Source organism: Oryzias latipes, chromosome 11 (genome assembly GCF_002234675.1).
Source record: "Oryzias latipes chromosome 11, ASM223467v1".
NCBI lineage: Eukaryota > Metazoa > Chordata > Actinopteri > Beloniformes > Adrianichthyidae > Oryzias > Oryzias latipes.
Genome location: NC_019869.2, coordinates 13,750,772 through 13,822,860, shown reverse-complemented (window position 1 = coordinate 13,822,860; position 72,089 = coordinate 13,750,772). Strand labels below are relative to the sequence as shown.

The window sequence follows — 72,089 nt, the reverse complement described above, 5'->3', positions numbered from 1 at the left end:
ATCACTCAACGCAAAAACACATCACATTTCAAAACTGAAATGAAATACGTAATAAAAATGAAACGTTAGAGAAAACGAAAGTAATTTCCAGAAATGAAAATGAAACAGAATAAGAACCCAGACAATGTAGGTACTATGGGACATCACTGATGGGATAATGATGTTTGATTTTGATGCTTAAGGTTTTTCAAACCTCCGGCTTCCTCCCACCGTCCAAAAACATGCTTCTTAGGTTAATTGACAGCTCTAAAATTGTCCAAAGGTGTGAGTGTGAGAGTGAGTGAATGGGTGTGTGATTGTGGACATTGTACCCTGCGACAGACTGGCGACCTGTCCAGGGCGTCTCATGCCTTCGCCCACAAGTGGCCGGTATAGGCTCCAGCAGCCCCGTGACCCCGAAAGGGAAAAATGGAATAGAAAATGAATGAAAAAAAAATGAATGAAAGGTTTTTCAAATGCGTTTTAAATGTCCGCGTACTCATAAAAGTTTCATGGTTAGTACGGAGCAGATCCTGTATGGCTTCATGACAAATAACTTTCAATTAAAGAGATGTATAAACATCATCAATGTTTTGTTTTGTAACCCTTGTGTCATCCTAGGCACTTTACCATTGGGAGATGGGTCATCTAGACCCACTAGACAGTGCTCTGAACCTTTTTCCTTCAATGATTTGTGATCTTCACTGATGTCCATGGATTACATGAAATCCTTCCACCTTTATCCACCTTTGTCATGGTAGGGAGAACACGTCAATGTAAGGGTGGGGTCATCTAAGACAGCACAAGGGTTAACATTTCATTTTGAATCACTTTTGAATTCCAAAATGTTTAATTAGTCTTTTGTTTCATATTTTTTTTAAATTCTAAAATATAATGTTTTCTTTAATTATTGTTTGTTTATAATTTTTTTTATATTTGAGGTCACCCTGGTTTCTCAAAGTGTGCATCCTCAGAAAAAGCGTCAGGTTTATTTCTGTTGTGAGGTTGATCTGTTTGGGTCAGGTCCTGGTCAGAGTTTCTAAAGGTGTGAATACTCGTTTCTCTTTCACCTGTCTTCACATAACGCCTTCCTCCCAAGGATAGAAAAAAAAACTGACTGAGATGTGGCAAAAAAACAAACAAACAAACAAATAAGGTAACAAAAGGTTCAGAAGTTCACAGAGCCCACCACAACATCCGACTGTGGAAAAGTGTAGGATACATCTCTGGTGATGCAGAAGACCTTTCACTTAGAAAGAACATCAGCAGTTCTGATTACGTCATCTGGTGTGGATCTTCTCCTGCTTCCTCCCACAGTTCAATGACAGATTAACTGATGAAAAATTCTTCCTGTGTGTTTGTGATGCCCTGTGACAAACTGGTGACTTGATTACCCAACAGTACCTGGGTTGGAACCAACAAACCTGTGACCCCAAAATGGATTCAGTGGGTTCTGAAGACAAACACATGGAAGTAAAATAGCTGTAATTCTTTTTTTTTTTTTAACAAGTGAATGTTTTTAAAAAGTTCTCTAATAGACATCTAAAAGTATCACAAGATTAGATGTCTACAGGTAGACGTGTAGGAGACCATTATATGCAGATATCTATCACTAGACATCTAATAGAGTAACACAATTGAGCAACGTCCTGTAGACATCTACACTAAAGGTATATTAGGTGTATTAGGTATATTAATAGACATCCTGTCTAGTGAGTAAAGACTGGATGCTGTTGAGGTTCTTGAGACCCACTTGGATGATGGTATTTTTGGTGTTTTTAACATGTTTTTGTGGCCTTTTCCAGATAATGGTGGACCTTTATGCAGAAAATTAAGCTCAAATTTGTTTTTCTTTATTCAAATCATTGTGAACCAGGGGCAGACGGAAAAAAGGCAGTTTGAAAAAAAAGCGTATTTATGACGTAGCAAATATGCTGGGCGGGCCTCATGCTCCTTGCTCTCCCCCCTCCTGATGCATCCACTGGCAGACAGAATAGATTTATGTACGTCTTTCTTTTCCTCCTCTGAGCTGGAATCTGGATCAAAACTGAACAGCTGGATAGCTCAAATATTGCTCGCCATTTTTGTTGCACCACTAAAGTTAGGTAGGGAGCCGCAGCTGGTCCTTAGAAAACTAGTCTATGACAGAAAAAGTTGTGTATTAAATGAGGAAGTCTGAAGTGACAGAGAATTGCTCAGATAGCTGAAGGACAGGGGTGAGATGTTCTGAAGGTGTGACAAAGGAGCTCAAGGTGGATGTGCGACTGCACTAAGTATCTGCTTTGAGCTCCTTCTTGTTTCTATGGTGATGGACAATACTTAAGCTCCACCCACCAAGTTAGATTTTTGCCCCCCAAATCAAAACTTTTGACATGAAATAAAACCTCTGATAGTCTGTTCTATAATCAAAGCCACATCCATAATCGCTTTGATGTTTCATCCTTAAACTTTGACAGGGATTTTGGTCCATTGCTAACAAATACACATGGATGAAATACATAAAAATGACTGCCCATTATAGTAGTACATGAAATTAATTTTTTCTTTATTCTTTAGAAAATTTCACAACAGATGTGGTTTGCATTTATTTGTGCATCCTAACAATAAAGCTTTCAAAATAAAAGTCTGGGAAATTTTTTAAAGCAGCTTGTATTTCAGAAGAAACCACCAACATCATTTTCCATCAGAACAAAAAATCCATTACAATAAAAAAAAAAAAAAAAAAATCAAACCTGAAGCTGAGTCTTAACTTTCACCATTAACTGTCTGAACATACAGAAATGACAGCATTGGTTTGAGTCAAGTTTAAAATGATACAGACAGGTGATTTCTGATGACACAGGAGAGAAACGGAGAACCGAAAGAAACTTTGTAATCGGGCCCACACTTTATAATCCAAAAGCACGATGAACAGTGGCATCCTTGATGTGCAATGTACTAGAACCCTGTACAGAACACAGATGGGCACCACTAACGGTGGAATCTCATTTAAGGTTAATGTCATTTTAAACACTTTTTTCAATTCCTACAGAAATGTCCTCAGCTTATCCAGGTAGGGTTCTGTCTTTAGGGGGAAAGCAGCTGAGGTGATCACAAAGAGAGGTGACATTGTCCTGCGAATCGCCTCCCCTCTGCTTAAAGTGCACTTTCGCCCTTCTGAGAAACTGCAAAACCAAGTCTGTCACTCTGACGCGAGTTAGCTCTTCTCAGGTCGGTTCCTGTTCAGAGCCGCTTTAGGTGTGAACTCCAGTTTCTCTTTCAGGCTGAGCACCTGGGTGCCGTCGGTCCCCGCTTGTTCCTGCAGCTTCCTCTCCTCTCTCTGTTCAAATATGCTCTTTTCTTCCTCTTGTGGTTTAGGAGTCCCCCTAATGAACCATTCCAGGTTGTAGCCCACTGCTCCCACTACAAAAGCCACAGGGAAGGTGACATACGGCGCGTAAGTCCGCAGCGCAGTCCACAGCAAAGGCCACATAGCTGGACATCAATACGGCTCCTAAATGCAGAAGAGGAGAGAATAAAATGTTTTAAAAAAATAATACATAAAATAAAAATGAATTGTGCAACAAACATTAATTTAAACCTGGGGTGCCAACACTTTTTTTGGCATGTAAATCCAAAAGATCTACCCATACGTACCTATATGTATGTATATATACACATATATGCACACACACACACATGCACAACATAGTCACTTTAAATTCAACTTCAAAGTTGACAACTTATGTAACATTTTTAGAATAAAATGCCAGACTAATCATCGCCTGGACTTATGCAGCAAAGTCGCTATTCAACTTTAAAGTTGACAACTTCTACTATATCTTCAGTCAAAAATACTATGTTTATGTACTAATAACTCAAAAACTACACAATACGAGTACACACACACACACCTTTGTCAGGAGATAGCTTTGTCGTGGTCCTTAATAGTATTTTTGTAGTCATAAATAATTAGAATACATTAGGTGTTTTATTCTGAAAACAAAAAGCTCTGACGGAAAGCGCGGACAGTATATTTTTATCTTTTTTGTTTATTTTCTCTTTGATGTCCCGTGATCTACCGTGACACCCTTTGCGATCATCAACGTAATGAGCATTCCTGCTTTAAATAAAATGATTAAAAAGAAAGCTCCAAACACAAAACCTGTACTATCACCCCTTAGCGCAGATGTGGGCAAACTTTTTCACTCCTGGGTTCAAAAAATTATCAGAAGGGCTGGACCAGGAGAATATGCATGGAGTGTTTTGGTAATAAGAGAGAGAGACAATACAGATTTTGCATGAAAACATGTTTTAATGTTGATTGAAAATTTTGAAGCTTTTAATTCAAAATGGACTTTTCGCATAGTAGAACCACTTGCACCAAGGGGTTGATGTCAATCAGGGAAACAAAAATGCTGTGTTCAGGTGGTGTTGGAATGATCTGAAACATGCCTGTCTGACTTGAAAAACACACTTTTAGGTCAAAAATCCAACAAACCTTCCAACACCACATGAAAGCACAAACACTTTATGAACCAAGAAAAAGGTCGATGTACAGTACTTGTTGTGCACCATATATAGAGAGACAGTGGAATGACAGGGAAAATAAAGCATCATTAGATTAGGGAATATATAAATTAATAACAGGCCATGGTGGGCCGCAGTTTACCCACCCCTGCTCTAGCAGTTGAAAACTAAACCCATGTGGCTAATTTATATAGAAATCGCTTTGTTTTCAGATTGAAAAATACTCACATTACAAACCCTTTAGTTTACTTTTTAAAATCGGGCAAAATCTAGAAGATTTTTTTTTAATGAAATGTGAATAAGATACTTTTATTAAAGTAAAAGTTAACAGGTGAGCATGTTAGACAAGTTTTTTTCATGTAAAAATCAAACTGATATAATATAATATTGTGTTTTTTCCTGTTAGCCGAATAAAATAATAACCTTTAAGGTTCAGAAATCACCAAAGTCGCGTTGAAAACCCTTTGGTTTTGTTCTGCACGTCCATAAGAACGTAAAAAGGTCAAATCTGCTATGGACAGTTCCGTCTCTCTGCCAGTCCACTATGTATATTAAATAACAAGTCTAGAAATTACAAACGAACAGATACAACAAATCCTCAAAGAAATTAAGATAAAAGAAGAAACGCAAGTAAAAAAAAAAAAAAAAAACCCGCTAGCATAAGGTTCATTATATATCATGTGAAAGTCATTAGATTACCCAAATGAACTTAGCTGGAGTTTATCGCCGAACGGAACAAAATAGGGGGAAACAACTGTACACAAACGGATCTAAGCAGCGGAATGAATTACAAAATCACTAACCATCAATAGGAAATCTGCTGAATAGATCTATAATATAATATCAATACGGTCATCGTGACATTAGCTGATTTTTGTAAGCGTTCACTCACCTTTACCATTAGCATTAGCACGTTAGGTGCCGAAGTGACGCAATTTCCGTCAGTCTCGTGTGTTCTTCCTGGTTCAACGTCACTGTTAACCCATTTGTTAACTTATGTGATGCTATTCACATGTCCCGTGTTGTAACGGCTTGTACTGCTTTGTTTTGAATGCATTTGTTCATATGTTGTGTAGATGTGTTTATATTCAATAGTTAAAGTAAAAATAAATAAACAAATAAATGAAACTGGCTTCAGGTGAAAATCTTATGTTCTTGGGGTTCTAGCATCACCTAGCGGCAGGAACATCAAACTACACCAAGTTAAGACGATAATTCTGGCATTTGACCCTTGAACACTTTTGCTTTTAAAAGTCACACCATCACTTTTACCTGGTAATTTTTTTTACAACATGACCAACAAAAAGTACTTTTCATAAAAAGAAATGGATCACAATATGACAACACATGATATATTAGAGGTTTTCTTTTATTTTAAACTGTGTTATGTGTCTTCTTCTTTCTCTTTCGGCTTTTCCCATCAGGGGTCGCCACAGCGAATCATCGTTTTCCACTTCACTCTATCATGGACATCTTCTACCCTAACATTAGCCAACTTCATGTCCTCTGTTAAGACATCCATATATCTCCTCTTTGGAAAACTTCTGTGCTACATTTAATGTTGAAGAGTAAACATTAGAGGTAAAACAGAACTTTTTCAAAAATAACAAAAGTATTTGTGAAGAAACTGGATTCTCTAGAAAGGACTGTATTAGATTTTAGTTCGTTACCCCGTCAGTTTCTTACACACAGAAATAATGAATAATGAATAATGACTCAGAGACAAAACTTAGCTTTTGTGGAGGTTTTACTTCGCACAAACACGAAGGGGACAGACATATGAACATGGTACATTCAAAGTCCGAACCAAAGAGTTCAGGGATGGGCTTTGGTATAAAAACCCTGCATTTGCATATTCAGAAGATCGTCCGATGGACCTCGTGTGAAAAACACGCCCACAGGTTACTGCTGGAGAGAACTTCCAAGGCTAAAGTGAAGATAAGTCTGAGGCCTGCTCAGCAGAAAACATGCACAGAAAAGAGGGAGTATGGGAAGAAACTGTTAGAACAATAGTTTGGCTGTGCTTTCTTCAAATGTAATATAATTTTGAGATGACAATACATGCTCAGTGAATTAAGTTTAAACCATTAGTGTAATAAAAGTTAAAGGCAGTTTCTAACTATTCTTCACAGTATTTCAAGCATAATAGTTTAAAATGTGTTCAGAATAATGACCAGCTAAGACCACACGGCCCTGTGAGTGATGAGAGCTAATTAAAAAAGCAAAACAAACCACAAAAAAAATTACTGAAAACAAAACGAAAGCATGTTACATCCAAATTTGTGATCCTTGGCTCCAAATTGCTGACATTGATGTGATGAACATGAATTTTGAGTTGGGAAATAATTCTTTAAAGCACTTCCTCCCTCTGTGCGGTCCATCTGGTGGATGCCAGGACTGGCGTGTGATCAGTCCCGACTAAAATAGAGAAATGTGCTTATCCCCCACAGGCTAACAACATCACTTATGCCAGTCCTGCTTTATGGGAGAACTTGGCAACATGGACATTATTTAATAAGTTAGAATTTATTTGCAAATGAGATTTGGAGCTGGCCCTGCCAATGTTTTAAACGTGGAAATAAAGCCATCTTATCAATCCAAATCACCAGCTCTGTCTGGGGCAACAGCCTAACCCTGAAGCTCTGTCGCCCTGCTCCGTTTGTCAGAGTTAATTACTGCTGTCAGGCATGGCCAGCAGTGGGATGTTTAATCATCACACCAAAAGTGACAGGAAGTGGCACCACTGTTTGATCTCATACAGGGAAAAAGGACTGCAGCTTACCTCCAGCTGCAACTCTGGCACAGACTGTGCACATTTCAAAAACACACGCAAACATGCACGATAGTCAAAGAAAAAATGACACGATGAAAACAAATCACTTAAAATCTTTATCTATTTATTTTAAACATTGAGATTCATGGCGGTAGCCCAGATGAGAAACGAAAAAAGAGGTGCTTTGGGTTAAAACAGTCGGACAACTGACAGTCAAAAGAAATAAATCTGTAATCAACATGTAATATAAAAGTTAGTATAAAAGCCTAAAACATCAAGAGATCTATATTTTTAATGTGCTTGTAGATAGTTTTTTAATTCCTCTTAAATTGATTAAAAAATCTTGTTTTTTCACATAAAATATTCCAGTTAAATGAAAGCGGATCAGATCGATAGTCGAACCTCGGATTCAGGAACAACAGTGCGGTTTCCATCCTGGTCTTGGAACAGTGGACCAGATCTACACCCTATCTAGGGGAACTGGAGGGATTGTGGGAGTTCTGTGAAGAAACTGGATTTTCTAGAAAGGACTGTATTAAATTTTAGTTCGTAACCCCGTCAGTTTCTTACACACAGAAATAATGAATAACGACTCAGAGACAGTTACTTATCTTTTGTGGAGGTTTTACTTCGCACAAACACGAAGGGGACAGACATATGAACATGGTACATTCAAAGTCCGAACCAACGAGCTCAGGGATGGGCTTGGTATAAAAACCCTGCATTTGCATATTCAGAAGATCGTCCGATGGACCTCGTGTGAAAAACACGCCCACAGGTTACTGGTGGAGAGGAGCTCCAAGGCTAAAGTGAAGTTAAGTCTGAGGCCTGCTCAGCAGAAAACATGCACAGAAAAAGGGAGTATGAGAATAAACTGTTAGAACAATAGCTTGGCTGTGCTTTCTTCAAATGTAATATAATTTTGAGATAACAATACATGCTCAGCGAATTAAGTTTAAACCATTAGTGTAATAAAAGTTAAAGGCAGTTTCTAACTATTCTTCACATACCCCCCTGTTTGTCATATCAAAATTATATATGGAAAGTCAGCAGAACTCCTGTCATCATCAACCATATACCATTTCACAAAGATTTTCAGTATAGGCAGCATATTGGCTCTGCATCGAAAACAAAAGTGTAGAGGTACATGTAAATACAAAAGAAAACATAAAATCAACGTGAATAAATGAGCATATCAGAGGTGGTAGGTGATACATGAGTGTTGATGTGAAAACCTCCAGGGCTAAACTTATACCATCTGTGTGAAACATTCATTGAGCAGTCAGGGAGGGCAAAACTCATCAACGGCTCTGTGCCCCTCAGCAGCCACCACTAAGTATACGCATGCATCACCAGTCCAAACCTCGGCACAATTTCATTAATGAAAGTTACATAGAACAAGAAACAAATTAAAAAATTAGGAATATAAAAAAAAAAATAATAAAATCAAACAAAAGAAAAACAATAAAATAAATCTGTAAAGACCAGTTTCAACCGCGAGCGGATGCGAATTAGGTTAATTGTAGGCATAATGCTGATAGAGTTGGCCTGACAGCGATCATTCATTTGACACATGGAATCAAACAGGTGACGAAAAGAAAAAAAGAAAAACAACACACAGAGAACCGGAGTGACTAGTTTTATCAGTACACTCCACCAGAAGTAAACCAATAAAGTGGGGACCCAGACCAGTAGGTGTCAGTCATCTGAGAAGAAATGTGTGATTTAAGGGCCTTGACCTCACTGATGATGTGAGTGAGATTTCCAGAGGAAAAAGGAATAAAAGTACAAGATGAAACCACGAGGAACAGCTGGACCCATGTTAGCTGGTTCGAAGCTCACTGTAGCTGGAAGAGAGCAGCGCTAGAGGAAACACACCAGGGAACGCTCCTCTCGCCAGGAGCAGTGTCACACTGGGGCGGCTTCGTAGTTGGACTTCAACCAGGGATGTGTCTCAAAATGTCAGTCTCGTAGGCTCTCAGCAATTTACAGTGGCTTACGTGAATCCAGGAGGGTCGTTCAGCAATGTGTACTGCGGTTGGCATGGTGAGGAGAACCTTGAAGGGTCCCGTCCACCTCGGGTGTGACCAATCAGTCCGTTAAATGGTCTTCAGGGTAAACCAGGTCACCGACAGGGGCCTTCTGGTCGGGATGCAGAGTCTGTGGGGAGGAGAGAGCTGGAGGCAGACTCAATGTTTCCTTTGTTCTCACAGCTTTCTTCAAACAATCATGTAAATCATCAATGGTGTCAGTAGAGTCAGGCATGAGAGTAAAAAAAAAAAAAATCAGGAAAAAAAATAAAATAAATAAAAATTAAAAAATAAAAATTGTGAAAAAACACATTGAAACTGAAACAGACAAGAACTGCGTCTCATTTCAACAGCACCATGAGCGTTAGGTCGTAAATAAATAAATCATACACGGACACAGTAAAACGGTAAAAACAGGCACGTTGACTAATGGGAAAGTTTGAACGGAAGGGAGTAGAGCACACTGCATGTGATTCTGGAGAATTCGCACAAGAGAATCACAGGTGACATTGTTTCAACTATCAGCCGCACAAGCAGCTGCAGCTTACAGCGAGTGAGTAAAGGTGGGGGGCTGATCAGATAAGGTGGTGAGGTCCAGGGAGAGAAATAATTTTTGCTAGAAACAGAAACTAAATGTCCCAAAAAATTTAACCTGTGCTTGGGCCAGCTGGAGTTTAGTTTTACCACACTTATTGCCCTGAGAGTTAAAACTTAGAAAGATTAGCAGACATGTCCAAAAAAAAAAAAAAAATGTAAGGACGAGTTAGTGAACCAGAGATCCTCAGGAATGCTTTTAAGGGGTCAATCCTGATTTACAAGCAGAAATGCAGGGACCTGATAAGTGGGGTCAGAAGGCTGCAATCAAACTTTTTTATGAGCAGGGGAAAGTGAACTAAAAAAAGGGAAGGCTGCACCAGCCATCCGAGTCTGATCATGTTTATACAAGTGGGAGGTGTGTCCTGCACAAACAGATCCACATCTACTTTGTAAGAAATGATAATTTCTATAGCTTTTTCTGAACATCTACCCTTGTCCATGTCCTAAACACCAAAATACACACTAAAACACGTCCTATCATTATTCGGAGAGCATAGAAAGCTGTTATATCTGCTTACAACAGAGAAATCACCCCTCCTTTCTGCGAGTTCTCATCAGCCTGTCTGCAGGCTCGGGCACGCGCACTCTGATCTGAGAAGCTGTTCCCCCTCCTTCTACTCTGTCCTGCACTCTGAGGCTGCTTAACTTTCTATGAAATCCATAATCTTTAACCCATTTATCCAAATACTTGATTAATGTCTGATCCTGACTTTCCACATACTTCCAAACTTTATGAAAAGCTTTCTGGACCTGATCAATGTGCTTTCTTACTGTCTTTGTTAGATTTTGCGAATGAGTCCCACCCGTCTTTTTGTTAAGGTATGTGATTGACGATCAGCCACAACGTTCTCAGTTTCAATCAGAAACCAGAGTTCCCACCCAAATAACCCTTTTTATGGATTCTCCAGCGCTGAATCTAATCAGCAGAAAAAGCTTGGAGAATCAGAAAAGAAGCCTAATTATTTGTCAACTGAGTCACTATTTTGTTTTAGAAAGAGGCTTTAATCAAAGTGAGCACACACCACAGGAGCTGTCGAAGAGAGCACACTCAGACACAGACAGAGAGACCTAAGAAGCATCACACACATATTTTCCCCGGAGCTCCGCTTATTCCATGTGCGGCCCACACAGGACCTTCAGCACTAAATTTTGGACATACAGTCCTTTCGTTGGACACACAGTCCTTTTTTTCGGACACACAGTCCTTTCGTTGGACACACAGTCCTTTCTTTGGACACACAGTCCTGTCGTTGGACACACAGTCCTTTCTTTGGACACACAGTCCTTTCTTCGTCCACACAGGACGTTTTTAACCTACTGAAGGCTATTAGTCGGTACACGCGGCGGTACCTACACTTCAGACTCGGGCACGCGCAGCACCCTGACTGCAAGCGCCGCTCTGTTCAGCGTGCCCGCGCAGCAGTCAGGCTGCAGCCGAGTCTCTATTCTTCCCCCAAAGTTGATGCACGCACACACAAAGACACAGACACATTCAAAGTAAGGCCCTAACAAGGAAAGAGAGGACAGACTTTCTGTGTGGCGTACTCACTTCAAGCAATGAACCTCGCTATACGATGAGGGTCCGACGTGGCCGAGGGCAAAACTGGATCCGGGGCGAGGGCCGCTGATCCTGAAGGCGGATGTGTCAATGCTGAGGCTGTGATCTCAGACCGCATGCGGTTTTCAGGCAACCCCCCCCAGGGGTTCCAGCGATGTCCAGGGCGTCAGTCGGCCGGCTCAGAAGGACCAAATGTGAAGAAACTGGATTTTCTAGAAAGGACTGTATTAAATTTTAGTTCGTAACCCCGTCAGTTTCTTACACACAGAAATAATGAATAACGACTCAGAGACAGTTACTTATCTTTTGTGGAGGTTTTACTTCGCACAAACACGAAGGGGACAGACATATGAACATGGTACATTCAAAGTCCGAACCAACGAGCTCAGGGATGGGCTTGGTATAAAAACCCTGCATTTGCATATTCAGAAGATCGTCCGATGGACCTCGTGTGAAAAACACGCCCACAGGTTACTGGTGGAGAGGAGCTCCAAGGCTAAAGTGAAGATAATTCTGAGGCCTGCTCAGCAGAAAACATGCACAGAAAAAGGGAGTATGAGAATAAACTGTTAGAACAATAGCTTGGCTGTGCTTTCTTCAAATGTAATATAATTTTGAGATAACAATACATGCTCAGCAAATTAAGTTTAAACCATTAGTGTAATAAAAGTTAAAGGCAGTTTCTAACTATTCTTCACAAGTTCGCTTAACCAGACCACATGTGTTTTGTGGATTTGGAGAAGGCGTTCGACTGCGTCCCCCGTTGTATCCTGTGGGGGCTGATCTGGGAGTATGGGGTCCGGGGAGCCTTACTGAGGGCTGTCCGGTCTCTGTATGACCGGAGTAGGAGCTTGGTTCGCATAGCCGGCAGTAAGTCAGACCTGTTCCCGGTCCACGTTGGACTCCGGCAGGGCTGCCCTTTATCACCGGTTCTGTTCATAGTTTTTATGGACAGAATTTCTAGGCGCAGCCAGGGGCCGGAGGGGTCTGGTTTGGGGACCACAGGATTTCCTCTCTGCTTTTTGCAGATGATATTGTCCTGGTGGCTTCATCGGGCCAGGACCTCCAGTGTGCATTGGTGCAGTTTGCGGCAGAGTGTGAAGCGACTGGGATGAGGGTCAGCGTCGCTAAGTCTGAGGCCATGGTTCTTGACCGGAGAAAGGTAGTTTGCCATCTCTCGGTGGGTGGAGTGTCCCTGCCCCAGGTGGAGGAGTTTAAATACCTTGGGGTCTTGTTCACGAGTGAGGGAAGACCGGAGCGTGAGATTGACAGGCGGATCGGAGCGGCGTCCGTAGTTATGCGGTCGCTGCATCGGTCCATTGTGGTGAAGAGAGAGCTGAGCCAAAAAGCAAAGCTCTCAATTTACCGGTCGATCTTCGTTTCAACACTCACCTATGGTCATGAGCTATGGGTCATGACCAAAGGAACGAGGTCCGGAATACAAGCGGCTGAAATGAGCTTCCTCCATAGGGTGGCTGGGCGCTCCCTTAGAGATAGGGTGAGAAGCTCGGTCACCCGCGGAGAGCTCGGAGTAGAACCACTTCTCCTCCACATTGAAAGGAACCAGTTAAGGTGGCTCGGGCATCTAGTCCGGATGCCTCCTGGACGCCTCCCTGGAGAGGTGTTCCGGGCATGTCCCACAGGGCGGAGGCCCCGGGGAAGACCCAGGACACGCTGGAGAGACTGCATCTCTCGGCTGGCCTGGGAACGCCTCGGGGTCCCCCCAGAGGAGCTGGAGGAAGTGGCCAGGGCGAGGGAAGTCTGGGCATCTCTGCATAGACTGCTTCCCCCGCGACCCGGTCCCGGATGAGCGGAGGAAGATGGATGGATGGATGGATGGATGGAGATCAGAGGATGTGATTAAACCTTAAACTCTTTAACACTCAGGATCATGATTCGTAGAGCAATCAAGCATAGAAAAACTATCAATATATTTTAAATAAAAAATAAAAAAACACAAATTATTTACATTTTTTTATTGCAAACAGCCGTGCATTTCTATGACATCAAAACAAAAAAAGATTTGTTGAAATTTGTTCATGAAGATTTTGTTTACAAAAGAAGGGAAATAAAACATTATTTTCCTTTCATCTTTCTGCCATTTGAAACTTTTCTTATGTCCTCCTCCAGAATTAAAAAGCAAAACTATATGACAGTAAAATGCATCATGTGACCTTTCGTTGTGTAATATTTGGATGACAAAATGCCCTTTGTGAGCATCAAAGTGCCTTCAGGAGACATTAAGTAGCTCTATTTTTTTGTGTTCATGTTTTATTCAAGTTAAATCCTTTTGTTAGCAGAGGAATGTTTCAGAGCTGCAGGTCAGCAGATGTACATCCTTCCAGTGAGCCTCCATTTGTTCCTGCCATTGCTGTTGCCGGGTAAACGTTTGTGCAGTTTGGCTCAACAGAAATTGTCAGAAGGGCAAACAACAGCTCTGCTCTAAGAAAACGTGGAATTTCATCACAAGAAAATTTGTTTTTAAAAAGAATTTCCTTTTTTTTATGTAAAAGCCTGAAAAATTATATATGACGCAGCTTTAGGGCATCATCGAAAATAATTGGTTGAATGCTGTAAAGCATTCATTGGTTGAATGCTGTAAAGCATTCACCCCTTTGTTTTCCTCTTCTGCTATCTTCCGCCGTTTTTGGCACTTAACTCCTTCTACAATTTTCAACCTATTTTAACCATTCAACTATTAAAATGTTCAGCTCTTTCAGCTTATTCCTGCTATGACTTTTGGTTTTTCAAATCCTTCAACTTTTTAAGATATTCCAGGATTTTCCAGGAATTTTTGCTCCATTAAAATACATGGGGAATTTTTTGTGCAGAAGTTCACAGTTAAACTTCTTCTACAATTTTTCACCTGTTTTAAAAATTCAACTATTAAAATGTTGAGCTCTTTCATCTTATTCCAGCTATGACATTCTGTCCTTCAAATCCTTGAACTTTTCCAGATATTCCCGGTTATTCCCGGATTTTCCAAGATTTTTGCTCCATTGGCCACACCTTTGCTTCTTTAAACCATTGTAACTTTAACATTCTTTTAGCTAGAGACACCGTTCCAACATTAAAATGCTCACAAGGCTATAAACTTCAACATAAGGTTCAACATTATCATGGGATGGCAACACACATACAGTTTGGCGGCCATTTTGTGCAAAAATGTGAGGCGATTTCAAACTCCTTCAAATTTTCACCTAGAGACACCGTTCAAACATTAAAATGATCACAAGCCTTTGGAATACAAAATAAGTTTAGAAATAATTATGGGATGTCGACACAACCTCCTGTTTGGTGGCCATTTTTTGACAAGTTCTGAGGTGACCATTGCAATAAACTTCTTCCATGGCTGGAACTGAACATATTGAAATTCACTGGATCTGCACATATAAGGAATGTGGGTGTGGTTAGCAAACAAACTTCGTTGCTAAGGACATCCAAAAGTTTACTTTTTCCGATTTGTCTGAAAATGACGTCGATTTGTTCGTCATCCCCAGGCGACCCAAACATAACATGGTTGCTATGGAGATAAAATCAATAGAAAAGCCGCCATTTTGAAAAAAGTGGATTTTCTATCAACTTAGAACATGTAGCTTTTACCAATATGATACTCTCAAACAATGTGTTTTTTGAGTCAGTTGATGATGCTGATGCTAGCACTTTTAGCCATTTTAGCATCATCTTCAAATTTTCAACAGTACATCCATTTTTTTCAACAATTTCAGCTTTCATGCTTAACTCCCGTCTACAAATTTTGACCTGTTTTGGTCATTCTACTTTTACAATGTTCACCTTTGACTTTTGGTCCTTTAACTTTTCAAAATATTCCAGGATTTCCAGGACAGTTCAGCCATTTTTCCAACATTTTCAGCTTTCATGCTTAACTCCTTCTACAAACTTTGACCTATTTTAGCCATTCTACTATTACAATGTTCAACTTTTTCAGCTTATTCCTGCTAGGACTTTTGCACCTTTAACTTTTCAAGGTTTTTCCAGTACAGTTCAGCCATTTCTTCAGCTAATTCAGCTTTCATTCAGCAGTACAGCATTCAACCCTGCATTTTCTTCTGGAAATGCAGCTCCTTCTAGTTTTCTTTTTTCTTCATAATTTTACAACTTTATTCTCGTATATTAATATTATTTTTCTTTCACAGTGGCACTAATACTACGTCTTACTAATAAGATGATATGTCCCTGAAATGTTACTTCAAAAAGAGATTAAATTAAAAAAAACAGTTTAAAAAAAGAAGATGTAAATTCTGAAAATATGTAATTTGACTTTATTTTAGAGTGGATTTAAATTTAAAGTATACATGTTGAAAATAAGAGTAAAAATTGGATTAAAAAAATTTGGATTAAAAAAAAAAAAAAATCGAAACTACCCAGAGTTCATTGCAGCAGGAGTTTAGTCTCCTGTCCTCTACAGTGTGTGAGACACTGGTATTTGGTCAGTTTTACTCTGAAAGAGGCATCATATAACCACAGAAATTTATGTACAATTGCTATTAGTCTAACCATTTTTAACAGCGAATATTAGCTAATAACAGCCTGTTATTGATCATCATCCCCAGGTTATCCCATGGTCCGGGTGAATACTCGATTCTGATTGGGTGCTGGGTGTGCATTAAAAAGTGATATACCACAGGATAACCGCACGGTGAAAAAAGAAGTTCCGATCACATAGTTTAAACGTTCTTTATCACTGCGCTGGCTTCTTTAAAATTTTAGCTTAGCTTCATCATCTGGACAAAAACAAGCGGTAAGAGGTGAACTTTCTCTCTGAACTGATGCTTTATTCAACTCATCGTGATGATCAGCATAAATATATAGCCGAATCTTGACTGCAGCGGTGGTGCGGCGCAACGCAGACTATTTGTTACTTTTTGTGAGAAAAGCGATCCAAATCGGAAAAAAACGAGAATTAAGGACTAAAAACTGGTCAATATTTTTATTGTTTTGTAAGCGGCCATGGTATAAGCGGGTTAATGGCCGACGAAGTGTGCATCATCACTTTTTAACGCACTTCGCAGAAGCAAGCGTCCTCCGCGGTTCAGGCTTCCATGGCGTGCGTTAAAAAGTGATGATGCACACTTCGTCGGCCATTAACTCTTACTTAACACCTTCAGGTGATGAATATTAGAAAGTAATAACAACCTGTCTATGATGAATTTCACGCTCATCTTTCTGCAGGAAGGGCTTTGTGGGGTGTGGGTTGGCTGTGCTTAAACATAGTCAGTGCAGCAGGCACTTTTGGCAAAACAGAAAAACCGTATCTGACGTGACTTGAGGGTTGCTCCCCGACATTGGGACAAAGACTGGTTTCACATGAGCCTCGTCATGGCACCAGACAGGAAGTCCTCGTAGCTGAGCCGGACGTTGCCCGTCATGCTTGTGTCTTTTTCTCTGAACTGCTGCGTCATGGTCTGAAGCTGGGTGCACACCTGGATGAAGCGGTCCAGCTGGATACCAGGACGCACGCCTCTAATGGTGAAGCGCTGCACCACAGCCTCAGAAAACTGGGGGCTGAGGTTGTAACCCATTTGCACTAAAGCTGTGGAGGAAAAAAAAAAAAATCAAAACGAGGATTTAGAAGGCAAAATGCAGGGCATGCTTTGCAGAAAGTGGGGATACCTTGGTGGAGCTCAGTGCCGCTGATGGACCCTGAGCCGTCTCGGTCGTACTGCTGAAACAAAGCTCGCCATCTCTGCATGTAGTCCCACAGAGCCGAGAAGCCGTACAAGTCTATCCGCCCGGACCGCGTCCTGTCGAACATGTCTGACGGTAAACAGTAGCACAGGAAGGAAGCGGAGAGAGAGAGAGATTGAGAAAAACAAGAACTTTAGGCTTTTTAAAAAGCATTTAAGAGAGTCCAAACAAATGCTTGCTTTAAAGACCCGCTCTGATGAAAATGTCGATTTTAAAATGTTCTTGCTGCATTTTTCTAATGATGGAAGACAGAAATAAACTCCCTGCTCCAAGGTCTTTACAACAGTGAAGGGAAGGGGGGGGGAGGTGTGCTTGCTCTGCGCCAATCGTCACGCCCACAACTCAGTTGCAAATTTCTGACAAACTCCTGCTCCTCTGCAGAAACTATGTCCTAGAAAAAGATTTTTGCCTAAAAACGGCATCATCATACCTAAAAGACCACAGAACGCTTTGAAAATGGATCAAACGATAATCAGAAAGGAACTTTGAATATCATTCATAAAACTGCTGAAACAGTGTCAATCTTGCTCACTGTCCGTTTCCCACCACCATTAAGACCTGCCCCCTCCTTTCATTGCATCCCTTCAAGTCATTTTCATTGAATTTCATGCAGCGGTGGGACTTACTGATCATCATGAGGCAGGTCTCGTCATTGAAGGTGGACCAGTTGGAGTTGACAAGCGCCTGCTTCAGCTCGCTGTGGTTGATGAAGCCGCTGCGGTCTGTATCAACACTCTGGAACCACTGGAATGCCTCGGGGTTAACCCCAGGGGGCGTGTTAGCTACACGGAGGGGAACACGAGTGACAGATGAATAATAATAATAATAATAATAATAAATTCACATCACAGACTCTTTATATTTGTGTAGATTTTTAAAAAAAAAGGGGCAAAAAAAAACACTCCAGCAGAGAAGATGCAATCATGCCACACTGCTAAACAATTATTATCTTTCAGACGAAGAAAAAGCCTTGGAGTGACAGCTGAAATGATGATCCATATAGACAAGAAAGGCTGTGTTTTGTAAACTGAAGAGGGCGCAGCCTTTAAGATTAAAAAGTCCTAGAAAAAAAGTGGAAAATAACAATTTTCTCCACATACAAAAAATAAAATCTGAGTTTTACTTTGTTAACGTCTGATTAAAAGTACAAAACAGATGTAAAGAGTTTCTAATATCCACACTCAGTGCCTCTGAAATTAAGGGAAACATGTAATTAAAGGTTTTTGAAAGATCAGCCCGGGAAAAAAACGAGTCATTGTTACCTGAGCAGACGGTAAGAAATGAAAGGAGCCCTTCAAAAATATGCTGCACAAAAGAGCGATGGCTGATTGTCAGAAAAATAAATGGGCAGAGATGGTGAGATGACACTTGAGGCCAGATCGTGATGGATTCTGTCCCCGCGGGGAGCGGCGGTAACACACGCTACCGGCTTCAGACTTGGGCTTAGTTGCCAATGGAAACTGTAATTACACATAAGCAACCCGCACGATCTGCCCATCTGTCTGTCGCCCTGTTCATCCCTCACTCCAGATTACCAGTCATCAGTCCAGCTATGAAGTCCTGCTGAGGGACAAAAACTGTCTGGGAACCCAAAGCTTTTTCTATCTATTCTTTCTGCCAGGTAGCAAAAAAAGACGAATGAGAGACAGAGTGTTCGTTATTGAATCCCAGAAATTCCCGTTGAGTCGATTCCTGCATCACTCTGGAAAAAACTCTTTAGTTGCAGTTCATTCTCACCTGCAGGAGCCCTGTAGCCGCCGTAAGGGCCGCCAGGAGCACCAGGTCCATAATGCCCACCCTGACTTGGGGCTCCATAGCCACCATAGGGACCTCCTGGTGGCCCCGCAGCACCTCCATAAGGACCAGAGGGTCGGGACCCATAGGGGCTGCTACTTCCATTGTACGGAGCTCCAGGTGGGGGATTACTCCCTCCTGGATAGCCCTGGAAGGCAAAGGAGATGAAAAGAAGCAGTAAATGAGAACGTGAATCAATACGACGATTATAAAGGTTAAAATGTATTCCAAAATAAAAGCATCTTTGTTGATATGAAACTGTAAACAAGCTGGTTCAATTTATGTTTCTGTTACACGTTTTATTTCAATATTTGAAAATACAGAAGAGCACATTATGATTCCACACATTATGAAAAATAATTATTCTTGACTCGTTTTACTAAATCCACAAAATAAACGACTATAAATTAACAAAAGGATAACCTAAATAAATAGAACACAAGCTCATTTTTTCCCAATGGGAAAACAACTAAATAAATTGCTTTTTTGGATAATCAATCAACTGCAAAGTTAGGTTTTACTATAATATAAAACAAAAACTGAAAAACAGCAGGAAACTTATCAAAGTCCAGAACAGAAGTGTCCATGCTAAAAATGATTCGGTCAAAGACTTGGATTAACAGATGACATATCTTCAAATACACTCGATTCTATTGTTACAATGATTTGCATTTATGAGTGAAATATGTTTTCTTAAAAATAAAAACGACACTTCTTCGAACTCGAAGCTAGCAAGCGTACTACTGTGTGACGAATGCTGACAAGGTAACGCCCTGCTAATGAAGCGAAATGCTACAAAGATTTAAAAAGTCTACCACAAACGATACCATTAAAATACATGAAGATGAAAGAAACAAAAACAATCAAAAAAGTTACAATTTCTGTACCTGACCGTAATGGAAACTCATGATTTAATTTTTTCCGTTGAATGACTCCACTTCCGCGAGGACCAACGGGTCTCAAGCCAGGGTAGGGCTCCTATTGGGTAATATCTATGTCAATCAACCCCACATTGTTTAGCGCGGCTGCTGATTGGTTAAAAAATAAAAACCCTTTGGCCACAGCGAGACAGAAAGCGTTTGTTTTACCCTCCCATTTTTTGACGTCAGGGTGATACTTCAACAATGAGTCACTCATCTATTGCGCTAAAAAGTTGATTTACATAGAGTATATTATTTTGAAACCAGTAAGGGAAGAATAAAGATTTTATTTTTGTACAAAATATTAGTATTATTCCAGATATAATAGCTGTGAGGAGAAAATGAATGTTTATAGATTAGAGACCAGGCCAGAAGCTTTTTTTTTGTGAAAATTTGCTAATTTAATGGGCAACTTTTGAATGTTATAGTTAGATTGGAGAAGAAAAGGGAGTCCACCGAGTTTAGAAAATATATAGTTTGGAATAAAATTCCATAAGGAATCTGGGTTGCTAAGAAATTTCTTAATCCAATTGATTTTAAAGGTGTAGTTTAAGGTGGTGAAATCTAAGACATTAAGTCCTCTGCGTCTATATTGTGTTCAAAAGCACTTTATCTTTAATGTAGTGAGTTTTATTTTTCCAAATAAATTTGTAAAGCATTTTATCAACGGTTTTACATGTGGATGCGTTAACATTGAGGGCAAGTGCTGGATATGTTAATCTGGAGATTCCTTCAGCTTTGGATAATAAAGTTCTTCCTCTTAAAGTGATATCTCTCTGAAGCCAGCGGTTAAATCTCTTTTTGGTCTTTTCAATTATGGGATTAAAATTTAGGTTTCATCTATCCTCTGTGTTTTTAGAAATCATAATTCCAAGATAAGTAATTTGTGATTTTACAGGTATACCATGTAAAACTGAGTGATCGCATTCTGAAATAGGTAAAAGTTCACATTTATTTATATTAAGTTTAAGGCCAGAAGCTTCTGAGAATTTATGAATAAGGTTGATAACAACGGGAATTTGATCTGAATTTTTCAGAAAAAGAGTGGGGTCGTCAGCAACTTGACTCATAAGAATGTATTTATCAGCGACTGAAATGCCATGGATGTTATTTTCCTGGATGAAAGCTGCAAGCATTTGTGCTGCTAGCAGGAATAAATAAGGGCTCACTGGACAGCCTTGGCGTACCCCCCTACCCACCTGAAATCTTGGAGACGTACCATATTTAAGTTTTATTGTACTGTTAGAATTATTGTAGAGAGTTTTAATAGCTTTTATAAAAAATGGTCCAAACCCAAATTTTTCTAGAGATCGATAAATGAATTCATGTTCTAGGCAATCAAAGGCTTTATAAAAGTCCAAAAACAGAATAAAACTATTCTCATTTATTAGTTCGGAATAATCCAATAAATCCAAAACTAATCTGATGTTATTAGTAATGTGTCTATTAGACATGAATCCTGATTGGGATTCGTCTATAATAGATGTTAAGGTTTGTTTAATTCGTTTGGCTAAAATTAGAGCTAATATTTTGTAGTCATTATTAAGTAACGAGATAGGTCTCCAGTTATCAATTTGTAGTTTATTTTTATTAGGTTTGGGTATTAGTGATATAACACCTTGTGTTAGAGTAGGGGGTAGTTTTCCCAGATTAATACTTTCAGTGAGCGTCTCCAGGATAAAGGGACTAAGTTCTGTTGAAAAGTTTTTGTAAAATTCACTTGACAATCCATCATTACCGGGAGATTTGTTCTTTTTTAGAATCATTATAGCATCTTGCACTTCCTCTAAGGTTATACTGGCATCACAGAGTTTTTTATGTGTTTCACTGATAATCTTACAATGTTTAATAGAATCTAGTAGCTCACGCGTTTTAATTTCTGAGTAATTAGAAGAGTAAAGTTTGTTGTAAAAGTCAGAGCAAAATGAGCCAAGAATTTTATGATCTGTTTCAATTTTGTTGTTAATTTGAAGAGACTCAGGAGGGTGTTTAATGTCATATAATCAATTTTTGACCACTTATAATATTCCAGTTACCCCCAAAGAGTTTGCAATAGTCATGGATGCTATTCCTAAAGGCGTTATAATGTTATTTAAAGGTATTGTTCACCCTTTGCCCTCACATTCAGTCTCTTTATTTGAAACAAATATTGGTAAGACCTGCTTTACAAGAACATCTACAAGAAATAAAAAAATAAGATCACTGTTTCAGAAAGATATTGCAGTTGTACCATATGTGACCCACTATTGGAGAAAATTTGCCCCAGATATTGAATGGAAGAAAGTTTGGACTTTGTCCTCTAAATATTTTATTTCAAATAAACCCCGGGATGTTTGTTTTAAACTTCTTCACAGATGCTACCCAGCCAAATCCTCACTCCACATAGACATTGATAAAAACTGCTCCTTCTGTAAATTAGACACTGAAACAATTATACATCTTTTCTGGAAATGCCCCCCAACAGCAATTTTTTGGAAAGACTTCACCTCCTTCGTTCGATGTAAAGTTTATGAAAAATTTGATTTGGTATACAAGGATGTATTATTTGGTTTTTATAGTGTTAATAATTCACTAAGAAGGGAATACTATTTAATTAACCTTTTGATAATACTAGCCAAATTCCACATACATAAATGCAAATTTTCTGAAAAAAAGCCCTTATTCAAACTTTTTATGATTGAGTTAAACCAATATATCAAAGCAATAAAATATTCTTCCAACCCCAAAGCTATAAGAACGTTTGAAACCCTGGAATTTTTTAAATGTACAGAATAGCAACTTGCTGCTTTTTCTGCTCTTATTTATATTTTTTTTTTTCTCTTTTGTTCTTTATGCTCCCCTGGCACATTTTGTTACTCTTTGTTTTGTCTGTGTACTTAAAATTGACTTGAATTTGTATCTTGTATATCTTCAATAAAGTTAAAAAAAAAAAACTCATCTATTGCGCCTGAAAGTTAGGAGACCTGCTAGGCTGTAACTACAGTATTCCAAAAATCCCTTTGAAACTGTCAAATTTTCATCAACAGGTTCTCTTAGCCTGGGCACTGATCTGCAAACACAACTTTTTCCACAGAGTTGTATTATTTGCAATACCTGTAATATTGTCTATAAATACAAAACTCTGTTTTTAAGTAACTGGTTTAATAATGGTATAATTTTCCTCAATCAATTATTCAAAGAACCAGGATTATTACATAACCACTCAGAATTCACAATGCAGTATAAAATACCAATAACCCCCCAAAAATTTGCAGTAGTGTTTGATGCCGTACCGTCTGGGCTTTGCATGTCATTGAGGGATTTCTACAGCGCTCCTCCTCTAAATCCTCCTGATGCATTTAAATCTCCTCTGGGTAGTTTCTGCTTCACTTCTGCTAAACAGAGGAACTCAAAAATCAGAGCTTTGTTCCAAGATCATTTGGTTTCTGTTCCATTAGCTACCTTTTATTGGGCTAATTTCCCTTCTAACATTGAATGGAAAAAAGTCTGGTCTTTACCATAAAAATACTGCTTAACAAATAAAATCAAAGAAATGTCTTTTAAACTCCTACACAGATTTTATCCAGCAAAACATTATTTAATTAGATTTAATGCTGACATAAACACCAGCTGTACTTTCTGCCAGAAACAACCTGAAACCTGCTCTCATTTATTCTGGTCTTGTGAATTCACATACAAATTTTGGAAAAACATTCACAAATTTATCACAGACTCTATTTTTGTTGATATACAACTTTATTATAAAAACATACTATTTGGTTTTCATAGTTTTGAACTCAAAGACCGTGATGCTTTCTTTTGTATAAACATGTTGCTATTTATGGCTAAATTTCATATTCACAAAAGCAAATTTTCCAATAAAAAAACCTGATTTCTTTGTGTTTAAATTGGAACTGCAGCAATATTTAAACTTAATTTCCGCTTCAAAAAATATAAAAGCTCAAAAAACATTTGTAAATCTTTTGGACTACTGACATAAGTTTACTCTTGCATTTTCTCTTTTTTTCTATGTGTATTTCTTTTTTCTTTATGTATTTTTAATTTTTATTCCATTTTGTGATTATTACTATTAATTAAAATCTCCCTAAGGATGTAACACGTTTATTCTGTATTTAGAATTGTAATGTACATTATATGTGCATATTTGTTCTGTGTGTTGCAATTGTTCAATAAAAAATAAATAAATAAATAAAAATTCCTCTCTTGCGCAATTCAGTAGTTTCACAGCCCCAAACGTCAGGATTAGTTTAGTTTATTTACTATTTTTTTTGTTCTGTGGTGACAAAGAACATAGTAATTATACTACGGTATTTTATAATTATGAAGTATTTGTGGAATACAAAAATATTGACACACTATGTTTGGATACATCTTTATAGGTTACAAAAATAAATACAAAATAAAACACATCAAAATATATTCTATTTTTTTTAAAAACATTTACTCTTTAGATGTGATGATAACTGATAAAGCAAGTATTGATGATTTTAAACCTTAAGTACAATATATTACAAAAACAAAAATGAAAGTTGTGATTTTTTTTTGAACAAGAGGAAACTAACTTCAAAGGATTCTTATCTGAACTGCTCTATAGGAAATATTTTATTTTCGTCTTTTACTCCCAGAGGGCAGAATGTGTGTTTGAAAGAAATTAAAACAAAGTTTTACTTTCTATTCTTCAAAATGACTAAACAGCTAGCAAACTTTACATCCAGATAGGCTCTCAACTCACATCAAATACAAAAATGACAGAAATTTTACAGACGTGCATTGTAATCTAAGTTTTGATTACTATCTAATATTTCAAAAAGAAATCTCTACGAATAACTTAAGTAGCCTATAGGTGTAACTGACTTCTTTGTTTTCTTCCAAGACCTTAGTTCCACACACTTTCGGTCCTTTTCAGGTTAACTTTCCTCATTTTTCTCTGGGACTCTCTCAGTCTTGATGTTGGTGAGGTTTTGGTTTGAGACTGTGGGATCAATTTTATGTGAAGATTTGGATCTGAGGTTTGAGTTTGAGGGTGACAGTTTGTCCATTTCGTGGGACATCGGATACATCCGTCCGCTCCCAAATACTTTCTGTTTAACAAATCTTTTGCCCCGTTTGCAGATGAGGTAAGTCATCTCACAGATGCACATGAAGATGCAGATGGCAGAGGAAACCACCATGAACAGTGTGAAGATCTTTTTCTCTGTTGGACGGGATATGTAGCAGTCCACTGTGTTAGGGCAAGGTTCCAGGGAGCACTTGGTCAAGCGAGGTAAGTCGTAGCCGTCATAGATGTAGTAGAGGATGTAGAGAAAGCCTGCATCGAAGCTTGCTTTGAAGATAAGACTCACCTGTGGGAGAGGGTGAATGCAGGTTAAACAATTCATCCAGGGAAATGAATAGACTCATTTCAGTCGTGACTCATCAGACCTCAGAGCATTTAAAGGGATGAAACAGCTTGTTACTAATCTCTTCCGTCTATTCTTTTATTCAGCGAAGGTGAAGTAAATACTGATTAACGGGTAAATCTACAGGAAGTAAACATTTGATTTGATAAATTCTTTGTTCTTACCAGGTATGTCCACCAGAGACCTCCTTGTTTCTTTCCTGGGTTTTGGTACGGATGTTTGCCCTGGTTTGTGGCAGTGGACTGCGCGTTCTTCTTCTCTCGATACTTCACATGTCCAACGACCATCAGTGATGGGCAGGTGACAAAAATGAGCTGCAGGGCCCACAGGCGGATGTGAGAGATGGGGAAGACCTGGTCGTAGCACACGTTCTCACAGCCTGGCTGCTGGGTGTTGCACACAAAGTCCTTGCTTTCATCCCCCCACACCTTCTGAGCCGCCACGACAAACACCATCACCCGGAAGACGAAGACCATGGAGAGCCAGACCCGGCCGAAGGCGGTGGAGTATTGGTTAACTCCGCTGAGGAGGGCCTGTAGGGCAGCCCAGTTCATGGCTGCTGCCTTGAAGGTGACAGAAGTTCAAGCAAATGAAAGAAAAGGGTCTAGAGTCTGCCTGGGGTGGGTTCTTTATGTTTTGAACCTGAAAAACCAAAGACGTGAACTTAATTAAAAGGAAAATACTGAATGCATATATATAATAAATGTGATGTATCAAAGGATACAAGTACTTTAATAATAAAAAGAAGATGCTTAACAAAAAAAATTAGAGTTTTAAGCAGATCATTTTCAGAAATAATTGCAATCTTTTTCAAATGGGATTTCAGCTATAGCTTCATTTAAAAACACACACACCGTACAACCGCCTGACTTGAATTAGCCTCCATTTTACAAGAAAGATTATTGATGAGATTTCACAAGTTTTGGTCTCCAAAGCTGTACTATGACTTTATCTGAGAACCGCAGTGAGTGAGTGTGACATTAACCATAGAAATACTTCAGGCATACTTCCGGCTTCAACCAAATTAAGTCAGTTCGGTCGCCATTTTTTGCAAGACAGATGCTGCCATGTCAGTGCCAGACAACGTCAGTAAGCGGTGAATGGTCCAAGTCAGTCTGAGTCAAAATTTCTATGGCAACCACTCTCGCAGATCAGGAGTAAGCTTGGAAGGCAACACCTCTATCACGTGAAAGCAACCTGCAAATCTGTATAATGTTTCAAACGTTTGGTCTAGGAGGGAGCTGGCACCACCTACTCATAATGAAGCATCTGATCAGCCAGTTTATAACTTAACAAACTCGCACTACGGAAATAAATATCGTGAAAAAACTGAACAACAAATTAACATGTTAAAAAAGTATGAGAGCAAGAATAGTTCTTCTGACATATAGAACAAGTATTAGCTGTTTGTTTCTCAATAGAAGACTATAGGATTTTGGTTTCTTGTAACCAGCGGGTACTTCCGGTTTGGAACGCCAGGAGGGAGGGATCACTCAGTCCAGTTCTCTTATAAACTGCCACTGATTCAAGGCACACCAAAAGGAAATGATTACAGTGCGTGAACCTTTATTTATGGTAGTAAGAGACAAAAGCAGAGCTAATTATAAGAAAACGAGCAGCATATTTATTTAATGAAACCCGATAACAGATTTAAATTCCACAGGCTTAAAAGATCACTCTGAACTTTGTGACATGTACTGGAACAGGCATTACAAGTTAGCTGTGGCTGCTCCACAGTATAAGAGTCTATAAGTTATAAACTGGCCAATCACATGCCTCAATAAGAGCATGTGATCTCATGTCGAACATGTTAAACGTTTGATGGACACATGACTATTACAACAAGCTAGAGCCTATAGCAGACACTGTTGGGCAAAGGCGAGGTACACGGTAGATTGGTCACCAGTCCATCGCAGGACTTTTCTGTTCATACAGGTTACATATACTGTGTTTGACACACCTATATTAACTTAAAAGGAAATGAACAGGCAAATGTTTGCGACTATTAGTCAGTGCTTTAAGCAACAATGTGGTGGAACAAGCAGATGCCTTTGAGGATCTCACAGGCTGTTTTGGAAAATGTAATAGCACTCTATAAATAGATACAAAATGTGAGAGATCTGCTGAAAAGGGATAGAAAATGAGTTAAAAGGCAGTTCTGTAGCAACCGTGGAGTTATTTTTCCCCCCTTTTGAAAGCTTTAAAATCTATAAATTATTTTAAGGTGAATTTTTATGAAGGATGCGGTTTATTAAAAATATTCGATATTGAAAAAAGCACTCCTCTACACATTTGTTATCTTACTTTGTATGCTCTCACTCAGACAAAGAGGAAGCCCCACTGCCCACTACTTCATTTCAGCTCTGTGTGATGCAAACCTGGGTATTTGCATGCAGAAATGCCCTCTGTCGCTGTTTCAGCATCACCATGGACATTTTGAGCTGTCAAATCAGTCTCTTTTTCCTCTCTTCCAGAAATCCTGAGCATAAAAGCTACTGGCATCATGAAAGCCTTCAATTTCAAAGCTAAGGCTATTTAACGGCAGGCGCGTTCAGTCACTGCGGCTGTTACCTGTATTTTAATGCAGCGTCTGGCATTAATCTTACAGTCTGACTTGTGCCTCAAAGATGGTTTGACCTCTGGGAATCCTCAGACGTTTTTATACGCATAAAGGCTTAATACATTGCAGAACACAAAACCACTTTGTGATCATATCATTTATACCGATTAAAGTTGGACCGTGAATTCTAATGAAAGTCTAGAAAATAGTCAGTCTAGAAAATAGCAAAAATGAATTTCTGAGGGGGATGTACGGCATTTGTTTCTTTATTTGCTCTTAATTGTAACCTGATCTTCCCAGCTGGCAGCAGCTGATGTCTCTGCTGTCGCCTGAGAACACACATCACTTTCTGAACCCATGACTAGTGTCCAAACTCAGTCTGCAGCCAATAAAGCCTCTAAATCCTCAAACTGTACTGCACGTTGACTAAACTAATAAGCATGGGTCTCGTCATGAGACGGTTCGATGTTGGTCTGATAAGGTACGTTTGATGATCATAACCTGCTCTGCAGGTTCAACTAGTTGAAATTCTCAAGTTGGTGATAGTAAAAGAAAGGCTTGAGTTTCTTCTGTGCAGCTGTAATTAAGGCTGTTTTGCCTTGTAGTTCAGCTTTGTATATTTGTATAAAATGTTTTAAACTTTTAAGTTTAAATCTTATCTTTTCAACCAACCATCAGGAGTAAAGCACAAGACGAACAAGCAGCCTCAATAAAACTGCCAACAGCTGCAACCTAATTCTTTCACTGGAGCTAAATTTAAATATCCTTAAAGCAATCCTCTAGTGCAGGGGTCGGGAACCCATGGCTCGCGAGCCATATATGGCTCTTTTGATGGTCACATGTGGCTCGCAGACAAATCTTTAATTATAGTTTTTTTTTTTCATTAGACCAGTCCTTCTCGGGCGCTATGCGATGCCAGAGGCGCGCAGTAGTAGCGGTGCTTAGAGAGAGAAATCTGCGCCAGCGCTATCAGTTACTATTATCTATTATTTCACAGAGTTTGTACCAGCTGGAAACTTGTGAATTGACGTGCCTAAAACTGCGCGCTCCCGTCTCTGAGAAAGAGCGCGCAGATGCGGGGACGGGATGTGTGAGGGAGAAAGCAGAGGGTGGGGGTGAGGGGTTGTGGGGACAGCAGGTGAATCGCGCAGGGATTATAAAAACGTAAAACCCGCTGCCTGTCATCCACTGCAGCGTGTGAGTGTGTGTTTTGCTCCATGTCTGCATGTGAGCAGTCTGTCTCACATCTACAGAACATTCAGACCTACGATCACGTTTAAAGTCTCAACGCCTGCATGAAGCAGAAACTCACCACGGATCAACCAGACTAGACCATCAGCAAAACTACCACTAGAAATACTCATCATTTATTAGCAACAGCATAACAATGTTATTAAAAAAGAATCCACAGACTTATTGTACTTTAAAAATGTTGAAATTAAATCAAATGCACACATTCATTTGTATATTTAGTTTTAAACAAATTGTCGCGGACTGAGTTGGATGGCTGTTGGGCCGCGTTAAAAGTTCTGGAGTTCATTGAACGCGTCAAGCAGAGATCTGATTGGCCCTCAGTTCTGTCGCTCAGCCTGTTGTTAGGTAGTTTGGACCAATGGGGTTCAGCTGTGGGCCGAATCAGGGAAATGGGAGGGCTGCAGCGGGAGCAGGGGAATATAAAGTTGGGAGAAGCGCTCTCGTCTCGGCGGGAGAGATTCAGGAGTTGCTGAATTAATTGTACGACGTTTGTTGCGGTCTGCAGTAATCGGAATAAAGAACTTTAAAAGAGGTTAAGTCTCCGTGCCTCAGTGTGGGGAAGGGACACTACATTATTGTATGGCTCTTTCGAAATTACATTTCAAAATATGTGGCATTTATGGCTCTCTTGGCCAAAAAGGTTCCCGACCCCTGCTCTAGTGGTTTGACGAAAACGAAGCAGAAGGAAAAAAAAAAAGATCTTTATCTTATATTGTCTTCTGTCTTCATGGATTATTGTCTAATGCTCAGCTGAAACAATTCATCCCCCATGACAATGATTGTTTTAAGACATTGAGTTATGTGAATAAAGGAAAAACTCAAACTCCTTACCTAGACCGAGGAAATCCCTGTAAAAAACATTATCTTAAGAGGTGTAGAGCTGCTCTAGTGCTGACATGAAGCAGCTTGGTTTCACCAGGTGAGTTCAGAGGAGCTGAATCTGAGGTGTGGACTCATAGGAAATGTGAGAATCCGGGGGATGGGTGGGGCCTCATTGCATGCTAACTAATGCATGGGTTTTTCCAGATGAGGTAGCTCAGGCACAGAACAACATGCCTGCGGGCATTGTGAAAGGAATATGAAGGAAGGTTTCAGAGAAATGTAACCGAAACCTTGTGCTAAGGAACGGTGCAACAATGAGACATGCCATGAGGACGCATTTGTCAGTTAAAAACCTCGACAGAATGTTGATATGACGTCGACGCTGATGCAAATCAGTTTACTGGTATGCAAACTTTGTCATAAGAAAGGGAATTCTGATCTGTCCTTCTGGTAAATCCTCAAAAACTTTGGTAAATCCTCAAAGTTTGCTCAACCATTTGGTTGAGCGGGCAGTTAAAGGGCTAAACATTAAATTCTGTGCTTTTGTCAAAGTTATCAACCTGATTGTAAATCTGTGAGGCTGTCACAGTGAACATGTTTTTTTGTGTGCATATTTTGGCCAGGGGGGCGACTTCTCCTCAAGTGGGTGAATTTTAAGACATAAGTAGCAACAACTGCTAGAGGGCAGTGTATGTGTGTTAAGGCCTGTTCACACCGGGACGAATTTCGCCGGCGATTTTCGCCGACGTTTAACGCCTCGTGACTAAACAAAGAGCACCAATGAGAGTGTGCACACCGACGCGAAAAAACGCCAGGCGTTAAAGCGTCAAAAAAAAAAAACGCCTCAGGTTCGTTTTTTTTTTTCGACGCGTCGCGTCGAAATCTACTCGACCAATGAGAATGGCGCTTTTGCTCACGTGTCTGGAGCTTCTGAAGTTACAGTAAAACACAACTTGGGGGCGCTCAAACACAAAACTGCCTTGCTGAGCACACATACCAGCGAAGAAGATAGACGCCAAGTAGCGTCTACACAGCCGCGAAGCAATAATGACGGACATTCTAAAATATCCCCGAACCAAGCACCAGTTGGAGCTACTGGTGCTTGAAATATTCATGTTTTCTTTGTTTGATTCTGACAAGCGCGTAAATACTTGCTCTCTTCTTCTGAGTGAAAAGCGACTTTAAGAAGCGTAAAGTTGCGCAGCGCCACCTTGTGTACAGGAGTATTTCTGTTTTACATTAAGCGCCATCTAATGTCAGGGAATGAAATTGCATGTTCACTCCACTCATCGTCAGCGAAAATCGCCTGGGTGTGAACACAAAAAACGTGGCGAAAAACGCTGGCGAATAACGCCTGGCGAATATTCGTCCCGGTGTGTACGGGCCTTTAGAGTATTTGCTACTGACACCAATGCAGAAGAAGAAGCTCAGTCCTATACTACGAACAAACTGGGGATGTGATGTGCATCATCGAAGCAGTGCAAATCTCACCAGTCTTGGTCCAGGCATGCATGAAAGACTTGGGCTGTGTCCGAATTCCCACCCCAAACCCCAACTACGCGCGGCACAATGTAGTGCCCTGAATTTTAAAAACAATTTGGACACCATGCCCACTACTTTTTTTTTTTTTTTTTTGGAACGGCGGAAATGACGTCATCGATTTCACCAAGTTAAAATCTAATTGACATGATCGTTTTGTGGCAATTATAAATCCACTGTCTTCTGAAGATAAAAATGCTGATGGTTCATTAAAAAATACATTTAAATACATTTTTTTGGGAAAAATCGTTTAGACGCATTGCATTGTGGTCTATATTCGCCGATCTAGTGAGCATCGATGAACACTGGTTTTTCGCAGAGACTTCTGGGAAATTTTTAGGGCACTGGATTATGGAATTGTAGATTGGGACAGCACTACGAAATGGTGACCGCACAATATAGTGGACTATATTGGGGTTAGGGTGGGAATTCGGACATAGCCTTGGTGTTTAATAATTCCGGCAGGTCACAAACTACAATTATTCATTTTTCCTCCATTGTCACTTTTCAAAAGGTTGGCTCTTTCTGGAATAAAAAAAGATGGTAGCCATGTGTCACTACCAAATCCAAGCCTCTGATTAGTCAAAGTTCAACTGATTGAACTAACGTCTTGAACTAAAAAACAGACTTGAAGAATTCCTCAGAAACACTTAACACAAGAGTTTTGACAGTGGAAACCCGAAAAGCGTGTTTACGTAGACTTTTAATTAGAAGTGGTCACTTGAACATACGTTGTTGAGGCTAGTGTGAACATAACATCCCATCTGACTTGGTGAAATTGTTTCAAAGCGACACAGAGGATGAAGTATTAAACATATTTAGTGATTTGAAACGGAGGTTCTTAACCTCTTTGACACCGGGGCCCATTTTTCCCAGTACAATTTATATGTATCTATGCCTTGTTTTAATTTGTATTTAATAATCAAATCAAGTCCTTTTATGGTTCATCAAGTGCCAGTGGGCCCTATGGTCGTGAAAATACGATAGTTGAACTTGTTAGCTTGTGTTTCATGCTAAGATTAATTTAATAATTGTACATATTAGGTTTCTCCCATGTTTCATGAAGCTAAATAAGCACCAATGTGGTAGTGAATATAGTCCGAAAAATTCGGTACACTAAATGAACGTCTACCACAGGCAACATCCTGCAATCATCCTCCTATAAGGAAAGTTTTTTAGTAGTTCAAAGTAAAAGTGAGGGGGAAAAAAATCACCAGAGAATTGCAGTTAAAATGTCTTCAGTAACTTTTAAAACTAAGGATGTCAATGTAAATATAGTATAAACAAAAACATGCAGATCCCCATTGACACCATATTAAAATTCCATAAAATGCATTTTCTTCCGCTCAGCATTTACACACTTAGTCAAGGCAATCACACAGCAGGATCCTGCAGGAAAACAAATAATAGATGCATCTTGGCAGCACAAAAAACTCATGCATTCCTCAGGAGAGACAGACAGATTTATCTCAGTAGTTTTTCTTTTTATTCTTTGTCTGCTTTTGTCTTTGGTTTCTAAGCGGCCGGCTGACACACCTACATTCAGGGTTTGTCATGCATGCGCCATGTCCCAAACATAGGTTTTCATAGACTAAGTTCCCCCTCTCAGGGTTGTTACACAGGTTTTTCACACATGAAAGAAGGGTAGGACTTCTAACTTGTTGAAAGTTCAGTAGGTTGGTGCCACTGTTTAAGCACATAAAAGAAACACAGAAAGAGCAAGAGTTGCCTTGTGGAAATGATGTTACCGAGCTTGTCAACAGAATGTTGGCTAACCTCTCCTGGCTTTTCGTTGGAAGCCTCTAGGCGGGCTGTCTCATTTGGTTTTGACATAATATAATCCAGTCGGTTTCATAAACGTACGAAAGCACCCGCCTTAAACAAAAACAGTCCACAGAGGGATTATTCTTTCTTGCTTTGACACTATAGTGAGAGGAGATAAACCAGACAGAGGAAGACTAAAAATCCTGAGAAAATAATGCCATTCCCTCCTTTGGCCTCTAGAGAATGCTGATGCTTCATTGTTCCATCACTTTTTTTTAATGCACACAAGGAAACTGGCAAAGAAGCAGAAAGACAGGGAGCCACAGATCTGCAGCTGTATTTTTAAGGGGAAAAAAAAGGCTATGTGGGATCTTTGAAAAGCCTCACAGCCACTCACTTCTTTCAAAGTATTTCAATTAAGTTGATTTGCAGTACACTGAGTATACATGCTCATTTTAAAACAATCAAAGATCATTTAAGAGAGCTGCTTATAGGGATTCAGCTATCCTCCATCAGTTCATGAAAGCTTGGAAGGAACAATCCCCAAAGGTGTCTGACAGGTGAGTGTGGACTGATTCTTGGATGGTCACAGCGGCGCCGGAGCACCTCAGGTTGTTTTTACGCCTGGTTTGCTCGAGTGCGAACTTCAGCTTGACGGTTCACCACTCCTCTAACCCTGGCGCTCTGCCTTCACCACTGTGTTTTCCACTGTGTGGGATGCTTGCATAGCTGTATCTCGTCTTTCTCACGGCGCAGGTGTTAGATATTGTTGCCAGGAAACGCTGCAACAAAGTTCAGAACATTTCCAGGCGAACAGAATTATGCAATAACATATTTATTTCAGTTTTTTCCATCTACTTTTAATATACTTGGCTTTCTAATTAGTCTAGCAAGACAGGGATGTGGCTGCTGATGGCCAGCGTGTATTATGCAACATACTTAAATGCATAAAAATGTCTGCCACTATAGCTTAATGACTATGAATCTCATTTTAATATGTTTTAGGTATTTGCGTTTCTTTGTATACAGTAACCCTGCAAAGAAACCACATGAAACGGCATCAAATATTAATAATTATTTTTTACATTTATTTATTTATAAAAAAAAGAACAAACATTGTAACAAAGAATTATTTGGCTTGTTTGTGGCTTTTAAATATTATAAAAGATCAACTTGTAAAAAAATAAAAAAATTAAGTGGTGCCTAATACACAAACAAAAACATATTAACATTTTTTTTTCCCACAACTTAAGTTTTAAAAAGAAACAGTGTTCATTTTAAATTGGATCAGTTTTAAAAACATTAGTAAAATTACATAAGCACAAATAGGGGGAACCATTTCTTTGCTCTTCAGGCTGAAAAAACTCACATTTTGATCCAAAATTATAAACTGTCTTGTACAAGTTCATATTTTATGTTGTTGACAGTAAAACATTGGAAAAAATATGTCATTTATTTTCATTAATTTTTGAAAGAGACAGTTTTGTCATGTCAGAATTTCTTACTTATTTTGCTTGAAACAAGAAAATAATACTTTGAAAATACAGTTTTGTACCATAATGTTACTTTGTCGCTATTGAAATTCCAGTTTCAAGTGTGTCTTTACTCATATTTGGTGATGAAATCTTAGTAACAAGATTTGATATCTTATTGAGATATTCAAGTACCATAACTCTTAAAATAAGGAAAATTCTCTATGAAAGCTACTGTATGAGAAGAATTATCTTATCATTAAAAAATTAGCATGTATATGCTTGTTTCAAGATATTTGATCTCACTTAGATTTCAGTTTTTGCAGAGTAGTTATAGCACATTTTAAGAAGCAGGCTCTCCACACTCCCAATGCCCCTGCTGGAGCCTGGTGCTTGACCTGCAGTGGAACTGAGACATAGCACAGCGTGCACGTCAGACTTATGTCATCCGGCAAGATGCAGGAGATTGCAGGCTTAGCAATATGGTCAGTTTTCTAGTGAAAGACACTTTCCACTAATTGATAAAAGATGTATTTTGGCTGCAGAAGTCCAAAAAAGTGTTGCTGTGATTTTTCAGTGCAACCTAGAGACAGGATGATGATCTTTTCCGAAGTTCCTGCGGTTAAAAATGTTCCTGTTGCGCTGTTTCTTGGAAAACATCTAAAATACTGTACATACATCAGGAGCACCAAAACCCAGAGGTGTGTTTTAATTTTGGCACAAAATGTCAATTTTCTGAAGGCTAAGATTCATTTTAGTTAGTTATTACTTACAATAAAAAAGAACTTTTACACAAAAGCTTTTGATTTGTTACTTTGATTTGCCCTAAAAGCAGTTAAAGTAGCAAAAAATACAGTTAACGAAAATGATTGCTTGCTATCCTGAGAAGTCTGCTGTGCGAAATAAAAGGTTTTGTTAGTTTGACCAAAGTTTTAAGCTTTATCTTTCTTTAGTAGGGGACACAGGTTGAACTGATCTTCACAGATACCCTTTTGATGTTCAAAACACTGTTGTTGCTGAAGCTCCAATTGTCAGAGAAGCAGTAGTCAATCGTTTTCCTATGTTTTAGCAGCTCTCTGCTTTTGACCCCTTTGTAGAGAAATATGTGTAATGCATGTCATGACAATTGTAATTATTCCCCCAAACTTCATTTCATTAGGTGAGGTTGGGGGGGGGGGGGGGGGGGGGCAAATAAGTTAGATAATCTCTGATTACTAGATAGTTTGGCAATATGCCTGTCCAAAGAGGAATGTTTTAAGTCTAACTTTGAATGGAGAAACTGTGTCGGCTTCTCTTACATGAGCTGGGAGCTTATTTCATAAAACAGGAGCTTGATGACTAAATGCTCTACCTCCAACTGTACTTTTACTAATTCTAGGAACCACAAGCAGTCCTGCATTTTGGGAGCAAAGTGTTCTGATTGGTTGGTAAGGCACTAAGATATCTTAAATATAGGATTGGGTCATACCATTTAATGCCTTATAGGTCAGCAGGATGATTCTGAACTTGATTTCAGATGCAACTGGGAGCCAGTGAAGTGAAACTAACACAGGAGTTCCTGCTAACAATCTAGTTGCTGTATTCTAAACAAGCTGAAAACTTTTTAAGGAACTCCTAAGACACACTGCTAACAAAGAGTTACAGTAATCCAGTCTGGATGTGACAAATGCATGGATGAGTTTTTCAGCATCACTTTTAGATAATACATTTCTGATCTTAGCTATATGAAAATGTGCAGCTTTACAAGCCTGTTATTTGTGAGCATTAAATGATAAATCCTGGTCAAATAAAAGCCCTAGGTTTCTAACTGTGGAATTGGAGGCTGTACTTATGCCATCCAGGGTTTAGAATCAACTTTCAAAAACTTTTTCTCTGATTCAATTGTGACTTTGGGGCTGTCAGAACTGTTCCTGTCAGAGTTTCCTCCAGTTTGTGGACGCCTTTTGATGGTTCAAGAAACTGTACTCACTGACACTTTGACTTTCTTTGCAATTTTTCTATAAGAAGATTTTTCAAAGTTATGATGGTCTGTCTTTCTTCAATTGTAAGTTACCCTTTTTTCTTGCAATGTGTAACCCTTGTGCCATCTTAGATGACTCCACCCTTACATTGACATGTTCTCCCTACCATGACAAAGGTGGATAAAGGTGGAAAGATTTCATGTAATCCATGGACACCAGTGAAGATCACAAATCATTGAAGAAAAAAGGTTCAGTGCACTGTCTAGTGGGTCTAGATGACCCAACCCCCAATGTTAAAGTGCCTAGGATAGCGCAAGGGTTAAACAACACACTACTTTGAGCTATAGAATACTGGTTTAGTACTACAGTTCTTTCCAGCTTGTATTCATGCAGACAGTGAAGGTTGTAAGAATCAAAAAAGTTGGAGCCCCGTAGGAACAACTTTTAAGACTTCCTCAACCTCCATTGCACAGAAAAAGCTTGAAATTGTTAATCTATTTCCTGTTCCTGGGAAATAAACTTTTTGTGTAAATCTTTTAAACTTCAGTTCACAAGTTACTTTTGTGCAATTTCAAGCTGTTCTTTGATCTTTATCACCCTGTACTGAAAACATAAAATTGATGTGGTGGATCTAAAACTTTTGACCAGTCATGAATAGAGTTTGTTTTGTTGTTCAGTTTGTTTTAGTATATTTTAATGGAATTTAAAGACCCACTTGGATAAAAGTTATGTTTTTTTTAACAGGTTTTTGTGATATTTTTTCTGATGATGCAGAACATATATAACGAAAATTAAGATTCAAATTGCATTTCTTAGAATTTCTTTATTCTAATTGTTGTGAATCATTTTACGTATAAAAACACAATCACCAGGGGCCTCATTTATAAACGTTGCGTACACACAAAAGAAGGCGTACGCCACTCTCTACGCAATATTTGAGATTTATAAAAAGCAAACTTGACGGGAAAATGTGCGGTCCTTCACGCAAGCTCTGACCCAGGCGTACGCACAAAAACGGGTGAAATGAGAAACGGCGACACCGTCGGCAGATGGAAGAAACACGTGAAAGTGAAAATGACAATACTGCCTCTCAGAAATAACATGAAGACTACACAAAGCAAGTCTTACAATTAACAGCCTACACGAACAACCGTTTGATCGATCAGCAGTGAAACAAACAAAAAAAATCAAACGAAAATTACAACAGAAATTCAAATGAACACATATTTGCAAAAAGAAAAGTGAAATATGTTCTGCAATATTGGCATGGTGTACAATTCATCCTCATAAATAATATAGTTAACAGAACAAAATAATGTACCAAACTGATATTCTCGTCAATGTGTCCGTCTGGCGGAGCAGATATAGGTGCAATTAGACAGACAGATGGATAGATAGAGAGAAATGCATTAATTGTCCACTGGGGAAAGTTGTTTTCATAGTAAAACATTTCTTCATAAGCTACGGAATTATGGTATTCATACATATGCCTTTAGTTTGTTTTATTTTTGATAAAACAATGTATGGCGGATGTCTAAACCATTCAGAAAGCAACAAGAAATTACATTTGCGCTGATCAATTTGCCATTTCCACGTTGATTATTACCGACATCTGTAGCTTGTCAGATGTAATTAAAGGGATGGAAATAAAATGCCCCATCACAATGCGTAATGACGCACAATGGCTGATCTTGCACTCTTAGAAGATGTGGCAAATGGAAAAATTCGGAGTGAACGCATCTTTAGGCAGCAAGAAGACTTGCTGGCAAACGAGGACGAGTGGCTTATGAGCCGGTTCCGACTTCCTCGAGCCGTCCTGTTGGACCTCTGCGGGCTTTTGGGGGTGTGTCACCCGGTGCATCTGGCGCCTCATGTCCCCCTGCGCCTCAGGCACCACTCCACTTAAAAGGGATTCCCCAATTATTGCCGCCAGTCTCTCATCAAGAGGGGTCAGCTCCGGTGTCTTCCCCCCTCCCCTCCATGGCAGACACACTCTGGCGCTGCATCGCCAGACGTTTTTTTGCCTCGACTTTGATGTCCGACCATTTCTTTTTTATTTCGGCCACGGTCCGAGGTTGTGAGGCTACAGAATTTACGGCGTCTGCCACCGTTTGCCACTCAAGTGCCTTTTTTGCATTAGTAATGCCCACACTGTGCCCTCCAAACAACACTTTTCTCCTCTTTTCCACCTCGCCAACGATAACTTCTACTTCACATTGAGTGAAGTTACGTTTTTTTGATTTCCTCTCGGTGTTTGCCATGGTTTCGCAATCAATGAATATTAATTTGTGGGCGTTTCACGGACTATTTATGGGCAACTATGGGCGTGTCATGAAGCCGCAAAAGCTGCGCTGCATTTAGAATTGGTTGTGATTTATTAATGGAAAGATGCGTAGGATGTGCGTGCGCACGGTTTTATAAATCCGAATATTTCTGTGCGTACCCACATCCTATGTTTCATCCGTACGCCACTTCTGACGCAAATCCTACGCAAAGTTTTATAAATGAGGCCCCAGGCCACGGGCCATCTGCTTCGCTCTATTCTAATGCATCCATTTAATCAGACAAATAGATCCACATCTTTGCTTTCCTCATCTGCTGGTATCTGGATCAGTAATGTACGGCTGGATAGCTAAAACGGCATAATCATGATTAAAAGACCGCTGGGAATTATTTGAAAATAGATCAAAAGACGACCAAAGTGGGACTTTAAAAACTTTTGGCCTCACAAGAGCAGTTGATGAAATCAGCCTGTAGCTGTAGCACTCCTAACTGCTTTTTTTAGTTAAGACAACTGAACCATCAAAGATCACACCAATACTAACTAAACTATCTTCACTTGCTCCCAGTATCCTTTAGATTTGCTCTTTGGATTTTACTACTGTTTTCTTAAATGCTTAAGTGGTCTGGCACCTCTTATCCTTCTGCAGTCCTGCATACTCATCATCCTTGTCATGCACTAAGATCTGATGGTCAGATGCTGTTAGTGCAGCGTTTTACAATCTTTTTTGAGCCAAGGAACAATTTTTACTTGACAAAATGCCTGCGACACACCAGCAACAACAACAACAACAAAAAAAGGGAAACTTTATAGTTTGGATTGACGAACAGTCCCTCCACGATCTCACATGAACTTTGGGATTTTTTTTTCTCATTTTGATTGAGACAATAATACCAAACGTCCCGGTGTAGCGGTAAGGCGGTCGACCGATGGTCGTACGATTGCAGGTTCAATTCCCGCCTTGCACGCCCTTAAGTCAAAGTGTCCTTGGGCAAGACACTGAACCCTACCTTGCCTCTGGTGGTAGGCAGGCGCCTGTGTTTGGCAGTGGAGCCGCCACCAGTGTGTGAATGTGTGTGTGACTGGGTGAATGGGACTGTGATTGTAAAGTGCTTTGGGCCTTGTAGGTGGAAAAGTGCTATACAAGTATACGCCATTTACTATTTACCAACTGGTAGCTCATCCCACTCGTGGCCATGTCAAGCTTAGCAGCACATTTCTGGACAGGCGGCAAGCAGAGAATTCGTGCAAATCGCGTACATTATGAACACAGCTTTCCTCCTAAATGCTCCACTCCTCTTTGTGAGGGCTGCTGGATCCTCAATGATTTTAAATCCCTTTTGAAACTCATCTTTTTGCTCCAACAACTCCGGTGAGCAGATGCAGTAGGTCAGCCTGTTACCTTTTTTTACTTTTTACTTTCATTGCTTTTATTTTCACATTTTTTTTTTATATTTACTGCTACATTTTACTTACTTGTACAGCACTTTATAAGTGCTTTGTAATTTTTTTAAAATTGTTTTTCAACATTGAAAGACTAATCAACCATTTTTCTGCTCTGACACTGTTGAACCGTTTAACACAGGAACTTTAGCTTCTGTGTTGACATCTTTACGGATTCGGAAGTAGAGAAAAGTGGCTTTACACTGAGTTTCAACACTTTACAGTAGTGAGATGTTTACACAATCAAAACCGGCTTATCTGGTGAAAATCCCCTTCTGTCTTTCTCAGAGTTAAATGGAATTTCATTAGAAGCATTCATGGTCAAAGAGCATGTGTTATATTGCTGTCAGCAGCGACACCTACTGTTGAAGAGTTCATGTCTCAAAAAAAACAGAAAAAACAAGGAAAAGGTGAAAACAAGAAAGGTTGATTGGAGGGAAGTTGTGGTAGAATTCCTTTTATCAGTAACAACTAATATTATTAACATTGTGGACGTACTGTTTGACTCTTTGGGTAAGGAACTTTGCACAGAACAGCAGGTTTGAAGGGGTTGAAGGGATGATGGAGGAATCCACAGCAAAAAACCCAGAAGCGTTGATCTGTTTTTGTCCTAATGTGATGCACATACTAAAATCTGCAACGTGAACAGCTCAGCTTGCTTTTTCCGTTAACGAAATACATAATTTTGTTTTTTAGGGAACATTATTCTATCCTTCAACAATTGTGTAAGAACATAACAGCAACAAAAGAGATGAAACTCCCCTTTCAGGATCAAAAGTTTTTAGAAAGACTGTAAAAAGATTTGTGCAAATGGGATCGCCCTGAAATTGGCTGTAAGTGAGTATTTTTGGGGGGAGATCAAAAGCTGCAGTAAACAAGTCGCTCTCTGCTGTGAATCAGTAGGGTAGACTTCGACAAAACCTTCTAAGAGAGACTTTTCCAAAAATGTTGCTTCACATTTGTTCTCAAAAGCTAAATTCTCAGAGCGCGTTAAAAGACAATGTTTTTCCTCTAAACAGCTTTGGTGAGAGCTGCTGAGAGGAAGCTCCTGCTGAAAGTCTTCATAGAGGTGCAGATGAATATGTGTGTGGGGGGGGGACAAATGAAAAGGTATCAGGCTAAAGCCCTCTATTCTTCTACACTATGAGTTTCTGAGGATCAACCAGCTCAGTCTGGTGAGTCTGCAAAATGTATGCAGGCAGTCAGAGATGCACAGATGAGCCTTCCTGCTGTCTGACTGAGAAGGTTAAATGTGCTCAAAATGACCGGCTGCGCATGAGTATGAATATTCTAACAATATAACGATGGAAAAAAAATAAGATAGACTGAGATCATTCCGAAACTGAACTGATAGCATTTAACTGTTTAAAAATGAGCAATGTCCCAATCTGATTGGAAATCGGAGGCGACCATATCTCCGAGTCAGCTGTGGCATCCTGATCCTGTTTTGTCTTTACTGAAGCAATGATTTTCAAAAGGTATTTCAAAAGAAAAACGATCAAGTTTTTGTTTCTTTTTAAGGAGAACAGCTCTCCCTGTGCTGTCAGAGGAGAGCCGGCTGCTAAGGGACCATCTGAAAGTGCAAGCTCCACAAGAAAAAAACAAAAAAACATAATCTATCAAAACCAAAAAAAGTCATTCTAAGAATTTTTAATGGAGACATGAATCACACATGATAAAAAAAATTCACATATAGTGCAAAATTCACTAAACTGTCTCTCATTCCTAATTATCATACATTTTTACTAGTTAATACAGTAGTTACCTACTTCTTTAGTTGATATTTGCTCTATTTTTACTTGAGCTACTTCACATAAGTGTTCTGTTAGAGTGCTACACGATAAAACAGGTTAATAACATAAGGAACAATCTGGATCTGTTTATTTTATATTTGTCATTTTAATAAATGTGCTACAAAAGAATCAGACTGGGATTTGGTGTCGGCACATACTCAAAATCAAACGACTCGGAATCAGATCGGGGCCAAAAAGAATCCCTGCTTGGGACATCCGTGTAAATAATTGAACTCGTATCATCATCAATAAGAGGTCTGACTGTCAAACCAAAGGAATGGATGGGGTGCATGTAAAGAAAATGTATTGAAGCCATCAGTTTCCTTCAGAAATAGTTTTAGGGGCAATAAAATGATGCAACATGTGTGACACGTTTCTTTTCACCTGTCAGATCGGAACTTTTCCCTCCCCAGTTATTCCGTCTAACCGCATGTCTCTTCTCTGTGATCACACACAGTAACCCTCCCTCGGTGAAAAGATCTTTCCCTCCCCAATCTCTTCTCGGAGATCCGTTTCATTACTGTCACTGCAGTGGCTCCGGCTTGGATCAGCCCCCAGAGTGTCAGAGCTGATGACATTAGGATGGATCCCCCCCCTTCCCGTTGGCAGTGTGTTATGACAGCACAGTGTCTGCCCCGTCACTGTGGATGATATCAAGATGCCCCCTTAAAGAAGGCAACATATTCTTTCCCCCTCCTTCTCTGTTGATTACATTGTCTCTATGGTGTGTCTGCGTGGGGAGGGGAGAAGTTTTCAAAATGTCAGGCAGAGTAAAGGTTAAACGGGAAAACACAACACGGGTACTTTGCTTGTTTATGCCACAGATCACTAATTGCTGTCTATCAAATGATCATTAATTATCCCTAAATCAAACACTGAAAAGGAGTCATTTGGAAATTATTGAAATCCCAGAGTTGTGTGCGGGTGACCTTGTGAATTTTCCAAACATTTTAGAAACATTTGAGCCATTTTAGTGTTTAGTGCTGTTAACAGGAGAAGTATGGTCAGTTTATGACAAAATTGAACAGAAATAAACAAAAAAAACCTCTTTTGATCAGTGTTTTATGATTACTAACACTCATATCTTCCTGAAGCAACATGTCACCATATTTGAAATGCTATGTAAAATGGGAGCTGGGAATACTAAGCAAACTGTCAAAATAATTGGGTCTTCTCACAGTTTTCTGGTGGATCCATTTATCATTGTGTGTCAACAACCAACATAGTTAAGCTTATTCATTAACCTCAAAGTATTGCAGTTATAAAAAGGTTTTGTGTCAGCATTTAAGGGACATAGAGGGAAAGATTATTAAAAAAAAAGTTTTTTTTCAGGGCTTAACAGCATTGAAAACTTCAATTTCAAACACTCCTTGGGGAACCCCACCTCTGTTGGGCGTCCTCCTCCGCTCTCTCCCGGACCAACCGTGGGCTGTGTGGGTGGCTGCCTGGAGTGTGAGGCAGGTCTCCCTTGGGGGGCCCTGGCTTTTGCCTGGGGTTGTTGGATGCTCAGAACTCCTGGGTGGTGATGGGCTGCTCATCTGGGGCTGGGGGTGCTCTCCTGGGGCGGGGCCCCACGTTTGGCCCCCCGGGTACGGGGTTGGGGTCTGCTCTTCTGATTGGGCTGGAGCTTGCACTCTCTGTCCCCCTATGCTTCCCTGCTCTCTGGCATTGGGGATCGCCCGGCGGGTGGTTTTTCTCTATCTGCTGCGGTGTGGGTGTGGTGGGGTTCCTGGCTGCTGCTGCTGCAGTGGGGGACTTGCCGTGGGGATGACTGGGCACTCTCCCTCCTTCCTTTGCTATGCAAAGCACTACATCTTTCATGTAATCAGCAAGGTGTTCTTTAATTTCCTCAGAACTGTTGAGTAGCTCAACAGCTGGCTGGGGGGAGTGGGGATCGATCCGCCAACCCTTTGGTTGTTGGACGACCTGCTCTACCGCCTGAGCTAAACTGCTACCCTAATATGATAGAAAATTTTTCTTAATAAATGCATGTATAGGATTTTAGGAGAATTTCACTGGATGAGATTTTACCTGAAAGCTGCAGTTACAAGTCACTGTAACTTTCTACTAACATTCGGAGCATGTGTTCAGTTGAGACAGCTACAGATTCAACCCTACGTGGAAAGTGTCTGGTCCCATGGCAACGGGTGCTCTGACTCAAGCATTAAATAAAACAGACACAGGGTTTCTTAATCAACTATGTTTTGACTTTGTTTTCTGAGACTTTTATGGACATATGTGTAGATAAAAATCTAAATGTTTCTGTCTGGCTTTTGTTTTTGAGATCTATAATTTCATTTTTTTGCATTCTGGAAAAAAAAGTGTGGTCTCTCATCTCAGACAGTTTGGGATTTCGACTGACTCTTGTTTATCCAGTCAGGACTCCCCAAGAAAAGTTTTAACCTCTTAAGACCTGGTATCCACATGTGTTTACATCACATTATGGGTTATAATATCACATTGGTTAATTCTGCTTGATTAGGGCCCTGTGAGTAGAGGGTTAGCTCAAATATGGACCTGGGTCTTAAAAGAGGTTAAGCTACATTATCGTTGCCCTTGGTGATGTGCATTCAAGCCACCACTTCCAATGAAAATCTATGTAAATGTGTATAAACACACATTTTAACCCCCTGCACTATCTTAGATGACCCCATCCCTACATTGACGTGTTTTCCTTACCATGATAAAGGTGGAAAGATTTCATGTAATCCATGGACACCAGTGAAGATCCACTTTGAAAACTTTCACATTCATTTGTCACTACGAAGGTTTTATGCATTGAAAGTTAAACTACGTTGAACTTTGACTAATCAGGGACTCCAATTTCGTAGTGATGTTTAGATGGTGTCCTTTTTTATTCACAGAAGTATGAACCGTTGGAAAATTGATCATGGAAGGAGAAATTAACATTAGCCTTTTGTGCCCGGCCAGAATTCCATGACACCAAGTCACCGATATTTCGGAACAGAGAAGGAAAAAGCAAAAAACAAGAAATAATTTCTTTAAAAAGAATAGTAAATTGTTTGTTCGTGCCGTAGGCGTGTGACGGCGACGACGGCTGAACCGGTCATACAGCGGTCATGAGATATGCATCAGATTTTGCACCAAGCCTCTACCAACTATAGGTGCTGCACATGTGAGCAGTAGCAAAACAAAAGAAGAGGTAGCCCCTCCCTGCTTGTCCAATGTGAACACTGTAGGCCAAACATGCATTTAAGAATGCTTGTTTAGCTCATTCACATGCCCGGTATGAACATAGCTGTGGATGTTTAATTTTCCAAAACAAAGGCAAGGCAAGGCAAGGCAAGGCAATTTTATTTGTATAGCACAATTCGTACACAAAGTAATTCAAGGTGCTTCACAAAACAGCACCTTGAACAACAGGCTGAAAGCAGAATGCAACCATGCATTTGTCCAGCATGTTTAGCCAAATAGTGTTACCCACAGCCCCTGGCACTACTCTGTAATACCACTACATTGGGAACAACGTGGAGTTGTTTGTTCCGCCTTCTACATACGATTGCATGAATCATTGTGTCCACATGTGTGGTTGAGCCTCACCATGCACTGAGCTGTGAAAATCGAACTGATGGGCAAGAATGAAGCACAGCTTCAGCAAAACTCTCCAGGTTTATGTGATTAAACCCAAAGAGAGCTCTTCTGTCAAAAGTGGCTCGCAACTGCAGTCAGGAGTGCATCCATGGTCCATGTTTCTAGTGAGTTTCGGATGGATCTCTGCCTGACTCACAGCTGCATATTCAGGGGACTATTTAATCTGGTAGTGGCTTGAGTCACGAGACTGACCTTTTCACTGTGTGTAACGAGATAAATGTAACTCAAAAGAGGAGGCTTTAAAAAAAACAGGAATCCATCGTGGGTGTTGGGAACTTTGATGCTGGGAACAGAATAGGGGCAGCAACACGTCTCTCAGCTTAATAAAAGTCTTTTACCACCACAGATGTGAAATGATCGGAGGGAAAATGTCTTTTGTGCTGCAAAGGCATCCTACGAAATGTTCTGAGGAAGACATTTCCTTCCTTTTCCGATAAAACTTTGCGTTGACTTTTAAGCAGTGCTGCTGCTCATAAAAGCTGCATGTCTCTTCAAAACTTTTGACAGCGTCTCCATTTTTTCTCTCCAGTTTTTTTCTTTTCTGTTATGGCTTTTCAGCTGTGATTCTTTTTGGTTCTACATGACTAAGCGAGATGCCATGCATGCAATGAAATGGCATGAGAAGAACACAGCAGGGAGTAGACGCAAGCAATGACTAGAACTTTCAAATCCAGATTGAAGTAAACCAAAGAACTTCGGGACAGAAAGAAACAAGAACTGTTTTTAATAAATAATACATTGACACTTGTCAAAACAGGCCTAGCAAGTCATTGCTTTTTCCATTGCCTGCCATTCCTAAACCATTCATTCATCCATTTTCTGTCCTCACTCTTCTCCAGACAGGGTCATAGAGGTTATTCATCTTTTTTGGGTGAAGGCAGGATATACTTTGTACTCAAGCAACTTTATTTTGTCTATTCTCAGCCAGAATAGGATAGCTTTGAGTTGATTTTTTTTTAAACTCCTTATCATCAAATGACTAAGTGTCAATGATAATCGGGCTGTTATCAAACTGGAACTGGCAAAGGTGAGACGTAACCTAATAGCTTTATCTTTTCTTTCCCTTGAGAACAGACCTTTAATGCACCATCTTTAAACGTAAGAAAAAAAAAAAAAAACTAAAAATGCTCTGCTCCAACTTAAAAAGTTACACCTCCAAAAACAGTTTTATTTGCTAAAATCATAAAACATTGCATTTTCATTTTGTATTTATGCAAAAATTTCAAGAACTGCAAGCATGTATGCATTTTTGGAATGACAAGAAATAGAGTATTTTACTTAAAGGTACTTCAGAGGTTATGCTGTGCAATTTTCTTTTTTTAGCTGTTTTTCTAAGCACAGATAACACATATCTTAATTGCTTTTCTCTCATTTAACCCTCCATGACAAAACAATTTAAGTAATTCTTCTTGACTTAGGGCCTTACCTGATATGTTAACTCCTTAAAGCATTTTGAGATGACTTTTTCAAAATGCTCACTGTTAAGAGGCGAGACTACAGTCATTTTGTGAAAAGAAGTACAAACGACTAAAAAATTTCAGATTTCTCTGGAAAAAACGAAGATTTTTCTGTTGTTGAGTTTTTTTTTTTAATCTATAGCATGTGTAGTGTTAAAGCAGTTCCTTTACCTATCCTTAGCATATTGTCTTAACTCACAAAACTGTACAAACAGTGCTTGGTACAGTTTTAGACAGAATAGATGTAGACCAGTTTTTTCGGCAGACTTCTGGCCGGTAAAAAAACTATCCATCCATTATTTGAACCCACTGGATCCTTTTTAAGGGTGATGGGGTGCTGGAACCTATCCCAACTACTGTTGGGTTCACTTTAGACCGGTCACCAGCCCATCACAGGGCCACACAACAGGCACACACAGTCAAATGCACTCCTAGGGGCAATTTGACAATCATCAAATAATTTGCAAAGCATATTTTTGGACCGGGGGTTAAAACACAAGATTGCCTGGAGAAAACCCACACATGCATAAGGAGTACATGCAAAGTCCACACAGAAAGGTCCCAGTTGGGATTTGAATCAGGACCTTCTTGCTGTGAGGTGAGAGTGCTAACCACAGTAAACACTTCCAGACATATTATAATTTATATAAATTTAACTGTGAAGAAATGTAAGCACATTTTGTTTTGTTTAAAGAGATAAATTGCATCCATTGCTTATTGGTGCAAAAAAACTTTGCAGCCTATCATTGATTTCCTGACATCACAATCTCAGAGTTTCAAACAAAATATAAAAGCTAAATTTAAAAACGGTTACTTCTGTGGGATAAGAGAATAACAAGTTGAAAGATCAAAAACAAGGAACACGGGAAAAAAAGCTTTTGCTTCTCTTCAACTTTGCTTTTTGCAATTACACAATTTCTAAACAGTTTGTAATAATTTAAGGAAAATTGCAGGGTGCGCATGAGTCACAGCTCTTACTTTGCAAGTGGAGCTGGCAGCATAAGCTCTGTTCTACATGAACACATTTTGAAAGCAGCCGTGAAAATAATTGCTAAGAGTGAATCAATGAGAGGCTTTGTTGTGGAGGTTACACAAATTCTCGAGGTCCCAGTGAACACATTCATCTGTCATGGATTACCTTGCACAATTAAGGAAGTATAAAGACCCCAAAAAACTGGCTTTTGTAGTTCAGCGATAATGGGGGTGGAATGTCACAACTTTACTTTCAGCTAAAAACTTTTGTCAAATTGCTGAATGAAATCAGCCTCTTCTGGAAGAAAGAATGCTCAAAAACACGCTGCTGCCGGACTGACGTCCCGAGCCCGACGCTCAAATCGTGCTGCAGGTTGAACGGAAGGTTCAATTTTAGGCCAACTAATTTTCAATCTATACATGCTGCCACTTGGGGACATCATCAAGAGGCATGGTATTGGTTTCATAACTACACCAACGACACTCAACTCCACATCGCTTTGTCCCCTAATGATGAAGAGTCAATCAATATACTCTTAAAATACCTTTTAGACATTAAGTCATGGATGGCAGAGAACTTCCTACAGCTCAACCAGGACAAAACAGAAGTTTCAGTGATCGGTTCTGAAGACAAGATTATTGACATTTGATTATTGTAATGCCCTCCTCTATGGTCTAGGATATCGAACCTTCAACCTCTGCAGAATTCTGCCGCATGCATGCTGGCGAGGACCAGGGGGTGGGAACACATTACACTGATTTTAAAATCAATGCATTGGGTCCCTGTAAAATTCAGGATTGATTTTAAAGTTCTTTTGTTGGTTTGTAAATGTTTTCATGGTCTTGGGTCTTCATATTTGTCTGATATGATTTTAAAGCATGAGCCCTCGCGAACGCTGAGGTCCTCTGATGCAAGCCTTTTAGTTAGACCTACCTTTTTAATCTAACTTTCAGTCGAAATTTAGGAATTTATTTGATCTTCAGAGATATTGAGCGCCTTTATTATGATTCATATGTCCGTTAAAATTTGAAAAAATATATACAATAAAATAAAGTAAAGTTGGACTTTCTCACAAAATAGTTATTGTAGCATGAATATGCTGACCAGTCTTCATTACCAGTTTATATAAATGTATCAGTCATTTTTGAGAGATTGTTGATTTTAACAGGATGGTCTTTTCTTGCACTTTGTAGACGGTCCCTTGGCAGCCATCTCGCTGCCGTGACTTCATGTACAGCTCGAGGAGAACAATTCTCATTAAAATGCAGTAAAAAGATATTTTTTTCTTTTGAAATGCATTTGTAGTTCACTCTCTGTGTTAGTACAAAATGATTGAGATACTTGTTGACACATTTGAAGGTTCATCTGGAGAGTAATTGAGGCCAGAAGTCCAAATCTGTGAATCTTTTTCTAACTTTACCAAACTTAAAGGCGCGTTGGTCTTCTGAGTCCTGCACTCTGATTGGCTGGCCCTCCCCCTTCCCAGACCCGTTCCATTATCTGACACGGATCAGTTTTGACACAAATATCTTGCAAGGAATGTGTCAAAAGTCAGAGTGCAGTTGTAGCGACCTGGGATTCACAGCAGCATATTCGCGCACACGCAGCAGCAGATTGAGCAGCTGTAATCGCCGATTTGAGGTTCTAACACAAATAAACACATGCAAATGGTAGTTTGTCAGTCCTGATTTTATTAACATAAACATAAATCTAGACATTTGTAGAAATTGTTTTGTGTCCATCTCTTTAATGTTAAACTATCCTCTTCTTTGACTTGACATAAATTTTTACGTGTATATTAGTTCTTTACAGCAGAAGATTTTTAGACACAGATGCAGCTTTTTAGTGTGCATTGTATTGTATTTGACACGTTCTTATATCAAATCTACAAGCTCGTCCATTTTGTCACATTTTTACCTTCATATAACAACACTTTCCCATTTTGGTTTGATGAGTTACTTTTTCACAGATAGCAATACATTTTAGTGTTTAAAAAACCTGACTAGAACACTCAAGAATAAGAGAACATATTTATTTTCTACATCAGTCACACCATGTTGACCGTGTACGTGAGAACATGTGGAAAAGCATGCTTTAGGCACTCAGTTAAACAGCCATCTGTTAATGTGTAGATTTATTTTTATGTAACTTTATCCCCTAGTCTAAACTGATTGCCATCAGTACTTTGTTTGCATTTAGTACAGTTTGTAGCTCTATGCTGCGAGGTCTCTTCACCTCAATAGACATAGACATTTACATACACACACATCTATCCCCAAAGTGATTACTAAGCATAGGAAAAGTGGAGAAAATAAGTGTCTTGTCTCCTTTCCAACATCTTTCCGGACAAACAATCAATGATGGTCTCGCAACAATTGAGTTACAATCATTTAATGCTTTCCGGCTTGTCTCTGATGCTCCTGGCTTCCAGACAAGGCTTGATGGGACAGAGTTAAAATTAAATTACCTTAAGTCACACAGGGAGAATGGCACCTGAAAGCTTTGCTTATTCAATAAACCACCTTTTATTCACTTGCGGCCTTCCCTCGCATTTCCCTTTACTTTTTAACTCGCTCCTCTTGATGAGCATTAAATGCCTGGCTTCTTGGAGACAAGGTGAGAAAAAACACAGCAGCAATGCATAAAGTCTCTAATCTATGAGGCAGAGCTGCTGTTTATTGTGTAGTGTCTTCACTTGCAAGTGTTTTTAGGAATCTTTTTTACAGGATTACAGGGTATTTAAAGTGATATTTTTTGAGTCAAAAGCACTGTCTTGCCTATTTGTTGCCTCAATTGTCAAGAACTTTTTGTTTAGTAATTAAATTAAGTGAAATAATTGTGCTTTCTTTAAATAGTAGCTGAACACTCAATGGAATTTGAAAAAGCTCTATGAAACTCTTTGATATGTGGTTTACATATTCTAGACATCAGAAGATTACTTTTAAAGGTCAATAACATTAAAACTGACTCAGTCAATAAAACAAAAGGGTATCTTTTGTCTTAAGTTTGTCATGACTGACTCCTGATTGATTAGACACAACAGATGAATGCCAAACACTTTTTTTTTTTACACTTGTGCCATGTGTGAAAGCAAATCAGACATGGCACAAATTACATCACACAAATCACACCAAAAGCTGCTTATAAGGGTTTAGTCCTTTTTTAACCCACACCAGAGTTTTATAGTCCGCTTCATCCAGCAGGCAACAAAGCTCATGATCTCTGGTTGACCAAAAGGTCCACCTGAATACATGAGTTGTGGTTCACCTGGAAAGGAACTTTAGCACATGCAGAGCATTATCAACCCAATTGAATCGGTTAGTACAAAAGGGGCCCAAGTCCACAATTTTCCAAAATAGAGATATTATATGTTCTGTGGTCTTCAAGGGAAAAGTTATCTGATTATGTGCAAAAAAGTTCCAAGTCCGTTGTAATGTATTGACTATGCTTGACATTTAAAATGCATTAAGTGCAATATTCCTGGACTTGGGCCTCTCTTGCATGGGTTTTGCTTTATCCCATAGATGGCAGCACTAGTTATCCAACATGGCAGCGCCCCTGTTTAATTCAAGAAGGGCCCAAGTCCAGAGTCTTTTGTTTGCTAGTCCTCTGAAATGATAAAAGTGAGGTGCTTCATATTATAGCATTTGTAAGCTATGAACTGGTGCTAAATCTGGGTAAAGTATTAATCATTTGGTGTAGCCTCCCTTTAAGGTATGCAATTAAAATCCTTTCCTGGAAAAACAAACCTCTTGGACTTGGGCCCCTTTTGAACTAACTGATTCAATTACAATAAATCATGTAAGTTTGAGGACGGTGCAGTCTAGTTTGGATTTTGGTGATATTTCCATGGTTCTGGTCATATTTTGTTTTCAGGTTTAGGTTGTTGTCTTTATTTGTGTTAACGCTCTTCAGTGGAATTAAATGTCCGTTCTTCATTATCAGCTTATCTGTTTTGTCACCTTTTTGTTGCTCCCTTACTTAGTACATGGGTTTTGGGCGGGTTTAAGTTATGAAATGTTTCCATTTTCACCACATAGCCTGGTCTAGTGCGTACTGGGTCCTTCACCACCTTCCTTGACAGTAAGTGTCATTTGTCACACACAAACAGATCACAATGCAAACCTGTGGAACTAAAAATGCACCTTTACTAACCTAAAGTGGCATAGATTTTAATAAAATAAAAGGCCCAGGTGTCCGTAAAAGACAAAACAACAAAGAAACCACAATAATACTACATGGGAGTGGAAGTGTGATGATGTGGAACTGTTTTAGACCAATGTCTCAGTTGAATCATTCAATATGGCACTGATCTCAGGAGCATCACTAAATAAAGAGAAGAATATAGGGAAAAAAAGAACGAGTATAGAAATAACTGCCCCTACTGATGACCTGCAGGGGCAGAAAAAAAGCTATACCTGTCAAATTTAAGCAAAACTGTAAAGAAAAATCGCTCATTGTTAGGAACGGAGCTTTTATTCATAAATGATTAGGACTGAATGAAACATCCAAAGTTATAAGGTGTGGTTACACAGTTGTTCAATTGTGATGTGTTGGTAATGCATTTGTGTGTTGCTGTTGATCTATTTTCAAGACAAACGAAAATACCTTCTATAAAACACCAAAATAACTATTTAATAATTTTCTATAGCTTAAGTATATCTTTTGACATTTGATTTGTTTATCTTAAAGATATAAAAAAGTGCATTGTGGAAACAGGCAGCAAAAAAAAACTAAAAAAAAACAATACAGTCACTGTAAATAAACATTCGGGAGAAAAAACACACCCAGTTGGATTAAACACACAAGACAAACAAAATATGGTCTTGAAAAGAAAAAAAGGGATTTTCTGACAGAACAACATTTAGAATCTTTCATCTTCCTTAACTGAGCTGTGAATAAGTATTCTACAAATACATTTAAATCTATATTTTTTATGCTTCATTTATCCTGAGCTTTCAAACATTCAGTTTTTGAGGCTCCTGTGAAGATAAGTTGTGTGCATTCTATGGGCTAGGATGAAAGAAAATGATTTTGTGTACATATTCCCAACAAAATACCCTTTAAACTCATACAAACCTGCACATGTATTTCTCTTTCTACATTGCTTTGCCTACATTTCTCTTTTTCAGTTGTGACAAAAGGTAGATTTTTCTCTAAAAGATTTTGTGTCCTTATAAAGTGAGGAACAAAAGTAGGCTGACTTGGAGTGTCTGAGTGCATGTGCCCACTTGTGTTGAGCACAGTTTATACTCTCGTGTGTACTGGGAACTGTGACCAGCTCCTTCTTGCTCAAACACCAGTCTTTTGAGGTAATGAAGATCAATGATAGGAGAGGTGGAGGCCGACCGAAATCCAGGTACTGTCTCCCGGTTTCAGGCCAAAGCTTTATCGATCCCCCTGCGCTCCAGTCTGCCAACATCTGATAAAGGGTTTCTGTGCACACACACACACACATAATGCACACACTCGCAGAAAGACTTACTCATGTGCACTAGCAGATAAAAACACAAGCCTACTAGACCCTAATTCCATGATGTGATTCTCCTTCACCCCCTTTTAGAGTTTTCTGCACTGTCTCAAGCACCTCAAGGAAAATGCAGAATTCACATTTCATTATTGTCAAAGAATGCCGACTAAGTGTAGCTATTTTTCACAGTGCAAATTGCCTTGTGGTTGCGTTGCCTTCAAGTACTCTTAGCAAGTTCAGACTTCGGAATACAGTTAACGAAAACAGAAGTCTATCATGGATTTACATTTTTATTTTGTGTGTGTGTTGTTTATGTGCAACGCCACGACTCATCTGTACTGGCTGCTCCATCACAAAGGCCGGATTACAAACATATTTTGTTATATTTTAAACACTTTGTAAAAAATAATCAATTTAATTTCATCTTCTACAGCTTTGTTAATTAAACGTAACACTCTTCTCTGCTGACCAGAACCTGTGTTCAAAGTAACTATGCATAAAACAGGTCATTTTCACACAAGGGCAGTTAATTCAATACAAATAGAATGGAAATGCAAAGTTCAAATCTTTGATTTGCTTTCACACATGGAAATCAGAGGTAATCCTATGGCTGAAGCAGACCAATCTGCCTGGAAAAACAAACTACACTTTTAACTGCTGCTCACATGGAGGCGCTGTTTGCCTTCCAAAATGGGGAAATAAGGAAAAAGATTTATATTACAAAGTCATCTGTCTTTCATCCTTTTCTGACACTTTTCAATATTTTTACAATGCAGCCTTTCACAGTTTTGCATTGTGGGTTGTTGCATTATTTAGTTAACTTTTTCCCATTTCATATTCAAGGGCCAAAAGAGCTAGTTTTGAATGGTTCTTTGAAATGAACTGATCCAAAAGATTCGGCTTAATTTTAAATATGTACAGCCAACAACAAAATTCAGCCTTGGACGCACTTAAAACATGTGCGGGGAATGCAGCAAAATGCCATTTTCACTTCTCTCGCACCTGAGCTGATGTGCACGCTGGGCGGGGCAGATCAGGGAGCTTGCGCAATGCACATGCGCTCTTGGGCCGTTGTGACATCAAAACAGCTCATTAATTCAAACTGAGCGTCTTTGCAACAGTTTGATTGATAAAATATTTTTTAATATTACGTTTGGTCTCCTTCATAAGAAAAATGGCACAAGCACTTGTCAGAAAGTACAAAAACATGATTTTCATCGGAAGGGGACTTTAAAGACTGTAAAGATAAGGACAGTATTGATCTAAAATAATGATAAATTAGTTGTGCACCACAATGAGAGGATGCAAGGAAGATGACTGCACAGCAAAGCAGAAGATTTACAGCAACTCTGGTGGCTGCTCTTCTTTGGGCATTTCAGGAGGAGCTGAATTATGCCGAGTGACCGTCAGCATTATCCATAATGGGAAACACCTAGAAGTCAGTGCTTTAGTATATTGCCCTATAGTATGGTTCATAATTAAGCTTTAAACGTAATGATAAATATATACTGTCACAAAAAGCCATTAAAAAATGGTGCGGTATGTTTGAGATTTTCACAAAATTGCAGGGGTTTGAACAGCTGTTAGTAAATGCAGCTGTGGGGGGCATCATAAATATGGATGAAAAAACATTGCAACCTTACAATGTGGTAAGCGAAGGATTAGCAGTGGGAACTATCATCTCATAAACCAAGAAAAATCCATGAGTATACTAAATCTAAAAAAATTGTTTTTGATGTAGTTTCCTTAAAATGAGGAGAAAAGTCTAAGAAAGAAAGATGCAAAATAACCAGAAAGCCTGCACAGATGTGATTTTACAAAGGCGGTGTTCTGGCTTGCTGTGCTTATAAGGATATTAGAAAAGTCATGAACATTTGTTAAAAGAAACTGGATTTTAAAAACTTGTTCGGATATATTTATTGACATGTCCCAATCATTTAGTCAAAGATTGGAGTTTTCGATCAGATGATAGGATAAGTGTTGATTTGTCTAATGATGAAAAACAGTGCTTTTCATACATTGCGCAACTCGAAGCACTTTAACATTTAGAAAAAACAAAAAAAAAAAACACAATATTACAATAAAAACCCAACCCACCCTTCCCACTCCCCTCCGATAAAACATATGACCCATGACCCCGCACACAATGAATACTGATAAAAGTAACAACTAAAAGCGATTCATGGCTTGGCTCTGCTGTGAGGAAACAGTATTTTAGGAATCTCTTCATACCAGGAGCCAGCTCGGCCGTAAGAACATCGCCACAGTGCCCACCCAGACCGGGACAGGAAAGGGGTCCACTTTACAGCCGTGAGGTTGCAACGTAAAACTCCAGCTGCCCCAGCAAGGGTGACAACTGCTGCAACAACCACCGACCAAGCCAGCAAGTCCTGGCAGAAAGGATCCCCACAAGAAACACTGGGGCTTAAATCATGATAAGATGCCAAAATTGAAATATTTAAGATCTATGTAAAAACATAAAATTGAGAATGAGATTAAGTGCATAAAATAAAATTAAAAACATAAAATAATTTATACTAAAACTAATAGAATAAATAAGATCAACTAAAAGCGAAATAAAAGAGATGGGTCTTGAGCCTCTCCTTAAAAACCTTTACAGTCTCTGCGGCCCTGAGGTTCTCCAGCAGGCTGTTCCAGAGGCGAGGATCATAATGGCAGAACGAAGCCTCACTGTAAGTTTTGGTCCTCACCTTAGGGACAAGGAAAAGGCCCGCACCTTGAGAGCAACCAGAGAGCAGGGCATTACAACATCTAAATGACTAAAAATAAAAGCAAGCATCAGCACCTCTGTGCTGGCAAGAGAGAGGAATGGGCGAACTCTGGCAATGTTTTTGAGATGATACAATCCTGTCTTAACGACACTTTTAATGTGTGGCATAAAATTTACCTCAGAGTCAAAAAGTATGCCCAGTGAGATGGTTTAAAGTTCTGAAGATGTGGTAAAATCCTCTCTCTCTTGTCTTCAGAACCAATTATTAAAACTTCAGTTTTGTCCTGGTTGAGCTGTAGGAAGCTTTCTGCCATCCATGACTTTGTATCTAAAATACAATTTAAAAGAGCGTAAGGTTCAAGGTCATCAGGGGACACGCCGATGTAAAGCTGTGTATCATCAGCATAGCTTCATCTGCCATTTTATCCCTTTCAGAGCCCACTTGTGGGCGAAGGCAGGGGACCCCCTGGCAATTTGCCAGTTGGTTGTAGGGCCACAATCACACACCCATTCACATTCACAATTTAGAGTTGCCAATTAACCTATGAAGCATTTTTTGGACAGTGGGAGGAAGCCGGAGTCCCTGGAAAAAACCCACGAATGCACAGGAAGAACATGCAAACTCCACACATTGATGTTCTGTTTTCAGGTCCCCCAGCTGGGACTTGAACCAGGGGCCTTCTTGCTGTGAGGCAAGAGCGCTAACCACTGCACCACCGTGCAGATAGTAAACCTAAAAGTATAGTAGGGACCCTTCATAGGAGTAAACCCTTTAGAAGGATTTCCTAATAAGATATTGAATTAAACATTTCTGCAGAGCTGCGAAATATTCACACAATTTTCTTCATAACGTTTTAAATTTAAGTTAAAAATCATTACAGAACTGTCTTTGTGGCTTGTTGTCATGGTTACAGGATGCCGCTGCTGTCAGTTGTTGATTTTAGCTCAAGGCTGAGCTTTGTTGGATTTTTAAACTGCTTTGATAACATCAGCACTTTAAATGAGAACTGTTTCTCAGAGCAGATGTTATGAAAAAGTCTTCGGATAAAAACGGCTGAAGGAATGAGAATTCCTGAAAACTGGCTCCTGATTCTGGCTCAAACCTTCAACGGGGTTTTCAAGGCTCCTGGCAATCAGCAGGTTTGGCTGTGACAGATTTTTCTAAAGGTATTGAAGCTAAAAAAGTCAGGGTGGCCCTTTCAAAATCATTAAAAGAGGATGATTTAGCTTCCAATGTGAGACAGTGATGCTGGCATCCTTTGATCCTGGACAAAACCTAGAACATTTGTAGGCTTTCCATCTTTTTTTCTCTTGATGAAAAAAAAAAGTATGTATGTATATACTCTTATCAAGGCAACTCTTATACAAAAAAGAAAAGAAAAAAACTACCCTTGAAAAATATCTGTGTTAATGTATCATCTGGCCTTAAGGGCTTTATTTCATAAAAAGAGCTGAGCTTTACATCTGCTGTTCTATGATATTCAAAAGGCTTCATAGGATGAAGGAAGTCCCCGATTTTACTCCTATCCAAAATGATAGGAGAAGAGCCCACTTTGGGTAACAGCACTGCCATGATCTAATGCAAACGTGTCAGACGATCTCATCATACCCTACTACTTTTTGAAATCTGCCTCAGATCTATCTTAATATGTTCTAAAAGGTGCTAATTGTCTTGAATTTCCCAAAGCTATACTTCAAAGTAAAACAGTTAAAGAAAGATTAGATAAGCTTTCTTTCCAGACAAATCGCTTTCTGTCCTTTGCTTCATTGCGTTCCAAGCAATTAAGGGAGTTGGTGAATGCCAGGGCCTGGCTCACGACAGCTACAGCTATGTCATTTAAATGAGCAAGCTAAAGAAGCCTCTCCATTAGGTCAGCGGTTGCTGGTTCTGGGCCGAGTTGGAAATAAAAAAGGTAGTTTGCAATGCATGAGATTGAGCTTTGCCATATCTGAGCCAAATCACAAGGTCAAAAAAGACATTTAATACAGATGTGCAAGCTGTTCACATACTGTTCTATAAATATCGCCAAATGCTCATGTGGCAGTATGTTTTGGATTAATTGATCTAATTAGTAAATGCAACAAAATGTCTCAACCCGGTTTCCAGCTCAAACGAGGAAAACAAAGACGTTCATGGATCTAGTTGCTAGTTGCTATAATCCGTGGGCTTGTGGCCCACGGATTATAGCTCCTACGGCACTGCTACAAACTTTTTCCAATGGCAGTTTTTCATTAGCTCCTGATACACAACAATTTGAATAAAGAAATTCTCAGAAATGCAATTTTAGGCGTAATTTTCCTAATAGATGCCCTCCGTCATGGGAAAATTCCACTGGAACACTTTAAAAAACACAAAAAGCATGATTTTCATGGCAGTGGGTCCTTAAATGTGCCTTGCAGAGTCTGAAATTGACCTTGTGAAGTTAAAGAAAAAATGTAGCTCATTCGTACTTGACAGACCTTCTGCTTTTACCACACTGAGCCTTTGTTGCTCAACACCGAAACCGCTGAAAGAGTTTCAGGTTAACATCTGACATCGAATAACAGAGTAGTGCGAAAGAAGGAAAGAAAACACAAACTGTGCAAAACTTTCCACTTCCACAATCAATCCTTCACCTGCGTGTAATGGACGGCAGTATAGGAAAGTGTGAAGGTGTATTTTGTCGTGCCCTCTCATGGGTGCGTGGAACATCATCTCAGATGCAGAACATAGGTGGGAGTATAACCCTTGCTGCATTTTAAAAGTTGGAAAAAGATGCATTGAATTAAGTAAACAAAAAAATGCAGTGAAAGTGTGCATGTCTTTCAACTTTTCTCCTGTTTTATTCCCCTGCTAGTAGGCAAATCTGTGGTCCCCTATAGCACTCCTACATTCAGACAGCTGGGATTTTTTTTTTAAATATGGTGATGTGTACATGGTTGCGTTTGCATCTCCTTTCGCCAGAGAGTATTCCTCTGTCACATCCGATATTTCACTTTCCCCCCCTTTTCATTAAAACTATGAGAAAAGAAAAAAAAAAGACTTGTGGGCATCCTAACACTTTAGGGAATAAAAAAAAGCCTTGGGTTGTTTTTTTGTTGATTTTTCTTACTTATTTATCTTTTTTTGAGACGCAGATAACCAAGGCTTTTTCCTTGAAGATTGACAGAAAGAAGAAAAGAACTGCCACTTAATACAAAAGAGGACTTAAATGTCTGTATAGTTTCTATAACAATTTTCCTGAAGGTGCCTGATTGTCATGTCACACTGCCGAATGCACTTATTGGTGATGAGGATTAAATTATTACCCTCGCTTGGCTGTGTTGGGGGTAAAAGAGGAATCTCAGGCGAGAGGCATGTGCCCAACTGTGTTATTGTTTGCATAAATTCTTGCACAGTTCAAACCTTTTATTCTTTTGTCTGACTACATGATTAAAATGAAAGAATGAGATGAAAACATGATCCAGTGTCAATGTTTTCTCAATTGCCTCGCTATGAAACGCATCAAACTTTTACCCTCAGCTGGAATTTCTGAGCACACATGTAGTCACAGATACAGAAAGCACAGACCTGGTGTCATGCACTACCAGTGCTGTAATGGTGTTATGCATTTTCACGTCAGGCCGAGGCCTTTTCTAAATAGGGGTGTCACGCTGTGAGGTTTGCTAACCTTGTGCTATATTGTCTCGGGGCTGGAAAATGGGTTTTATTCTGGGCTGAAGAGGAGATAAGGCCCCTGTCAGGAACGCTGGTTTCTCTGCCTCTTACCCTCACTGCTGGATGCCTAATGCAGAGCGCTGACATCCCCTCACTTTGTCTTCTATAGATTTTCCCAGCAACCACTTACATTACATCTGCTGCCTGCTTTTCTGCTTTGACTTTCATGTTCTCTAATTCTATCCTTGCACTCTTAATTTCACCCATCTTCATTATGCTGTCATTGAAGTGATTCTGATTTCATTGCGATCATTTGTCATTCTGTTCCATAGACTCATTATCAGAAGCTTTTTTTTTTCTTTTTCTTTACCTCTCTGAACTTCTCAGTCTTACCCTTTAAGTGAAGGGCCCCACTGCAGTAAGGTTTGTGATGTTTGGTGTTCTTTTAAAGGCTAGAGAAAGAAAGACAAACAACATAAAATCAGCCTTAAGTCCTCGTGCTTCTTCCTTCATGTAGAGTACATTTTTAACTAGTTAAACTATTTTCAGATGTATAAAAAACCGACTCTGTTTGACCTACCCCTTTGTCCTTTCTGTACAAAGTGAAGTAGGTGTCGTCCCATTGATGCCTAATCTTTTCTCCAGGGTAAAATAATTCTCTACTTAATGATGGCGGTCATGTTTTGGCTTCTGTTGTGTCTATCCACAATTCGATTCATATCTAAATTTGTGGAATCGGATAGGATTCATGGATGATATTAGATCATTCTGTACGATCCAATTTGATCCGATTCGCTGACCTAAAATTCTGGCTATGATTTCATCTATAGCCAGAATTGTGTAACTCAAGTGTAAACTAAATGTGTGCAAACAAGAATGAATGAAAATCCATTCACATTTTAGTTTCCCAAAGTTCACTCTACTGTTGTTTTTCCACATCCAAATATTCCAAAGGGAACATTATTAGAACATTCTAGCACATTTTTACATAATACTAAATAAACCCAACATGTCTTAATCTAAATGGTGTTTTGCAATGTTAATTATTTGTTTCATTTTGAAAACTTTTGTAATGTATAGGTCAATTCAATTAACAACTTGCCTCTCACAGATCAATATGTTTGGATAGTATACTTTATATAATAATAATATAAATCGATTCAAGTTAATAAATCGCTACACCCCTAATTATAGTCAAGCTATTTTTTAAACCCCTAGCAAAGAAGTACAGGATCGTCTGCATGTTACACAGTAACATGCAATATAAACATGAATAAAAACTGTGTTTATATTCAGTCAGAGTTAACAGTAAAGCAGGGAGAAGACAAGTACCTTTGCATTCAATACAGTTTGAATTTTTTCATCATTATCTTTGTTGCCTTCTGTCTTTCAGGGCGCCCGTTTTCACACAACACTGGAGTGCCTATTGTTTAGCCTAATTACAACTAGAAACCCACCCTGATAACTCATAGGACAACACATATCCAACAGTAAAAACATCCTGAAATACAGCCTTATAGCTCAAAATTAGCTAAAATCACACCAATGTAACATGAAGCTTTAAGCGGCATTTGAAAAAGAGCTTATCTGACAAGTAGGAAATTCTGGGCGGGCCATAAGCTCCCTTCCGCTCTGCAACAGAGAGGGGAAGGGAGTTTGGGGTTACTCCGCGCCATCAGTCCCCCCCACACTCAGAGGCGAATTTCTGATGAAATCCTGGCGCTCTGCAGAAACTATGTCCAATAAAACACAGGTTTTTAGATTTTGGCTCAAAACTGCATAATTAAAAGAACACTGGGAAGAATTTTACAATAGATCAATAGATGACTGAAGCAGTACTTCAACTTTCCAGAGAAAAATCAAATATTTAGTGACATGTTTCTCATAAGAGTCTCTTTCTGTGATATGATTGAGTTTCTTAATGTGTTTCAAGGGGATTAAATTGATGCGCTGGTTCTTTATGTCCTTGATGTTTTTCTTATATAATAGTTCTTGCTGTCTTCTAACCTTTGTTGCAGCCAGTTGTTGTTGTTTACCCTTGAATTCAAAATGTACATGAGCTTATTTGTTTTTCTTGAAAAAAGGGTTTTGCTTTTAAGTTACTAAACCTAATTTGTGAGTGAGCGCAATATGAATATTTACACGCTCCTCGTATTTCTCTGTAGTATTACTGTTTTGTCTTTTAACTTGTCTTTATTTTGTGAATTTTTTGTTTGTTTAACTGAAAAGAAGATTTAATTGTATTTTGATTTAAACTCTATTCTCATACTTTAAGACTCTTGCTATGTTTAGTTAATGTAGACCTTAAAAGTGACATTTAATCTCGAACCAACAGGCCTATGTGTGAGCGTGCTCTACTATTTTTCATATCTTAATTACATCTGAACTTGAGCTCCTCTTCTACACTTTAGAAAGCTGCTACACTCAGCTGCACTCTTCCAACCTTAAGCTTATATTCGTATACAGATGTTTATCAGTGACACAGAACATCCCAACAATGGCTTCAAGCCATAAAATATTGGATTTAATATAGCAAAGTTAATTGTTCCACGCTGCATGACCGATGAGCCGTAGCATGCTGCTGGATATTCGTAGAAAAAAATGGCATTTGGAACAATTCATCCCAGTTTGGCTCACAGTATGAGGAGCATTCTTTGATCCTTAAATTTATTTTCTGCTTTAATCAAGACAAAAAGAAGCAAATAACCCTCTGTGAAACTTATTTCTGTAATTTATAGAAACTACAGTGGGGAAGTCTTTCATCAAGTTCATAATATGTCTTACTTGTACAGTTATGAAGTAGAAAAAAAGCTTTACTGCTTTTGTGGGGCTTAGAAAGATTTCTTTCTGATGGGTACTCAGTTGTTTACCTAAAATAAGTATTAATTTTAGATATGCAGGTGCACCTCAATCTGGAACAGATGTGTTATTGAGCGTTGTACAAAAGATCATGACTTTTGTTTTATAAGATTATTAAATTATTAGTAAAAAAATACCACTCAAAGCGTGCCTTGTTTATTAAAAGTATTTTGGACTATTTCAGTCAGACAACTTATGCAGTAAAATATTTATTTTCACATACTTTAAGTTTGGCATAAGGCTCCGTACAATTCCATGAGACAAGATTTCCATAAAACTTTTGGGTAATAACTACCCCTAATGGAGCTCACAGGTGGAAGTCGGGGAGGAGAGTGGGGCGAAGAACGCAGCGGTAAGAGGAATTAACAATTTACACACCTGGACTTAAATGGGACGCTGAACAGGTGAGTTGATGAACTGAAACACCCTAGGAGAGTAACCGAGTAAAATACTGCTAGAGTAGTCTGCCTGAAAGGCTCTCAAGGTCGCTCATTTCTTCATCCTCATCCATCTAAATTTACTTTGTTATAATCTGGCAATATTTTAAAGTTAAAGTCCCATTAAACACCTGGATTTATCTGTTCTCCACACTTGACCCAATCCCTGGGGATTGTAGTCACAGCCGTGCTTGGTTGCCATTTGGTGGATTAACCCCCTTAATGTGACGGATTAGCCAACGAAACCCAGGAGCAGAAAAGACATGACACAGTTCCTTAAATTAGCAAAGGTTTTAATATTCAGAATGAACAGAAACAAAAACAGAGAAGGTTCAAAGAGGCTCAGACACTAAAACACAAGAAAGCCACACCTTATAAAGAAGATTAATACGAAATAGATTGGAGCTGAGACTCTCACACAGACCTCAGAGGTAGGGAGGGCATCCAGGAGAAGTCAAAGCCTGCAAGACTAATCAAAACATAAAACCACAACATTAGGCATTTCATGACACCAAATGCATCATGGCGAGATATTGGGTCCCTTTTTCATTCTTTGGTATGATCAGATCATGGATCTGACCCCACCAGCTGGTTTGTGGAGGACATGCTAAACTCTGGATGTCAGAAAACTTTAGGGATGTGGTACAGCAGGGGTTTTGTCTCAGTAGACCATGGTGTCTCTTTAAAGCTGTAAAGTGGGATTTTTATTTAATTCAATCTGGTCAGACTTTCAAGAAGTGTTTTGTTGTATTACTGGACCACCCATACTTGAGAATGAAAAATACTTAAATAATCAAAGTCATATGTATTGATTGGGAGCTGCAAAACACATGAAAGTGCATAGCCTTCACATTCTGGAGATCCTATAAATCTACTCCCCCTGTCTGTACTTCTGTGCATGTTAGCTTCAACATCTGAACAGTAAATCAATTAAAGGGCCTATATCATGCAAAATTAATTTTCGGAACTATTAAGTACAGTACTTAAAAAAAGATAAATTTGAACTCACTGCAAGCTTTTAAAGCAATTCTTCATTACTTATGAGCATTTTTTGGCGTATTAAACACCTAAGGACCCTGGGATTTGCAGTTCAAGAATAAAAATCTTATTTACTGTCAAGCATAATGGATTAGTCCCTCTTTGGGCTTTTTTGTAGTCATATTACCTTTGCACCGAACATTCAATTAACGCATGCTTACCCTTTCAAGTCAAAAGTGGGCCTATCAAGCTTCATTTATTATGGATTCAAGGAAGACTCTTAATGTAAAATCCATAACTTTCTGGATTTTTTTTTCAAAGAGAGTGGGTTAATCCATCCATCCATTCATCTTCAGAACCTGCTGAATCCCTTTCGGGGTAACGGGGTTGCTAGAGTTGGATAAAGGCGGGCACACCCCGAACAGGTTGCTGGTTTGTTGCAGGGCTAGAATGAATTAAAAAGTATATACAATTTGGCCTTCGGTGTCTCTGAAAAACAGTTTTTGAGTAATTCTGCTTGAACTCTGCTTGAAAGTTGTTCATGGTAGCCAGGCTGTATGGTCTATAAGTGGGCTAAAAAGTCTACCCACTTGCTCCAAACCAAACACAACTACGACACAAAATTTTATTTCCTGGTGCAGGACAGAGATACAGCTCAACCTAGCAGGTTGATCTGGAACCTGAAGCTTCACTAGTGTTTGATTCCAGCTAAAATTTAGTTCTTAAAGACACACAAGCCGGTGTCTATAGCAGTAATTTAAAAAAAGGAGAAATTTGTTTGAGCTTAGACTCAAACAAATGCATAAGAATGCTGTTAGGTTTTACTGCCACGTTTGATAGGATGCTCCTTCATAAAAAAACCCATCTGATTGTATTACTCTTACTGAAAGTAACTCAGGGGTCATTATCAGTCTGTAAATAATGTCAGCAGACGATGCTTGTGGGACAGGCCAGTTTTTGCTGAGTGGGGGAAGCTTGAGTGTTCTTAAAGTAGACTCTTCACCAGGGGGAGGTTGTGCAGAGAATAGCTTTGCGTTTTGTCTTGATGGAGGTTTCAGGATTCTGTGGGGATGTGTGGTTCATTCGTGGTGTTGTAACTAACATGCTTTTGGGATAATCTATTATATTTGTGTGGATTTCCTAAAAAAATGATGTTTTCAAACTATATTGGCCAATGCCAACATCCCATTTTTAAACAATTTTTTCCTAACTCAGGGTTTAATTTGGGAATTTACCAAACACTGAATCAGCATTGAGGAAGACAAGGTCACTTAGTCCTAAATACACTAAGATTAATCCACTCAAGGCCTAAATGTAGCTTTTTTTTTCAACATGGCTAAACATAAACTAAAAAATCATTGTGATGAAGAGGGGGTCCCTACCCATGGGTCCATATAAGACATTTTGGGTGTGAGACGTTCTCATTGAATATGCAGGAAACCCGGCTTGGTGGCAGAAACTGAAACATTTAATAAATAAACTGAAATGTGGAAAAAAAAGGGGGAATCTAAAAGGTGGCAAAGCAAGAAGCAAGTACACAACTGAAAAACCAAACTAAGGCGTAGAATCCTCACCATGTGTCATAAGTTTTTTGCAACTTACAAACACTTCATGATACACTTCCTACACACATGACAATTCTAAGTTCCTTTTTCATGACGTTAATTAAGGTGGCCGTGTGACTTTAATAGAACTGCAAGACACACCTGTGCTTCCTTTAGATGTGTCTGCTCCTCTCTCTGACCCTCCCTGGACCCAGACAAAACAAAAACCCACCCACACAGGTCAAAGGCCCCCCTGCATGTGACTAAGGCTTAAATGAGAACTTTACATTACCTGTGTGTGCTATTGCTAAAGGGGTACTATACTCTTGCTAGACAGAAAGTGTTAAACTGAGAATTGGGAACAAATGTCAGCTTGATGGGTAACATCTGACATTTGGGAGATTTTTTGTACCTGAGCATTTTACTCTTAAGGAGTTTGGTCTGTTTACCAGAATCCATTCCAGGTTTTAGATCTTAGTTATTGTTACATTTTGGGCAGAAGTCGAGGGCCCTGTAACAGACTGGTGACCTGTCGAGGGTGCACCCACCTTTCCCCGAAAGTAGCTGAGATAGCCTTCGGCAACCCTAGCAGGGTTATAGTGGAAGAAGATAGATGGATGGATTGAGGTAGAGTCAGATGAAGATTGATTTCTAAAGGGTTTCTTACAGCGTGATTATTTTTGTGCAATGTAGTTGGTTGAGATTTTACCAACATCTGCTGATACAGATTTTTTTCACGTGTTTTTGTGCATCCTTATTAGGGCACCATAATCCATCAGTTATGAAATTAAAAACCTGAATCTCAAGTGCTGATGTTAAGATGCTAAAATTATCTACTTGACTGCAAAAGAAATGATTTATTAGTGAAACAGATATTGAGCTGTGTGTTGCTGATAGGATTTATGAACACAAATGAAATTATAAACAGCATAATTTTTTTTTGCAATTTGAATCTTGGTGAGCTGAGCAACAGCCATCATATTTAATAGCTGCAGACAAATGTTTTGCAAGTGTTCACATTTTTCATCAGTTGTTTTTCAGAGGGGTGCGATAAACTTTTGATCAATGCCAATCTTTATCCCGAAGCTGCAGCAAACCGCAGCAAGCCACAGCACCACTTGCTTGGCGGTTTAGGAAATGTTGATTCTGACAGAGTGAGACTGCCGCCTGGCTTAGTGAAGCAGAGCACCAGTGCTCATATTCCGTTTCCTTACGTCAAGAAACAGAGTCTCAGCTCTCTGTCTCGCTGCTTTTCTAGGTCAGGGTGATTGCAACGCTGCAGCATAAGTCGCATGCAGACGCAGTGTAAGTACACGCAAAGAAGTTTTTATGCAAACAGACTGGGTAATAGATTGTCATTTTGTTTTCTGAGATGTCCATAATTCTTAGCAGCAGCAGTGAGATTTATTTAAATAGCATTAATGGGGTTGTACTTAATATTTAAATAATAAGGCTTGCATTACTAAATTTAAAGTGCTGGTTTGAAAACAAATTGATACAATTTCAAGCTTAAATCACACATGTGTATTTAATATCCATTATTCAGGTCTGCTGTGAAGTAGCAGGACTTTTCAGGCCACCAGCAGCTTGTTAAAATGAAATACAAAAGGTGGATTACTTTTAAATGCTGGTGAGGACCCACGTGTGAAAGCTATAACATTTAAAAAAACAAAAAACAAACAAAAACAAATCTAACATGGCCTTAAACACTAGAGATAAACATTCACCAGTGACAAGAACAATAAGGTGGTGAAGCACAAACTGAAATCCCGACTCTTAAATAGACTGATGGTTGATTGACAACCAGACAACAGCTGTGAATAATTGATAAATCAAACCTGATGTGATTGTGTGTGAAAAAACAAGACCTGAAAAAAAAGTAATATAAAGATAATAAACACATGTCAAACAAGAAAACAAACGAACACCCAAAAAATAAACTAAACAGTAAAGAATTAGTGAAAGCATTCATTTAAACTCTCCATTTCAAAAAAATAGTTTGTCTGATTTGAGCCTCTTCTTTTTTAGATTTTATTAGTTGTAATGCATCTCCCATGAAAGAAATTCAGTTTGAATTGAGTTTTTTAGTTGATTTGTCAGCAAAATGTTTGTTTTGTTGATGCTCATGAAACTATTTTGAAATTGGTCGTCATAAAAAATGTCAATATTTGATCCTTTAACCGAGGAGCTTCTTTGAATAACTATAACTCTAACCGTTTATGTAATCAACGTAATTCTGGATATTCCAAAGCTAAAAAGCTGCTTTGCAGTGATAACCAACATGATGATTATTTTTACATAATAATTAAGTAATTAATCTTTGTCATGTGCTTTATTGATACTTTACGATTCTTAATTCTGTCTGATAAAAGCTAGGAACCGGATATTGATAAATCATGTAATAAAATGGTTACAGTATAACAGGGTGGGATTATATAAGTTTGCTTCCTTCCACTCCCTTTCAAGCAATACTTATTAATATGCCTATTTAACCTAAGTTTGATTAGTTACTGTATGTATATATAACTGATGATTGTATTGCTTTTGTGTATCATTTTTATTTGATTGCTTGAAATAAACCATTTCAAATTAAAAAATCAAAAATACTGTATTGAAGTGTTGATTATTTTGTTGATTATTAGCGCAAAGCTGCTTTTCTCTGTTTCAAAATCCATAAGAATTAATTACGTAAACGGTCAGAGTTAAAGTAGTTTAAAGACGTTAAGAGGTAAGAGATGATCCTACACCACAATCTGCATGGTATACCTGTGGCATACACTGGCAATGTCATGGTGCCTCTGTCAGTTCTCCTCCCCCTCCCAGCTCTGCTCTGCTCCAGACTCACCAACTGTGACTACTCATCTCATCAGCCACCTGCTCTACATAAGGAGACCCAGCTCCAGCATTCTTCGCCAGTTCATTAACCCTGATGGTGCTTAGTCTCTCTGAGCTCTACTTCTGGCCCTCTTGTCTCCCACCTCGGCTAACCTTGTCTTTTTGTGCCTCAGGAATCTCATGCCACGAGAGTCACCTGAGTCTTACACCACCTCAAGCAGCAGCTGTCCTCCTGTTTACGCTGAAGCCTCCCTGTCTTCAAGATCTTAAGCCTCATCGCTTCTCAAGAACTCCAGCCACGCCACTCATCAAGATCTCCAGCCACACCAAGTCCGGTTCGTCACAGAACCGCGTCTGGACCTCCTTCCTCGCCTCGACCTCCATCCTCGCCTCGACCTCGGCCTCGCAGAGACCTCCTGCCACGCTAATCTCCAATACCGCTTGGAACAGCAAAAATAAACATCTTACTTACCTAACCACTTACCTGCCTCCTCCTTCCGGGTTACAGCATCTGGGTCCGTCTCGTGTTTGTGTCATGACAGACAAATCACCATGAAAACAGTAATTGGTTATTCTAGAAATGAAATTGTTCCTCTTTATTTGGGTTTGCCCTGAAATTTTGACTACACAAGGCAAAACAGAATTTAACCCTGACATAATACAAATTGACTATTGACCAAGCTCTTGTTTACATGGGGTACTCCTTAAAAGTGGCCCCTGGACCCCCTATTTACAGAGAAACTCCCAGATAATATTCTGAGTTGCATGGTGAAAGTCTTCCAAATCTACACAGTTAATGAAGACTGACTCTTTTAAGTTAAGGCATCAAAATACCAGTCCACATTACAAAAGCATAGAATTTTCATCCTTTTTATTTTTATCTAACCAGAGTTTTAATTTTGAACATCATGACCTCCCTGTCACCCTTTCTGACCGTCAGTACAAGAAGTTTCATTCTCAACAATTTGTGTCACTATACTTGAACATTGAACTCCATATAATTTTTATTGTGTTGAAAGAACAACCCAGCAATATTTCAGGAGCTGAAGTTCAATTAATATTAACTCTGAATTTGATTGTAGACTAACTAATCATTATCATTCACAAGGGGGGTTGGTTCTCATCCTCTCCCTGGTTCTCATCCTCTCCCTTCTTCTAACTCATGGTGCTGAAAGAAATAAACATAACAGGATAAAATACCTAAGAGCCAAACATTGTAAAATAGCCAACAAAACACATTGAAAAAAACCCACACCTAAACCCTAATCCGTCCAGACAGGCAAAGGGAATGGTATCCCACAATTCCTTGTGCTGCCGAAACTGACAGCAAGCCCAATCATATATTTTAACATATTTCACATTGCAAGTGCAAAATTCAGGCAAATAAACAAACTCGGAGGAATTCATGTTTTACAAAACACTTTTTATCAATACTATTATGAATATAACTCACAAATGTCCTGGATCAATACTCCTGATAGCAGCAGGAGTCTCGAGAGTCTGCGCTCACTACTGTGCTAGGCGCCCTTTCCAAGTACGTCCTTACATTATGACGTCATGACGCATTGACGGCTTCACACCAAAGCCACACCTACTTATTTGGATTAATCTGAATGAAAGTAAAATAATAACTACCAGTTATTTTTAAGGTGATTGAACTCAAAAAAATCATTTGTCATCACCAAAGCAAATAATTAATTTAGATCAATGTAAAAAAGTTCATCTTTACAACTAAAGCCTTAATACGCTTTTTAGAGCCTAAGAAGGACACTATTAAGTGTTATGACATTTACTGTTGTTGGGAAAACAGTGAAAATCAAAGTGTATCATGGCAAAAGTTGTTTTAATGAGCCTGCATTCATCCTACCAAATGAGTCACTGTTCCTATCCAGGACCAGGATTCGTTGGGTGTATTCAGATTGAAAATTGGTTCTTGATTATCTGGGGAAACAAACTGTGGTTAACTTTAAACAAACCAATTCAATATACACCCTCAATTCCATACAAAAAAAAATGTTTTCCCTTTTCTATGCCAAAAAAAATAGATAGGTGAAACACTAATTCCAACCAGTTAACTTGTTGCTTTGTCTATTAAAATGCCAAAAAAGTATCAAAAATCATACAACAGAAGAAGAGGTAATATTGAGTTAATGGAACAACTTGTTTTGAAGGAGATAAGAAGTTTGTTTACAGGTGAAAAGGGTTTACATTAAATAAATAAGAAATTAATGGTCTTTCTGATTGGAAGAAATGACTTTCAGAGAAATAGAGAAATACAACTTGCCATCAGGTCTTGATAAGATAATTGAAAGTCATCTGTAAACAACAACATAACATGGGTCACATTTCTATTTCATTAAAGCTTTGCACGCAACTGGTTCTGTGTTAGCAGCCATTGTGACATCCTCAAAAGCAGAGGTTTCTTGACAAAGCAGAAGTGATTGGGGCAAAGTATGGAGCCTCTGTGAATTCATTCCTTATGCGTTTGTTGTCGTGTCAAAACAAATGAAGAGAGCTTAGTCTTACTGAGAGAAGAGCAGCCCTCAGATGAGACAACTGAGTTTGCAATTGAGAGATAAATAGAAGAGAAAGAATGAAGAGAGGGAAAGAAGACCAAACAAATAAACACCCTTGCCAAAAACACAATAATGAGCATTCCCCCGACTGGCCTGATTGCATAACTCATCAGCTTTCATGACTGTCTTTTAACTCTTTCCCTAGAGTACCTGCTGTGAAAAGTTTCAAGGAAAGGTTTGGTTATTTTCTCTCTGCTGACGGTTACATTTCAGACAACCAGAGCAGATTTGGAAGACAAAACTGTTTTATTGGAGCTATAGTTTATTAACCCTACATAACCATTTGTATCATGCTTGATACAAACATTTTTGAGACTCCCATATCATTAGCATGACTCAAACTATCCTTAAAAACCCATTGGAAATAACATGTTTTCTGCCCCGTAATTCGTAATCATTCCACTAGGGACAGTAGAAGGGATTTTCCTGGTCATTTTAAAATGGCTGCTCCAATTAAATCTCAAAAATACTTTTAATGGGGAAGTTTTGCCAATTTTCAAACTTCATTTTTTACTTTCATGATAGAGTGAGGTGGAAAAGAATGATTCGCTGTGGCGACCCCTGATGGGAAAAGTCGAAAGAGAAAGAAGAAGATTTTTTACTTTCTGTACAAAAAGAATGCAAAAGTGGTTGATAATTAATTCTTTATTATACAGTTGTAATATTCTAAAAAAACGTGTGGATCAAAGTTGAGTCAGTGGGTAAATGTGGGGGTGTTTTTCTCCCCTGAACACTCAGATCAGTATTTTTGCATTCTTAAACTAGCGTGTTTAATAACAAACCAAATTACCAAATTTATTATAATTTATATCTATATCTCATA

General features: G+C 39.0%; 3 protein-coding genes across 4 annotated transcripts; all 3 read right to left on the bottom strand.

The window, feature by feature from the left end:
* Window positions 1-1,470: 1,470 nt before the first annotated feature.
* Window positions 1,471-5,483, bottom strand: smim12 (small integral membrane protein 12). Of its 2 annotated transcripts, none has more exons than XM_020701058.2 (2): window positions 5,381-5,483; window positions 1,471-3,472 (listed from the first exon to the last, which is right to left on the bottom strand). In XM_020701058.2, the coding sequence occupies exon 2, from the start codon at window positions 3,449-3,451 to the stop codon at window positions 3,176-3,178; it is 276 nt and encodes a 91-aa protein (XP_020556717.1). In that variant the 5' UTR covers window positions 3,452-3,472; window positions 5,381-5,483; the 3' UTR covers window positions 1,471-3,175. The 2 variants fall into 2 exon arrangements, with proteins under 2 accessions (XP_020556717.1, XP_020556718.1); XM_020701059.2 differs by having other exon boundaries at window positions 5,292-5,408.
* A 10,060-nt stretch (window positions 5,484-15,543) lies between these two features.
* Window positions 15,544-19,940, bottom strand: pef1 (penta-EF-hand domain containing 1). The gene is made up of 5 exons (XM_023959880.1): window positions 19,837-19,940; window positions 18,893-19,097; window positions 17,782-17,937; window positions 17,081-17,224; window positions 15,544-17,000 (listed from the first exon to the last, which is right to left on the bottom strand). The coding sequence occupies exons 1-5, from the start codon at window positions 19,855-19,857 to the stop codon at window positions 16,771-16,773; spliced, it is 756 nt and encodes a 251-aa protein (XP_023815648.1). The 5' UTR covers window positions 19,858-19,940; the 3' UTR covers window positions 15,544-16,770.
* Window positions 19,941-24,012: 4,072 nt separating this feature from the next.
* LOC101155527 (gap junction beta-4 protein) lies at window positions 24,013-30,038 on the bottom strand. Its single transcript, XM_004074027.4, has 3 exons — window positions 29,914-30,038; window positions 25,433-25,910; window positions 24,013-25,211 (listed from the first exon to the last, which is right to left on the bottom strand). Exons 2-3 carry the CDS (start codon window positions 25,820-25,822, stop codon window positions 24,777-24,779), a joined length of 825 nt encoding a protein of 274 aa, XP_004074075.1. The 5' UTR covers window positions 25,823-25,910; window positions 29,914-30,038; the 3' UTR covers window positions 24,013-24,776.
* Window positions 30,039-72,089: the final 42,051 nt, after the last annotated feature.

Excerpts from the sequence above, each read along its gene's own strand:
- LOC101155527 (XM_004074027.4), bottom strand. The coding sequence starts at position 25,822 with ATGAACTGGGCTGCCCTACAGGCCCTCCTCAGCGGAGTTAACCAATAC. Across the intron at positions 25,212-25,432 it reads GTCTCTGGTGGACATACCTG|GTGAGTCTTATCTTCAAAGC; the intron begins GTAAGAACAAAG and ends CCTCTCCCACAG.
- smim12 (XM_020701058.2), bottom strand. The coding sequence starts at position 3,451 with ATGTGGCCTTTGCTGTGGACTGCGCTGCGGACTTACGCGCCGTATGTC.
- pef1 (XM_023959880.1), bottom strand. The coding sequence starts at position 19,857 with ATGAGTTTCCATTACGGTCAG. Across the intron at positions 19,098-19,836 it reads TGAGTTTCCATTACGGTCAG|GGCTATCCAGGAGGGAGTAA; the intron begins GTACAGAAATTG and ends TTTGCCTTCCAG. Across the intron at positions 17,938-18,892 it reads CGGCTACAGGGCTCCTGCAG|CTAACACGCCCCCTGGGGTT; the intron begins GTGAGAATGAAC and ends CCCTCCGTGTAG.